Genomic DNA, 60,948 nt, shown 5'->3' with positions numbered 1-60,948 from the left:
AATTTGAAGCTCAGATCAGACCTTTAGATAATAAATAATGTAATAAATAATTCTGATAGCAGTCACAGTGCTGACCAGTTCTGCACCCTCAGAGGTTACTGGGGAGGGGATGTGAGTTTTGCCATTATTGAATAAACCCCACCAGGAACCCTGGACTGGATCACTCTGGAGCCAATTAAGGGATGGATGTTTTAAGCACACCTGGAGAATTTGCAGGTACCTACCCAGACACATCTTTTTTATAAAATAACTTACCTTGACATCATCCTTTGCAGGAGCTCAGCGTGTCCAAAGTCACACACACTGAGCAGAACAGTCCCACATTTCACTGGATGTGTTTCCACCCATGAAACCCCTGTGCCCCCACACAGATCCCTCTTACATGCACTTCCCCTGTAACAAATGCCATCAGCATTCCTGCTGGATGTGCTCATTTGCAGCCCTTCACTCTTTGGCAGGACAAAGGATGATGGTTTTTGATGGTGGGTGGAAGAAAAAGCAGATTTCAGACCCACCAATCCCATTTTCATTATCACAGCATCAACTCTTCCTGTGCTGGCAGGGTCTGTGCAAAGGAGACACTCCTCAGGTAGCCAGGTTAAGCTTTTAAGTGTCAAAACAGAAAAATAATCAAGTTAATGGAGATCAGAGCAGGGCTGCAAGATGATCCTCCCCAAAAGAGGCTTCCAAAAGCACAGCAGCATATTTGACACTGACAGTGCTATAAAATACCTTTCTCAAAGCAAAGACAGCCATTGGGAACAAATGCAAAGACAACAAATAAAGTCAGACACACTCTGTATAAGTAACAACTTTATTGTAACTTGATGTGCTGAAACGCAAAAATATTTTCAGCAACAAGGTACAAAAAGTATTTCACCATTAACATCAGCTGATAAAAAAAGGCTGGATGGTTTGATACGACTGTTTACATATCTGAATTCTCTTTATCATTTCCACCCCAAAACAGGTCCAAGTCATTTCACTGGTTTAACTTCTAAAATAGGACTCATTGATCTTAAGCCTTCAAAAACCAGGTTACAAATACAGTGAAGTTCCTTGCAAAACACTTGAAATAGTGAATTCCCTTTACAAACATAGTCCATTTACTGTAAGCAGAAGCCAAAATATGAGACTAAGTGTCTTGGCTAGCTAAGGAGCTAAGCTCTGCACTAAACACGCTATGGACACCAGACAAAGAGGACAGGTAACATTCCATTTGTCAATTACAAAAAAAAAAAAAAAATCAATTAAGCTGAGGAATTTTAATCAACTGTAAAATTCAACAAAATTCAACAACATTTCAGGTAGCAGTACCTCACATTTGCAATTCACTGCCTTCTGTGAAACACAGTTTCAAATACTGCACATGGCTTTTATTCTCCCACAGGAGAAGCCCTGCTGTGAGGATTTAAAAGGAACACAATCTCTGTGTAGGTCTTCTACTGATCTCCTGTGCAAAGGTGAATTTTATACTAAATACTCAATGTTTAGAAAAACATCAGAACTAGAGTAACCTTGTGTCCATGATTATTACATTTGACATACACTTATCTTGTAACAGCAAATATTATCACGATATCACAAAAATATACCATTACTCAACTTGTATCTGTAATACTTATTCCACTTGTTTGTGTAGTTTGTACCTCAGTGAAATTGAATTTAGGAAGCAAGAATCAACATGCAACAGAGGTCAAATGCAACTTGAACTCTTCCATCTCAATTGTGTACCAAAGAGTATTCTTCTTCACCTTTAAAAATACATTTTCCAAAGGCCTTGCACCCTGTTAAATCATCCCTTCATTGCAAGAGTTTCCTAAAAAGGCACAGTGTGTTCATACTTCTGCATGCAGTAAATGGACTAGGAAATAAGGATTATTTAGTGAAGCAACTTCCACCCAAAGCATCTCCTTAGGAGAGGTCTGAATGGAGAAAAAAAAAATATATATATAATACATAACAGCATTTTAACAGCAAATTGAGTCCTTATTTTTAGAAAGTCACCCTTGACAAAAAACACCACACAGTCACACACACACACACGCACGCACACACAGGACACATGCAGGCTTCTCCCCAGAAAAGCATGGAAGTGGTGGCTCACACCTGTCTGAGAGAGTAGTGTTGGCAAGCCAAAACGTGGCACCTTCATACGGCATATTCCTAACCCGGAGGGAACACCAGGAAAAACCCCCAAGGCTTCAGCCTGGAAAAACCTGACCATTGATCACTGGATCGCTCCTGATCTGCTGCACTTCCAACTGAGGCTTCAAGGGCAAGTTCTTGAGATGTGGGGAATGAAAGTGAGCTACTGAATCCAAGGGGGAAGGAAGGTTGTAATTACCAACGTCCCGTTCCAGTGAGAACACCGCACGTAGGTAATTAAAGAGGTGAATAATTAGTGCACTCACGTAAGAATACAGCAATGCTTTACCTTTTTCTCAAGATCTGACAGAACCTGAAAGCACAAATAGATGAAGTCCAATGTGAAGAGCTGGATCAGCAGAGGGCTCTTTCCTGTCAGTGTGACACACGGTTCACACTGCCTCGAGGAGGGGACACTGTGATGCACACGGTATCACAGCACAGTGTCTGGCATTTTTTTGGTACAAAGTGTGCTATTAGGCTTTAAAAAATAATAACTTTTGGAAATCCTTGAGCTTTCCATCTGATTACTGTAAGTTGTTACTTTAGAACAGGCTGGCCTGGGCAATCATTACAGCATTAAATATTCAAGTCACTTTGCACGTGAGCGCTGTGAGTTTTACAGTGACGAGGAGCTGGAGTCCCAACACATTTCAGAGTGCAGCAAAAACACCATGGTTTTGGAATAAACACCTTCACCTCCTGTTGTGGAGAATGCTTATGAGACCTGATCTTAGATTAATATTTAAAAATTGATAAATCTCTCTAAATATATAATTTGATGCCTTGTGTATTATTAAAATTTCCGATTTTATGCTATAGCCATCATAAAGATTTAGCTAGAGGGTAAGAAAAAGATCCTGTTTAGAGGTTTTAGTCTTCAAAACTGGACTGGGCATTTTTTTCCAATTTACCTTTGTAAGTGGTTTACTAGATGTCAAAGTAAAAAATTATATATTCTTTCCTCAAAAAATTTAATTCAGAGCAAGTCAGATGAATCTCTGTGAAATGAGGATGGAGAAACTATCTGAAATTCTTCCTCTCTCCTCCCTGCACGACTTTTTTTAATAGGCAAACTCAAACCCTTACACAAAGACATTTATAAATTAGGTGAGATCTCTTCCCATTCCCCACTGCAAAACCCAAGTCTTCCCCCCAAAAAAAGAAATACAGCATATTATCACTATTACAGTAAACTCAATGCAATAACTCAGGGAACATTTAGAGTGTGCACTACTGCAGACTTTTCCTCCCAATTGTAAACAAAGCTATCAAACACTGAGGATGTTGATATTAAAGCTAAGGTTCATATAATAAAGAACTGGCCCGTGACAAGCAGTTTACAAACGTTTCATCCTTTTCACATTATGCAGAATTTCAATACCATCCACAATGCTAGTACAATAACTGAAATGCAAGACTGAGCAAGTCTCTGCTTGCAGATACCATCTGACATTTCAGGGAAATACTCCTCGATGTGTGCACAGCCTCCCCAGGTGTTCGTGGGGGCCATGCATGTACGTCAAGATGGGAAAAATCCCCTCAAAGTTTTTACCGTTCACATGCCTTTTTCAAATAAGCGAAAATATTCTGTTCCTTAAATATGAAAGCTCGCAATAGCCACCTTCAATTGAGTCTTAAAAAGACATGCCTTTCTTTTCTAACAAAACTAAATCCCATGTGGCTGTGGGCATCTTAAAATGTATCTAAAAAGTTAAGCCACAATTACCTGTACCTCATTGATTCATCAAAAGCAAAATATATATGTACCACACAACATACAAAAGTTACACATTAAAAGTGCATATTCAAAATCCATTTGGCCCATTGTCCTCAATTTACATTTGGTCATTCTATGCATCCTTGACTTTTCTATGCAGCCATACACTGGGATATATTTATTCCATATACAACACTATTCCTTTTCACATTGAACTCTTTCAGCTCTCGTTCAGTTCTGCATTAAATGTAAACTAATGATGGACCGTAAAGAAACACCAGCAAAAGGTTTATTCTGTGTTTCTTCTCACCGCTTGGACAGCTTTGACACACACACAATAAGCATTACAAACTGTAATGAAAATACATTTTTGGGCCAAACCATTGCATATTTGCCCCCACAATGAAAAATAAATTATGTTCAAAGCAGTATATTGCCATAAATAGCCTGTAGGCATTCACTGAAGGTAAACAGGCTCTCCCTATATTTAGCACTTGCCTAGGGTACATGATGTGCCTCTGGTTCAAGTGCTTTTAATGAGAGGCCAGTCAAAACCTTCCAGTTAGCACAGGACCAAACTATAATCTTTTTTTTTTCTTCTGAAAATAATGGAAGATCCCTTTCAAAAATTAATCTTCAGTTATCAACTTTACTGCATTATGGAGCTAGTGCAATCCTGCAGAGCCTAGTCAAAAAGACAAGGCACATTAAAAAATAATAATAAAAAAATCAAGATACATTAGACTATATGGACTAGAGAGTCATTGAAGATAATTTAAGGCCTTTCAGTGAATTAGAGTAATCAGTCTAATTTAAAGCTGAGGATTAAACCATAAATTATCCATCTGAAAAGCAAACAATAGGCTTTTTCAGCTTCTGTTCTGTGGACAAGGATAACAAAAACTCTTGTTATGGTTTGTGAAAACACCTCTGGACAAGGAGGAGTGGAGTCAGTCCAATTTCTCTAGAGTTCATGGAAGATTTCAGGACTGTTTTAGCCGTTTGCGTGGAATGCCAAACTGTGGACACTGTGCAGACGCCAGAGCACGAAAGGCCTCGGCTACTAAGTGAGGGTGGGAGTGGATCATGGACTTCCAGCCTGCAGTTTCCATTATGTCTGTTGCTTGGCTGAAAACAGAAGCAGTAAAAACAGTCACACAATTTTACAAACCAAACGCACCGTGGAGAAGAGCAGGCAAGGCAGAGGTGCTGCAGATGGGCAGTGAAATACTGGGGAACAGACTGTGGATGCCAGTGAGGGTGCCAACAGAGAGAAGCAGCAATTTGTAATTTGGGTATAGAAATATAATCAGATGTGGGACAAAAGGTACTTGTTCTGCTCCACTCAGTACCAGCCAGACCTCAGCTAGACAACTGTCAGAATAACCACCTTGAAACTGCTCAGGAGAAACAATAAAGAGGAAAACTAGAAGTGAATGAGGTCTAGTGCAGAGACAAAAAGCAAGGGAAGACATGATAATCTCATTACACAAAAGGGCATGCTCAATTTTGGGGAGAGAGAAGGATGACAAGATGAATCAGCTGAAACTGCAGCAAAAATGATGTAGTTCATCTCCCAGCAAGAGCCATGAAGGCAGATTAGCTGGCTGGCTCCAGACCCTTCTCTGGGAGCCTGCAGTCTCAGTACCAGTGGAGCATACTGAGAATATTCACTCTTTTTTCAGTGCAGATGATGGGACACATTCAAAATAATTTTTAATGGCCACTGTTAATTTTTAACTAACACAAAAGCAACAACAGATTTCAGCAAGTATCATATTGACACCCAGCAGGTTAAAAACTACATATTTACTCAATGTATGTATTTATTTTTTGGTGAAATAATAGAGAAAAAAACCAAAAAATTGACTTTGCAGTGAAGAATATGATATTGGCTGGGTTGCATGTCACACTGACACAGGATAAATGTGGAACTAATATGCAGCAATCCCAAGTTCCCATTGCTCTGCATTTTCACAAGCCTTTCATGAGCACCCTCATGCTGTTTCAGGAACATTCTCAAGCATGAAGTTCTCAGCTGACCTCTGCACCACCTGATCTCTAAAACACCTTTGGCAGATTTCTAATGCAAGCCTTTAATCTGCTGCTGGGAGCCAGTGAAGGTAAGGGCCTTGAGAAACAATACCAAAGTTCAGACTCCCTGGTGCCCAGGCTCAGTGGATTAAGCCAGGCCCTCTCATATTATTTCCCTGAATTACTCCGGGTGTTTCAGCTGAAGCAAAGATGACCAGCATGTTAACTAGCAAACATTCAAGACACAAGTCAGCTAAGGAACTTCCAAATCACTACAGAAGAAATACATCAAGTAATTACATAGTTGTGATTCTAACTTCTCTGTTACTGGCATTTTACTATTTACCTTTCACCACCCACTTCTTTTCCACATCATGCTCAATCATTATGCCTGTGAAGCCTTTTTTTGTTTCAAGGAGAAAATTATCTAAAAACCAATTTAAGCTAAGTGGTACAACACAGCCTTTAAGTTCACTGGAGATTCTGATGGGAAGAACTAAGTGCTCCACTGCCCTGTACACAGTTTGAGCCTACCACCAGCATTCTGCAGCTGGCTGTCTTCCACTCTGTGATTCACCTGAGCTGCTGCAATCAGGGCCTGAGCCACAGAGTCTCAGCCTATTCCCAGTGTAGGCAGGAGCCCCTGGAGTCAGAGGGACCTGACTGACGGGTTGTGTGGCCTTCACTTGTGCTGGCATGTGGGAAGGTGCACAAACACATCCCCAAAAGCAAAGAGAGCAGCTGCCCTCCTTTCTGTGGAAATACTGCAGGCTCACACTGACCCAAGCAAGTCTCAAAACCACTCTGGGGTTATCACTCCTCCAGGAACAAGCCTGGGTACTCATGAGAATGGTTTTCTCTACACAAGCTGCTTCCATCATCTCACAGCACTATGCCCCTGGGAGAGGGAATGAAAAGCAGCTATTGTTAGGATCTCACACTGGAGAGCAGTTAACATTCCCTGTCATTGAAAGGGGGAGTCACAGTCATAACTGGGGTAGCATCTGCTCAATCCTACTTTACTTACAGTCAGTGACAGGCCTCAGCAGTGTGGAAATGAACCAACAGTTCTTAAGATCTGCAGTCTACTTAGCAGTGTTTGTACAGAACATCGTGGGGCAGGGAAACTTACTTGCTATTCCAGTTTTTCCCATCTTTACACCCAAGTTGTCTAAGAACACTGCACCTGCAAGAGACAAGTGTGCTAATATTGAAAAAGCCCACCAAGCATAAACACAAATATATTTATTGACTCAAAAGTGTTACTTGCCTGTTAATAAAGTCTATTGCTTGTGCTTTTAGCTGTTCAGCGCTGTGCAAATCTGCGAGGATAAGAATGTCAGCAACGTTTTCTACCGAGAGGTTACTACAGAGTGCTTCCTCACACATCACCTTCAGCCGTTCCAGTGCATACTGGAGAGAGAGAAAAACTGCACTAATCACTCCTCAAACTCATTCCTTCTGTCCCCATCTCCACAGCTCTGCACACACCTCCAGCCAGGCTTGGTGCCTCCCGAGTTTAACATCAAACTGCTTCCCCACAGGTACTGCGAGCACAGCGTGCTGCACTGAGCAGTTCTCAAAGGTAACACAGGCATCAGGCTTGGCACACACTAAGTAAAGACCTTGCTGACACCGTTTCTATCAAAACAACTAAAATAACTCATTCAGAAGTTTTCATTTCACTTCTGCCTGGTAAGGGAGAAGGAGCAAGGAACCAAATCAGCACTGAACTGGTTCACATCTCTAAGTGAGGGGCAAGAATTGATACAATGGGGTTTCATCAAACTACACTGTTTAAAACAAATGTAATTTTAGCCCAAACCCATCTCTGTTCTTCCTAATTTCCCTCATACCTTTGATACAGCCTACAAGAAATTTGATGGAAAATAACTGTACTCCCATATTATATTTTGCATGAATAAACTGTGCTTCTTTTTTGAAGGAAGTCACAGTCTGAACAGGTTTCATTTTTATTTTCTGGTATTGCAGACAATCATATAACTCTACCTTATAATAGTCTCTATATCAATTACGCCCTAAATCAAGGCCAGCATTCAAAAAAACCCCCTGAATTGCTGAGCTGTTGTAAATCCCTTCACCTCAAAAATGACAGTAGAAAAAGTATTTCAAAGAGCAACAATTTTAAGAGCAGGGAAGATCCCAAAAAAGAAGAGATGGAAGACCAGAACTATCACATTTGTAGGGAAGACAAGAAGATATAAGTTCTGAACTAGCAGTACTTTAAGAACTTGGATAAATCTTCCTGAAAAATACAAAGATCTAGTATACATTTTATTCAAAACCCAATTTTCCAAATCATATTCATGGTCTCCAATTTCTAAAAAAAATTGATACTAAATAAATACCTGAAACATTTCTCTTTAAAAAAAGATTTATCAGTCTTCTACTGCTAAAAAATTCTGTTCTTTCCTATCTTCCTTTATTTCTGGTGAGAACTGCTTCTCATGTTTTAAAAAAGCAAAATATATATCAAACAAATGGAAAATATTTTTTTTAATCAACATTCCCCAAGCAAATATCAGGTTTGGGAACTTTGGAGTCAATTACTTACTTTGTCTGCAGCTGCCAACAAATTGTCAGCCATTTTTTCAAGGTTTGGTGCTTTTCCTGTGTAAATGAATCTCATCATTTCTTTAAAAACTTCAGGGTCTACATCATTTATTTCTACACGGTTCTGGTAAAGAAGAAGAATCAATAAAAGTCTTTGGAATTTAGCTACAGTTTCAAAGTGAATATTAAATATCATCTGCGTGCATGCTACAAGTTTTCATTCACCAGACATCATACAAAATCCTTACAAATTTAAGGTAACATTCAACAATGTTAAGCTGAAAGCAATCAAAAAATCTCTTAAATGTTAGGCAGAAATCAGCTGGAAAAGTTTCAGTGATAAAAAATAATTGCATTTTTTTCCTAGAAATGCATCAGTCTATCACACAGACTGTACCTAAAAATCAAAACAGTTTCACGAATATTTCAAAAGCTTCCCAGTTTCCAACATAAAGACAATGTGTTTGGAATATCAGAAGTCAGAGCAGCAGACAAAACAAATTGAGCCATTCCTGGCTCAACTTAAACTGAGTCAACACAGCCCAGGTTTTGTTCTGAGAATCCAGAGAGCAAACACATTGAACTGACATCACACAGCTGAAGACTGCCCTGACACAACAGTGGCACTGCAAGCTTGACCAATTCTGTAACAGCATCCCCTACAAGCACTAATGAAGTAGGAAATTATGTCAAAGATGTAGAAGCAAACACCAGACTTTTGAGTGGAGTATAAAAATCTGATTTCTTATCAGTATTTAGGAGTAGGGCTGCACTGGAAATCCATGCCAACACGAAGGCAAAGGCCTGGCATGGCACATTACTCAAGCTGTGACCTGTTTGGATTTCTTTCAGTCCAGGAACCTCAGTAAAATGCTCCCAATACTCCAATTCCACCTGTGACAGTTTCCAAATTGGAGAGGTGCTGGGAAGGAAAGTGACCCTTGGCTGAACGTTCACCTGATGTAGCTGTGCACACAAGTGAGACCCTGCAGTTTGCAAGACCAAATGATGATCATCTATCATAACCCTTCTGTGAGGTGATCAGTTCCTCACCTTTTCATGGATTCTGCCCATAACCAGCCCATTTTTGATCATTCTTCATGAAAGACACAAGCAGCCCCTCGCTGTGGGAGACATCAAGTGCATAAAAGCAGAAGCAGTGCTCTGCTGATTAAGTAACCACCCATCCAAAACACTTACACAGGTCAAGTGCCTGCAGAAGCTGTGAATGAAAAGAAGTGTTCCACTGCCTGAGGGCTTAATTCCAGTCATAATTCACCTCTTGTTTCTTGGTTACCATAAAAAAAACACTTTAATACTCCACAGCAAAACCTTAGCCAAATCCATCAGGTGATAGGATACAAACTGAGGCAAAAAGGGAGCAGAGATTAGCAGGTCAATCACACCAGCAGCTGAAGTTTAAAAACATTATCTAGGGCAGATACAAGTACCTGAAAAAATCCAAATCCTCCAGCACCTGTCCACTCTTTCTACACAAATTCCCTCAGAACTCACCAGGAGAGGTTCAGGACCTGTCCCTCCTGCACCATAAGAACCTTCATTCTTCTCAACCTGCTCTACTACCTCAAGTTTTCTTCAATGTTTTCCTCTTCCACAAGGTACAAATATTTACATGTAACATTCACAGTGACACTTACCTTTTTGCTTTCCTCCATTTCATGTTCAAACATTGCATTAAATACTGGAGATCGTGCTGTATCAAGAAAAGTAAATATTAAATATAATCAAACTTTAAACTTATAGTGATTTAAATTACAAAATAATAGCAATACAAAAGTAGAAAGTACCTGCAAGGACAGATTTATGAGCTTTGAATTCTTGTCCTCCTACATAAAAACTGCAATCTGTAAATCTTGTTGTTTCCCAGAGATTCCCTAAATCTTCTGCTAGTCGACATTCAGGTACCTTCAAAGTGTTTGTATTAGACTGTCCTGATATATTTACTGAGTCTTGGACCACGCTTACCTAAGAGAAAATCACAGCAAGACAACTCCTTCATTACTGAATGCCAACAATAATTAAATCACAGTACCTATTGCTAGAATTCCAACAATTTCAAAGAAAAGAAAAAACAGTGAAGCTTCTGGCATTAGGCCAGAACCATCAACCAATGCTTTACAGTTTACTTATAAGTAACATAAAACAAATAGGACTTAGAGACTCTAATATTGTGTACTTATCTAACCAAAACAAAAAGAGAGAGCACAATACCACATGCCACCTGACACAAATGCCAAAGTAAATAAGGACAGATACAGTTCTTGGAAAACCAGTGGGAACAAAAACAAGTTAGTGCTATTTCAGAGTTAAATTAACAGTTCAATACTTAATACATCTGAGTAAAATATCCACAATATAAAATCCTATACAGATCATCAGGATCATGTGGTCACAGAAACATTTCATAAGAACAACTCCTAGAATTTTTCAGTAAGATATCCCTTATTGTACTGACAATTATACATAATCTGCAGTGGGATAATGTAAAGTAAGTGCAAGTAACAGCTCCTTCATTATTTCATTTTACTTAGTCCAGATGAGGCAGGAATCACAAGTAATTGTTTTCCAAACAAGATTAAAAGCCATTACTTTCAAAATACAAGGTGTAGTAGGTAAATTCAATAATGAAATGCATGCTCATAAGATGTAACTTCTGTACAGAACCAGTTAAAAACCCTGAAATATGTGCATTTGAAGGGAAGATTCTGCCATTATTTCCCCATGTTTAAGTCTTTCATACAGGAATTAAACAGGACAGCAGCACTCCTTGCTGCTTTTTCAGTTATCTTCCCATACTAAGTCCTTATAATCAGTGTGTCAGGAAAACAGAAGAGCTAAGCAGATTTTGCTTCTCTTGTGTGAGAGCACAGACCTGAGAACAAAACCTTTTTAACAAGCCATACTACAAGATCTTGATCACTCCATCTCCCAAATACTGAAAATTAGGATTAGATTCTAAGAGAAAATGCTGATACTGTTAGGATCAGGGCTTTGGTTGATTTCCAATGGCAGCTGGAATAAATCTGGCATGAAGCAAAACCAGCTCAGCTTTACAGAAAGTTGGAGCATTGCAAGCCAAACTCCAGACCAGAAGAGGAGGAGGATGATCCAATTATGACAGCAGCTTGGGGATTTGAATCACTGCCTAATTCCCTGTATCATCTCATATCCCCCTGTAAATACAAGAAATTCTTTATATTCTTCCACCTTAAAAAAACAGAAGAAACACAAAGCACAGCAAAATTTCCCTTTCAGTTAGACTGTACATTTATAACATATTAAAAAAAAATCTATAGAGCTATTTCGCAGTTTTCACGCACACAGTGATTTCAGGAGATATACATACACACAAAGGAAGTTTTAGCTTAGCCAAGCTCATCTTCTGTTGCCAGGGGAGAGTTCTGCTTTTCCAGAGCCTTGACTCAAAGTTCATGGTCCCAGTTGTCCACACAGCATCCTCCTGTTAGCTACAGACAGTGCCTAGGGAAAGTCATCTGCACACTCTTAATGTGCTCTTAAACTGATCTCTGACCTTCCAAACTTCTGGTTTAGAACGGCTTCTAATACATACTGGGAGCTGTGCAACACAACAATTTGCTACAGATCATCTTTTTAAGATATAACCCAAGCAAAGTTTTAGTCATATCTCCCCCACCTGAGTTGGGAGGTGGATTGTCCTTTAAAGATTCTAAATACAAAGGATTACAGGGGTCTGATACTTCATATCTCACTTGTCCAGATGGCACCCCATAAATCAAGTACATCCTCTTACTTTTTAAAATTTATTTCAATAAACTTGAAATCCAATCAAGTTAATCCCACATGACTATTGAAAACTTGTCAATTTAAACAAGTTCTGTGTGACGACACTTAACAAGGATAATGTCCATGATTTTCTTCATTTTCAATCTGTGGTAATCTAATGGTATTGGGGATATAATTGACCCCTTGGACTACCAAGGCAGGTAAGAGATGTGTAAAAGCAGAGAATATGCTATTCCATTAGCAAATGGAACATCTGCAAGGCTTCAGTACTTCCAGATTATATGGACAGGGAGAATTGAGTGAAACAGAGATCAGTGTGCCTAAAAAGCTGAGGCTGTATTTAATCCCTAGGTCACTCGGTGGTGGCAGCACCAGACTGCAAAAAATATGAAACTTCACAGCCCTTCAGGTCCAACCCAGCTGATCTTGAGACTCTTTGGCAACAAAGAATGACCATCTTTAATGCCAAAGACAACCAAATAATCCTCCTGCAAGCCAACAGGAAGAAGGGCTAACCAACAGTAATCAATGACCTTTACTAAATACCTGCTTTATCAAGCCCAGTGCAATATAGGCTTAAGAAGTGCTAAGTCAGTTTTTCACACAGGAATCCAGTAGGAAGGCAAACATGGAAATTAGAGCTTCACAGTAAAGTTTTAAAAGGACAAAAACTTCAGGCTTGTCTACAGAAACAGGTCCTTCAAACAACACCTGTCATTTCTAAGGACAGCTGAAGAGCTGGTATCACACATCCAAAGAAGGAAATTCTTAAAATATTTGGATTTCCAAGTTTTTCCTTCACCCCGAAACAAGCCAGAAGTTATTTTAACATGCTCACTGTGAACAACTAAATGTTTCATCTCCTTCCACATTTATAATCAGGGTAGGTCCAACACTTCACAAAAGCAACTCACATTAAAACATCAAGACATTTTGCAGGGAAACACAGCTAAATTCAGTGATTAGCACCAGGATTTAAATAACAGCATTTCTCTGTGGGAATTCAGTATTTCTTCTACATATATTTTTTAAACAAACTTAATCTCTAAATTTAGAGAGTGATCTATTCCAAAACCACATGCTACTTTTGAGAGCTGTTCATTTACATCAAAGTGTTCATTAGGAGGACAACTTAAGAAGAGAAAATACTCAAAAGTATCTTTACAGAACCATAAAACACTTGTTATATCTGCTTTTATCACCCAAATAATTGTATTCATAACAAATTTATCATGCAGCTAATTTAACTTGTCTAAGTGAAAATAAGATGCACTGTATTTGCAATATCTAGTCTCAAGGGCCACATTTCAATTATTCTTCCTACCAGCATAATGACATATAATTAAATTGTAATCTTGCCAAGACAATTTTACACATTTCCTGTAAATACACAGATCAAAGCAAATTTATTAGCAGTTGGAGCATCTATCATCCTCCTAAGTCACTAATCACTTTATGGCAGCCCAGATAACCAGCCAATGTATATTCAACATACACTCCACTTACCCTGCTACTTTCTCTACTTTCCATTTTTAACACTGAGTAAGCTTTTTACTGAAATTTAATATGAAAATTTAGGTTATGAACATAAATGATATTACAGAAGAAGGGATCCACAATACACCATGAAGTTAAATTTATACCACAGCTTTCAAAATTAATTTTCAGTATCAAGCACACCTTCTATTTGCACCCAACACAAAATGTAACAATTAGTCAAAAAATTAAGCGTTTAATTTACTGGAAAGACCTGATCATTACAGGAATATAGATTCTGACAATCAGTTGGGGTTTGTTTTATAATGTGAGGCAGTATGTGAACATTTCTTTCTGCTTATCCAGTGAAAACCAACCCTCTAATTCCAAACACAACTTCTTTAAATAAAAGTGACCTCAGTAAAACAGCATTTCTATAGACAGTACACCAGCCAGCTCTGGCATAATTAATTCTACAGTCAATTCTGATGTAACTGTGGCAAATTCATGGAGAAGTCCAGCAGTTTACAATGATCAATTCAATATTCTACACTTCAGTGTACAAGCACCAAAAAACAAAACAAAATGCAATGCAGACAAAGCAATGTATATTTTACCAAGCTTATAGTTCTCAGAAGATAATTTTTGATTATGTTACTGTTAAAATCAATATAGATCTCTACTTATTAGAGCAGGAAACATTTTATTTTAAATTTTATTATTTAAGAATAAATACTCACCTCACAAAATAATGTAAGCTTGTCATCTGGTAGAAGACCATTAGCTTCATCTAGTAAAAAATCTCTTCGGATAAATTTCTTAAACCCCCAGTCCTTGCCTTGAACAAACCGATACGCTCTTTGGCTTTCTGATAAAAAATTGTGTACAAACACAGCAAGTTAAGGGAAAACATCAACAAATAACACCTGATTCCACATCAAGACTAAGTGATAATAAAAAAAATCAATCAATTTCACACATTTGGATCATGTGTCACGTTTCTAGAAAACACAGAACTGATAAAAACCTTTTTAATGTTGTAATAGAGTTATTTTATAAAACACTTGATAGAACCTAGCGGAGCACAATTTGTAATTCAAACCATATCATCTCCTTAGATCTCTCAGGCACCATCCAGCACAAGGAGTTTTTCAGTGAGTATTTAAGAATGCCAATGTGTCAAAACAGGAATTGTTCAGAGGGAAGCACCATTACAATGAATTTGTCACCACAAACCCATCCTGACAACGCTCTGCAGTTGTCATAACAATGTGGTTTGACTTCTTCCTGAAATGGAAAATCTTGTTTCACAGGTTGAAATTAGTTTGAAATACAGTAAAAGCATTAAAACAGCAAAACAGAAATGAAAGCTTTAACTACTAAACTATATTTTGGTCATGAAAGATATTAATGATATTTACCTTTTGGCCCCAGTTATGAGAATTGTTTTTTTTTTTTAATCCATCAGATTTACTGTGACCACACAACTCTTTTTTTCTGATGTTCACAGCCAGAAAAGAACTCCCACAGTCTACTCAGTGCAAACACATGTAAATTCAGTAAGATCACACATTTTACATGGCTGGTTGACTGAAACATGGCCACTTGTTGCCTAAATTAATGGTGCTCAGGAAAGAACACCATATACATTAAGTAAAATACGGGAAAGAGGTTATTTGGGAATGGCTTTGAGAGTCTAAGTAGAATAAAGCACATTCTGAATTAAATTTAGAAAGACTGTTCAAAATGAAGACAGCAAGAACACTGAAATAAGAGCAGAGGGGGACGTGGGAAGGGATGTCATGAAGAGTTCTTTAAGAACTTTTCTTTCATTTCAAAAAAGCTGGGCAAGAAACACACCACCATTTCATTTGCTGTATGCAGAGATGCTCCATCCTTCCAGAGAGCACTTTAGGAGTTTAAGTCAGAAGTTTGTAATAAAAGCAAAGTGTTTTTCATGACAGAATCTGTTAAAATATCATTCCTTCTACAGCCATCAGCATAAGCCAGACTTCCCTCCACTATTGACCTTGGCAGCACCAGTGAGCATGTACCACAGAAAATGCATGTGTCACACACTGCCCTCACCTCCAAGACTGGAAAAATTATTATCAGAGCAGTTCTTCACCAGGATTGTATCAAGGAAAATATCCTGTAGAGATTTTCATTGTATTTTCAGAATAGAGGCACCCAGGAGCTGCCACTGCAGGAGGTGTGAGGTCTCTGTCCCTGTCACCTCATCCCACCCCTGCATCAACAAGCCCTTGGCCATGCAGAGCACAGCAGCAGAGGGAAATGCACTCACTCGAGTGCAGTGTGGCCTTTGAGGGCAGCAGAACTCACAACACTGCTCACAATTCAAAATCTGTATGCCAAGGAATAAAACCAAGTTTTTAAAAAATATTGCCTAGCTTTTTTTTGGCATCTGGATTATGTTTTCACACTTTCACCAACTTTTAACTTAATTACATTGAATAAAGAAAAAAAAATCAGAAAATCACGTTCCCAAAATCATTGAAAAACTTCTTCTCTAGATTCAGCTTCTTTATTCTGCAGACTTTGATTTTACTCTTAGCAGCAACAACCAATGTTAACCCCCAAAACTAAGAACCAAAACAGAGCAGCACAAAAGTGCAAATGTATTTTTCTTTTAATAAAATTAAAATGTTAGTTTGCTATCTGTTTCATACACAGCTTCATCCTTTGAAGCAGCAGCCTATGCATGAATTATCAATTTATAAGGGATATTGGAAGTGGGACATCATTTTCCTGTCTCAGTAAACACACAGCATCCACAGAAGCAGATGGTAAATGGCTGGAGAGTCCAAGCAACAGGACTTCTGTAGGTAATTTCCCAAAGTGAAAAGATATTTATAACTCCTGTGGTGCCAAACACAGCACAGCTACTACTGCAGAAGCTGAAGACACACCCACTCCTGAGAGTTTTAGCACTGCAGTGGATGATGAAGCAGCAGAGAGCTGACGGGTCAGGATTTGGGTGTTTGCTACAGACCCCCTGGTCAGGAACAAACACGTCACGGGAGATTGGGGTCCTGGGGGACAACAAATAGACAAGAACCTACAATGAACCCCTACGGCAAAAAAGGGCCAACAGGACCTGGCTAAAGGCTGAAACAGAGTGCCCAGATACGCTGAGGAGTTTCCATCCCTGGAGATCTCAAAGCACCACAAGCCCCAAGCAGACTGACCCTGCTTCCAGCAGGGGTTTGGGGCCAGCCAGCCTCCAGAGCTCCCGTGCAAATTCAACAACTCTGAGCTTCTAGGACTATCTCCAAACTGCTTTTGATGCAGTTTCACACTTTATTACAAATACCAATCCACTCCTGGACTGTGTCTAGTCCAAATGTCTACATTCTCCAAATGATTCTCCCAATGCAGACAAGAGAAGCTTTGCTCATATAAGCTCCAGAAGAAGGAATTTTGCAGGGACTGAAGAAACCATCACCATCAAACATCACATCACATGAAACATGCATGTGAAACATATGTATTTGCCTTCCTTCCAAAGAGTCCAATAATTTAATTTTTACATTTGAACTCAGTTCTGTGGATTGAATTTGAAGATTACAAGCGGGCCTAGTTACTCAAGGAGAAGTAGTGTGAACTTTGGGTATAAACACTGCAGAACTACAGACATTTTGTAAGAAATGCAGAACTTGCAACAAAAACAGGACCTGAAACATCTCTTAAGCCCTGGAGTAGAAGAAGGGAAGAAAAACAGATATACTTCATATATAGGACTTGCAGAACAAATTTAGTGCAGATCTGCATTAAATTATTAATTTCCACAAGAATCCCAGCCTTCCCAAAAAGCATTTCCAATGAAGGTTGTGCTCACAAGTTTGAAACTAAGAGCCTTCCATACATTTTTCATATCAACACAACAATTAAATCAAATCACCACTTATTTCAAAGTCTTCTAATTCCTTGGGTACATGGCACATGTTTTAAAACTGATTACAGTGTAAATCAGCTGAAACAGACCAAAATATTGTAAAGGATGTAAAAAAACCCCAGCCATGTCTGCTTATCCTATTTAACAATGGAAATCAAACACTTCCACTGTAGCTACAAACAAGCAAATACACATCAACTAACAAGAAACATGAATAATCTGCTGGAAAAACTAAGTGACAAGGACCTGGAGTGACAGCAGTTGGCAATGTGGTGTAATTTATACTGCTCAGGATAGAATTAATATAGCTCAGTGATCAGAAATGTGTGAAACATGAACAGGATTTTATAATTAAGTTCCTAAAAGGAAATTAAAAAAAGGTATTTTAAAAGTTTATCTCAACATTAAATTCTGCTCTCAACTGAAAAAAACAATGCATTGCTGATGTTTTTACAAAACCACACTAATATTCCCTTACCCATTGCTTTTGTTTCTTCTCTTTTAGCATTCAGCAGGGAAAATTTGAATTTTGCTCTGACTTCACTTTTTGGACAACTGACCAAAAGCAAATACAATGACAAGTAGTCTTTGCTTTCATCATCTAATCCCTTTGGATTCACTCTCAGGCACCTGAAAAAACATGGAGAATTTGTAATTTTTAAATGGTACCCAAAATAAATTCAGAAATACTTTTACAAGACACAATCACAAATGCTACTGAAATAAATGTTTCCTTTGTGATTGCTGACATTTTGAAATTAGAACCAATCCATGCCTACAGTAACCCTTTGAGAAGTATCCAAGTTTTAATATTTATTTATAATTTATCTTTACAATTTTTGTGAGCAAAACTACCCCAAAACAAAACCAAAGCACTTGCTCAAATAAAGACCTTACCACTTCATTTTGTCATTTGGCCCTGATGAAAATGTAGAACTCTTTAAAACTTCACCCATTTCTTCACGGCAAAAACTGAAGTTATTAATGGTCCACATGTATGAAAATTTTACTACTTTAACCTGAACAAAAGATCAGAGAATGTTGAGAAAATTTAACTTACATATCAAGCATTAACTATGAGAACTACTTAGATTGTCAGCTATATTTTTTCAATACGTCAATAACGTTAGTTTAGGGTTTTTTTAACGATTATTATGACAATAATAGAAAATAAAGCCATTAGAATTTCTGTAGATTACCTGTGTGTAACACCAGCTTTCAGCCACAGGTCCACTGGACATCTCCCCAGGAGGAGGTGGAGTGGGAATCCTTGACATTGCCACTTATTGCAGGTTTATAGTATCAACAGAGCAATCCAAGCTTCAGTAATTCTCCTAAAAAAAGTAATTCATACATTTTGTTCACCCTTTTTAGGTATGGGAAATACAAAAACTCATTTTACTGTGTTTACTAAATGATGCACCTGAAAATTAAACCTGAAGAGGACAATGGCTCTGCTGGGTGTCACACATTAACAACACTGGTGCTCAAAAGCTGCAGGCTGAGCCCTCACACAATAATTTACCAAAATAAGCACCTCTGCATCACACACCACCACTAATGGCAATATTTCAACACCCCCTTTTTGCAAATTACCACTCTGGCCACTCCCGAAGTGTTATAACTTTCTTCAGGCTCTCCTCCTTTGACTTGCAGACTACCTAGAGCACTCAGGATTAGTGCAATACCTCAGTTTTTCACCCAGACACAATCACAGGAACACTCAGCCACCTGGGAGTAGAAAGGTTCACACAACCCTGAGATTTCTGAATGGAGGTTAAGAAATCAAAGCTGCATTTCAAGCAGTATTTTCTTTCACAGATGCTTTCTATCTTTAACACAAACAGACATAGCTGAAGAACTGTAATCACCACCACCACGTGCTGGATCTCTCTGAAGGACAAAGCCAGAAAACAGTTTCAGTCAACTCCCAACAACAAATAAAGTGATTTTGTTATGAGCTACCACCACCTATCAGAGCACTACGGTTCCTCCTGCCCATCAGGAACTGAGTCACTCGCCCAGATCCCTCACACGTGGCTACACAGCATTAATTGGGGCTGGCTAATGAAGGAAGGTGGGCAGTGGAAGGGCAGCTCCGGGTTCCTGGCTGGCTCTGCTTTAAGGGAGGGTCTGCTGTGAGCTGTGGACAGATTCCTGTCACAAGCACAGCCCCTCACTTCAGCCGCTTCATTAAATTGCTCAGAAGTGAAATGAACCCTAATCAAACCAGAAAACAATCAATTATTTCTGCCACAAAGCATTTTCTCTTAGTACAGAAAGTTTCTTTAAACAGATTCCTGCTATCAGTTAGAAGCACCCATCATGCTGCAACATTTGACTGCTCCACTGTACAGCTCTTTTTAGCTGTGATAGAACAGCATTAATTGTCTTCCTCAAAAGATGTGATTACACATAACTAATCATGATGGAGCTCACCAGGATGGAGCAACACTTAGAAACTAAGTTTTATGCAAACATTGGTAAAAAGACACTGCAAGAGCACGTACAATTTAGTCATGATGTGAACAAGTTCATTATTCCTACAGGAAGAATTCTGTCAAATGCTACGATCCCCACTGGATGCTTTCCCCTTTCTGGCACTGCTTCTCACTCAGGTATGAAGCAGCCCTTCCACATCAGTCTGCTGACAGGTGATTGCTCTGAATCACAGAAGTATAAAACCTTGAAAAGAAAGCTAATTCTCAGTTTTTACCAGATGAGGAAGCAAGATGCTTTATAATCATATCCCTTAATGAATTTCTACCAACAGATCTGCTATGACAGGGTGAAAACAAAATACTGAATACATCTCTGGTAAGATATGGATCCCTGTGACTTTGAAAACTAATCATAAATACAATTCAGCTGTCTTTAACAAATGAGTTTTCCCCAAATAAAACTTGTATTTGTGGCAACGTTCAGTACTTCATTAGTACTTTCCATAAATGAAAAACAAACATCATCCCCTAAATTTAAGATAACCGAACTTGTTTGCTTCATATTTTTTTAAGCAGGAACCACATATATTGTGCATGTTGTGTTTACACAGTTTTTGCCTACATGTTTACAACTGTTTTGATTCTCTGTACAGAACGACCCAGAGTAAAATTCCTGCGAAGGATACATATGAACTTTTGCTTTCATAACCAAATATTAGCACTTATACGACCATCATTTCTGGAAGCACATCCTACTCAGCGGTGAGAACTGAAGCTGCTCCCCAAATGCACTGGATTTTGCCACAGAACCATATCCTGAAAGGTTAGAATAGCTTACCTCAGCCTTACTGAACCTGCTTGCTGCTCCTTGAGTCTCCAGAGCTAAAAGCAAGAAGAAATACAGCCCACTCCTTCTCCTGCATTTGCATGAGATGCACAGGACTGTCTCTTCTCTCATCTGCACCTCAACTCTTCAGCCCATTAGACCAGTCAGCTCCCAGTAACCATGAAGGAGCAGCAGATCTGAGCCAAATTTGCTCTGAAGGGGTTTCTAAATTGGAAAAGCCTGAAAATAACTGCTGTACACAATCTCTTTTAAGAAGTGTTCAGTGACCTTGGGCCAGCTACCAGTAGTTATCTGCCCACTCCTGTCTCACAGCTAAACCGGCTTGATTCACAGAGAATTTAACTCCAAGCAAAGGTAGTTATTTGCAATTACTTTCAGGTCCATCTGTTGCCTTGTATCTCTATCTGTTCCACCCAGGGTATCTTTGCTTCAGAGGCTGCTTCCACCTGCTGCATGGCCTTTATTTAAGGAAGGCCTGATTTTACCTAAGTGCACTTCTCAGGTCCCTCTGAATAGCCTCAACTTTTTGTAAAGTTTCCCTTTTACAGCACTAGCACCAGACAACTCATTTTCATGATGCCCAGATACATCTCTGAGGAACAGATTTATACCTCACTTTTTTTGCATGGATTTACTAAGCCAATCACATTTTTAGATGGAGAAAACTGGTAGAAAGGAGTAACTTTAAACCCCTCATACTGGGAGTCTGTGTTGAGGAGTTGTCTCTATTTTTTAGTATGCCTGAGCACACAACTTAAAAAAAAACCCCAAAGGATCTACCAAGACAAACTGAATAATGGGAGAATGAATAAAGAGCTTCTGATGCTCTGTTAACATGTACCAAAAGACAAGGTGAAGGATGGAAATGGTTTAGCAGCACAGCAGATCTGCCCGTCACTTTACTTAATCAATTAATTGGGATTTGGGTGGGTCATGGGGATATTTACCAGAGCTACAAGGTGAGAGACAACACAAGCTTTCAAGATGCTGTCCTGAAGTGTAGAGGTGTTTGTAGAAGGACTTTTGCAGTCCTCAGACTGACAGCCAGACCACACTGAGTGACCACCAATGGTCAAAGTGGACACTGGCCAGACAAGCCTGAAGGTGAGAGCAGAGGTGCAGCTACACCCTCACCCTTTGTTCTGCCATGCTCTGCATAGGGAGGAGACTAAATACTACTCTGAAGAAATTGTTTATGAATCATTGATTAGCCACCGTCATCAGCTCTGACAAAATGGTTTTCCAAGTACCAACCCCTCATCACAGCCTATTAGACCTGCTGGGAACAGAGAGGAGGAGTTCACAAAACCAGTCGGAGAACGACTGGGTGGAATTAAACCAGTGAAGTGCAGGAAGACAGGTCTGCTATCTGCAGGATGAAACAAGAGGGACAATTTTCATGCTCGAACCTGCATTTATTACTCTGCAGGCTATCACGAACAAAGCAGCAGAAATGATGGAACATTATCAGACAATAGCTCCAAGAGCTTTCAGGCAATGCTGTGCCTGTCTGGACACGGCCCAACAAACCAGTCTGAGTGGCCATTCTGCCAGGCAGAAACGTCTGACCATCAGAGCAAACATGCACTGGCAACAGCAAAACAACCTTTAATGCATGGGGTAGAAGAAGTTTCTGGTTTTCAAAAGGTAAATGAGATTTATTTAAGAGAGTGTCAAGTTCCTTTGTTTGGTTATTTTTCTAATGAAGAGATATACTCATACTGAATGTTGTACAGCAGCCGGTGCTGATTTAATTCAGAGTTTGTGTTCATTGTCTTACTTTAAAAAAGAAATAAAAAAATTTCTTTACTTGTACTTCCAGACCCCAAATATGATGGGCTTATCACTTCTTCTACCGATCTATTAAGGAAGATACTGGCTTCACCTGAAAATCACTCAGCAAATAGACTAGATTCAGTTAAATTAGGATCTTCGAGGAGCTTATCCTCCTACAGTGAGCAAGCAGGCAGAAATACCATGGAAGAGAGATTTCTCAAAGCACGTTTTATTTACAAATTAAATGAACTGCTGTCCTAGTCAAACAAATACTTATACTAAACTTAAAGCCATCTGAAATTGATTGTTAATTAATCACCTGCACACACAGTGTAAAAAAAGCACAGGCTACCTTCCAAAAAATGTATTTTCCTAGATCTTAAGATCCAAAGTGACTTCCTACATCAATAACATGACTCTCAAAAATATTATTTTGTTTCCCCTCTCTGAAATTGAGTATTTATCAACATTTTTTAAAAAATCACTTTTCAACCTCTTGGAACTAGACACGAGCACATTCTCAGTCTCTTACATCCTGCGCTGGAATTATCTCAACTTTTTCACTGGAAGAGTGACTAGCTCCACATACACAGGAACACCCAAAGAAGAATTTTCTACCTCCCCAATAACACCCCCACAAAACGTTTCAGAAACCTGTCTGAAGAGCTGCTGCCCTGTTAGGAGGATGCTGGGCCAGCTCTCTGCTAGGAGCAGCTCAGAGCACCAAGCACACCCCAGGAGCTCTCCCAGGGCAGGCACAGTGGAGTGGGTGCACACGAGGTGCTGCACATCCACCACTGCCCACAGCAAAGGTTTATCCTGGTATTTCTGTGAGGGATTATCCCGGTATTTCTGTGAGGGACTGCAGCCAGCACCTTGCTGGTGGGAATGGCTGAACCACCTCTCCTCTGCAGGGAACCCCACACACCCCAAAGTCAAACCCAGCCTGCCAGAATCCAGCCCAAGGATAGTTCTCAGAGCAAAGCAGTGACCCTGTCCTGCTCCCTCGAGAATGAGAAGAATTGTGAACTCTGTGATCAGTTCCTGCTGAGCCTCTTCCTTCCAGCATCCCTTCTTCCCAGTGCTCAGGACCCAGGATCAAAGTGGTTCCCTCCAGGGTCACACCAACAAATTCCAAGTGCATGTACCTCATATTCCACTCGGATGGTGACAGGTTTTCCTGAGAAGGGCTCAACATTGCACAAAATGAAAAGCTGTTATGAATCAACTTTTTGTTCCCTCTCTGGAAATACTGGTATTTCATCACTGGCTGAAATAAAGATCACCTTCTGAAGTTTAACTGCTAAATAGCATTCTGTTCCTCCAGCTTTTTATTCCTAGTAAATACATAATTTAGAAACCAAATATAGTTTGTGAAATTTTGAGGGTTTGGCTTTAAAAAAAAAAATCCAAAGTAAATCCTTCATTCAGTAATATAAACTCCCAAAAACCCATTCAAAATAAACATGGTGTCATTACAGAGATACTTATTTAATTTCCTATCATTAAATGATCACCTGTGAATAAAGTACTACATCGTATTACAGAATTAATATGCAAGTGTTATATATAAACTATCAATATTTGTTAAAGGAATCCATTCCATTTTTCAAATTACAGAGAAGGCAAATTCTTGGGAAAAACACCATCTTCTCACTTCTTGGCTGAGAAAGAATACATTTATGAATATAAAAATGAAGGAAACAAACAAACCCAACCAAAATATTTATGTCTGAAGTGAAAGATGCTCTAAGGCCAAAGCTGAAGTTATTTCTGCACTGCCCCACCTGTATCCAGATGGATCACACAGTTCTAGGCAGCATCAGCTTATGAAAGCCAAACTATATAAGTGAAAAAGGCCACGTCCCTTTCTCATTGACCACAGAAGGATTTGTGTAACAGCCACCCACCCTCTGGGTCACACTTATTTTGTGGCATGAAACACCTATGACTTGAATTTTTTTTTCTGTTTGTCTTATGAGCCAATTAAGCTTACATGAATTCCTACAACTTTTACTAATAAGTAGAAAAAAAATGAACTTTGCAATAAGTAGGATTGTTTTCTTAATTAGGAGGATTTCCATCCCTTCACAATTGATCTTTTTGAAAGAATTGCTGTTGTATTTCCTAAACAGCTAACTATTAAACTAAGTTTCCTGCTGGATGATCCACAACACAGTAACAGATGTCCGAAAGGTCTATTAAGCTCAGGCAGTTTTCCAATTTGTTCAGTTATTATCTCCTCTGAAAACACACTCAAGATATACCTATGGCAGTTTAAATACAGTGTTTAGCATTTTTGATTTTAATCCCCATCCATCACTGCATCGTTTGAATGAACAGAATTACTCATACTACACAATCACATATATATCCATCTTTTAAGTTAGAAAACTTATAGGCTAAGGAGGAACTCCACTTTACATTATCTGCAGTACTTCTAACACAAAAAAAATTCTCTTTTTGGGGGCAAAGAAGGCAACAACAGTTGGGCTACACACAGGAAACTCTTATAACACTGAAGAGGCAGCCTATAACAGTCAAAAAGGTTTGAGGCTTTTTTAAAACATGATATTAAAAAATGCTTATTTAAGTATATGTTTGCTCTGGAACCACGCAATAGCAACCAAGTTTACACAAAGCCAAGCTTTGGGGCTTAAATCAGAAGCTCTGGCTGCTTCTGTGTGCTTCATGCTTAACATCTCACCCTTGCCATCCCACAGCTCTGCTGGAAGCCTGTGCCCTGCCAGCAGACACAATCAGCAGCCACACCAAGAGCCAATTCATGACTCTCTCCAAACTCCTTCAGTGAGGAAAAAAAATACTACCCTGGGCTGGGCCATGACAGCTGAAAAACTCCATATACTCTGTCACCCCTGCCCAGGGACAGTAAACTCCAGCAGAGGGAGAGCAGGCAGCTGGGGTCACACACGTTTCAAAATAGCTGCAACCAAGACTCCAGAATTTAAAAGCACATCCTCATGGTGGTTCCAGCAAAAAAAGCCCCAACAAGGCAAAACCCAGCACGTGGGAAATGCCCAACTTCTCAGAAGGATGATAGTCAAGGACCTATGACTGAGGACACCGAAGTCAGCAACTCAAAATTAGCAAGATAATACTATTAGTTGTAAAAACTGTAAAGTTGTACATGCTGTTTTCAGGCTTTTCTCTCCTATTTTCTCCCATTTCTCTCCTAAATTTTCTTTCCTATACTAAGACTTTGAAAAATAAAGTTGAATTTTACCTCAGCTGTGAGAATGCCCAAGTGCTCAGCAAAGCTGGAGCTAAAACTGTCTAGTTTAAATCAGCCAAGCTCACTGATAAAAATCCCTCAGCATTAGCCTTGCATTATTGTTCTGCAATATAGGAAACCCACTGTGCTCTGTATTAGATGTCCCAGACCATTCCCTACAGCACTCATCTATGCATTTCCCTGGAGAAGAAATGCAAGATTATTTCTTACAGCATTTTTCATTTTCATTGCCCAGTCTAGTTTTACAGGACCCAAAAGAGGGGTATTTCCACCACGAGTCCTCTTGGGAAACTATTCTATTCAAATAATCTATTGCTGTCGGGGTTTGTTTCCTGGTGTACAGCCAAAGTGATCTTTTCCCCCCCTTAGTTTCACCCCATTACTCTTGCTCCAACAAATCACTGGCATATGAAAGTACATTACATGAAGACTTTTTTTTCCTAAATGCTTCAGTTACACACAGTCAAGAGTTCACCAAATCAAAAATGCTTGTCTTAACTTTCTTCCTGCACTTGGAACACGAGTTTGTATAAGCCAACAGAAAGTTGATTTCACTCGTGATAAAAATACCTCTCTTTAGCAGATTCACAGCAAGTTTAGGGTGGTTTGAGTTGTTTTGGTTTTCTTTTCTTTAAAAATCCACATGATTTGTGAAATCTCCTACACTCTGGAGACGCGTGCTTTCATTTGCTGCAAAGGAGCTGTACCGTGCAGCAGAACCTTCTCCTCATTAACTTCTGCAGTAAAGCTCACATCGAATTGGTACAACAGCTTTGAGCAGGCAAAAGCTCACACTCCCAGATGTTGTCAGGAGGGGGCTGATCAGTCCTTTGCTGCCCCGTTACCTCTCATGGCAAAGCAGTGCTCACATTTGGGCACACAGCAGCATCTTGGAGATTCTGAGAGTCACAGCTCATTTCAGGCCTCCTCTACACCTGAGTGTCAGACCTTGTGCAAAAAACAGCTGGTACTTTAAGGCTAGGAAATTGAGGAAAAAGGCCTAAAACTCAATTCTGCCAGAGAACCAAACTGCCTTTGATGCTAATTTGCCCCAACAGTCCTGAAATGGAACTAATCCACAACAGCTGATTAGACACATCCTAGCAAAGGCAAGCAGGTCAAGAGGCAGAGCTGCACACAACACTTCCTTTGGTGAATATGAAGCAGTAATCTCTCAAAGCCATCAATACAAGCAAAACTTGACATCTCAGGATTGGACTGCAGCTAAACTGCTTTAGACCCACAGAGATAAAGAAAATCCTAAAAGTTCACAGAATCATAGAATATCTTGAGTTGGAAGGATGATTGAGTCCAGCTCAAAAATTAGGCCAACAGAAATTGGCTTCTGAATTTCGAAGACATGTAGACAACCTCTACCATTTTATTGTTCAAAAAACATCTAGAGACTGCTTTGCTTATACTTCAGGATTTAAGAACCATTCCGATATAATCTGTTTCAGATCCCTTTTTCCAATACAAAACCAATCCAAAGCTCAGCAGTCTCCTGTAAGTTTCCCTACTCGCACAGTCTTAGTTGATCAAGACAGAAGAGCATTTCCCAAGCAAGCAGCAAGGCAGAGAGGCTGGCACAGGCCTGTCGGGGTGGCCTGGCTGTGGAGCACATTTGGTTTCATCTTGGGTGCTGTCAAACAAGGCAGACCAGAAGCAGATCTGAGTCTGCTGCGTTTTGCCTCCATCCACAGGAGACACAACCCTGCTGTGAATCACCCCGGCGAGGTGGCCTCGCACACACTGAGCAGAGAAACAAACAGCAGGAAAAATGCGATTTACTATCAGGAAATCAAGAAGTCAGCCAACACCAAGTGCCGAGCCCCTCTTTACAAGTGACTGTGGAAACCTCTGAAGGCTCAGACACTGTAATTTATTAGTAACCCAGACTAACCCTTGATGATGTTACTGCCATATATCTTTCCCCTCAGCACTCAGTGAGCAGAGTCTCACACTTGCTGGAGGGATGGCACATTTCCAAACACAACTGCTATTTAACCATTAAAAATGATGCCTGGCCTGTAAAATAATATTCAAAACTACTGAGTACAGAATAAAGGAGGATTTTACTTGATGAGCTTATTAATATAACTAATCATAGATACTCACTCTGGGTATAAAGTTTGCCACACACGAATTCTGAGCAGATTACTGCTTATGGAAGCTTTTCTTTCACTTCTAGTTGTGGCACGCTTTCCTTCTCTCTTCCCTTCCTCCCATTTTTTCTTAAAAGGGAAAACCCCACTTCAGCAGAATGTTACTAAAAGGGTGCTTTTTTGCCATACCTAACACAGGAACTCCCCTAATCACAGCCTCTCATGAGATGCAACAGTATTAATTCAAATCTTTCAGATTTATTTACTGTATTTTTTTTCTCTGGATCAACCACCTGCCCGGTGGATTTTGCAAAACTGGCATAAAATATTTATGCAAACTTCTTCAGTGTAAGAAGTTTCAGTTTTTTAGAAGCTATATCACCCATTGCAACACAAATATCATTCTGCTGCCATTTTTAATTTAAATTTGCTCACTATATGCACATAAATAAAAAAAAATACACCTTGACATATTCTACAGATATCAGAAAAATTCACTGAAAATAGATTCATACATTTTATTCCTCTGAAACCACCATATGCCAAGCACAGAGCCAGACCCAAGAGTGAGATCACACTCACCTGGCCAGTCAGTACAGCAAAGCATTACATTAACCTGCAATCACACAAATCAGCCAGAGATTTCAGACAACTTCATCTTCAGAATAACATTTTCAGAACACACAACACAGGCACATTCGTTAAAATGATTGTTTTGTCCTATTACAAGAACAGTTACTCAACTTGATATGTAAATATCAGTGTGCCCACTGGTACATCTGATACTTACAAAAAGAAGTCAAAATTTAAAATTTTCATTATATACTGCTCCATCCCTGAAGCTGAAGCAAATTATGTTAACCACTCATTATATAAACTTGTTACAACACAGTTCTGGTTTTTATCTTCATGAGTTTTGATTACAAACAAGTAACTCTGAAATTAATCTCAGTTAACAAGGACTCTATCTGTTTCAAAATTTAAGAAAAATTGCCACTAAAGAGTGATAGTTTTGTTGCTTAGGTAATGTCTACAGATGAAGTCATTCAGAGCCCTATTGTGTTCTGTGAAGACAGTGAACATGTTTCTCCTCTAAAGAATTTAGAGAAATTATTAGCTAATCCGAATTACTAGATTAATTTATTAAGCACTTGAAACAACAAATAACTTGTGTTCAGATTTTACTCTGACTTAACCCAGTGATTTTTAACTTAAGCTCTGGGTACTGAAATTATCTGTCCTTCATAGGCTGCAGGCCATGCTAATGGAGAAACCAGATTCATCAATTAGAAACCCAATATGAATAAAGAAAGCCAGAAAAATGAAAGCTTTTGTGAACTTTTCCAGAGGAAAAAGTCAGCATGGAACAGAGAGCTAGAAAGTAGGACACCAGAGGAGAAAGTTACACCAGCTCTTCCTCAGGCCAGAGTTCTGCACCTACACTTCATTTCAGTTGTTCAGGAAGCAACCACTGATGCAACCAAACCCTTTTAGAGACACCCAAGTCTTAATTTGCTGAACACTCAGTACACAAGAAAACAAGGCATTTGAAAGAAATCAAGTGCAAGTCATCACCCTCCCACTTCCTTCATCTCCACTCTTAGCCCTACTCATGAATCGATTTTCCAAAAGACTTGACCAACTGGTAAGTGAGCTCCTGGGAGGGGACGGACATTAAAGGAACAAGCAGGAAGGAGGCCAAGGGAAAGCCTGGCTCCCCAGTTTCGCCCAGTGATCTTTTCCACTGCACAACAATAAGAGGTTCCCACCCCATGAACTTTGGAAGCTTCCCAACTGCTGGAGACATTTACTCCACCAGCAGCAGCACTGCCTACGCCAAGAGCTACCCTGTTGCATTCTCCCCGGCACACAATTGCTTTTCCTTTCTATAAAGAACACAGGTAAATTACACATCAAATGTTCACCTTTGCACTACTTAAGAATTCAAGTCACAGTATAATGCAAGGAGGAAATGTCACACGAACCCCAAACGGCGGTGGACGAGCTGATGCAGACTGTTACAATTAAAAGCAGCATGTGTAAAATTTTTCACCAAAAAATGAGGTGATAAATGGCTTCTGGGAGATGCAAGGCAGTATCAAGGATAAGTAATCTAATTCAGGGAATTTGGACATGTGAGCTCTCTGGATTATTCCATGCCAATGACTTTCTGAATCAGCTGAAAGAGTATCTGACTTTCCACTACATTTCCCAAATGCTATATGCAAACACTCATCACAACAACGTTGACAGATACATGCGCGGTTGCAAAGTGATTCCTTGTACAAAACATAAAAAAACCCTTGTAGCTGATACAGAATAATTTTAAACCAGGCTACCAAAAAACACATTGGGAAGCTATTAAATTTGGATAAAATGGAACCAACAGCGTTGAGGTTTATAGCTGAGAGGTTTTAGGTTAAGCTCTTTCCAATACTGAACATACACTCCTGCCAAAATTCCACCACACAAGTTGAATAGCTAAAACATTACCAGAACCCCACATTTATGCAAAACACACACTCTGTAACACAGTTACACACAGTTCTTAGCACAACCGCTAAACTAAGGCAAGTGACTATATTCTCTCAGTTAAAAACTACAAAATCCTAATTACCACCACTAAAATACCTCCACTTCTCACAGAGCTGCAACAAACCTCCACTGAGTACCGAGCACAAAGTGAATGCGAGATTTCCTACTTCCATTTGAAGGGACAATTCCATAGGAAGCCTTTTGATATGAGTGGAACAAGAAGAAATAGAATGTCACAGGAACATGAACTGGAAATTTTCACAAGAAATCAAAGGAAGGAGTGTCTCTTGGGAATATGCAGGGGAAAGGGAATCGTGAAATGGTTTGGGTTTGAAGGAAACTTGAAGATCATTTCATTCCAACCCCCCTGCCGTGGGCAGGGACACCTTCCACTATCCCAGGCTGCTCCAAGCCCCATCAAACCTGGCCTTGGACACTTCCAGGCATGGGGCAGCCACAGCTCCTCTGGGCAACCTGTGCCAGTGCCAAGAGCCAAGGTACAAGAGGCTCTTTTTCTATTTCATCCTAAAAATGCAGGGCCCAGGACATACATGACAAAATGCACGGTCTTCATGCTTTGATTGGGAGCACAGTATTTTGAATATCCTAGGATTTTTTAACTACAATTATCAGGTTGCTGCTTCTGGGAAGTGTAACAATCTCACTTAAGACTTCCTTAGTCTCCACCAGGTTTTGCTAAATACACAGGAAGCAGACTGCTTTTGACAAGGAGACAGAAATGGCCATAAGGAGCATATGAACCTGTCACAAAAACTGTGAGAAAAAACCTACCAAAAATATCCACTTGTCATCAACAGGAAAATATAACAAAAAAGCAAAAAGCAGGCTGAAGTAGTTTTGTAAGGCAAGACACACAGAAGCCTACGACTGAGCCACAGTGCCTGAAAACATTCAACAGGACAAATTTCTCACTACCACCACTCCTACTGGGGCATGAGATGCAAAGAGAATAAAAGTGAACAGATGTGAAGAGACTGTATATGAAAGGCTGGAAAAACAACCAGTGCAGACAGAAAACCTGGGAAGAATGAATGAAGAGAGAAGTTAATGAGATTTAAGTGCAAGTCAACTGTTTCCTATTGCTGTCCTCAGTTATTTCTTCTCCACTCTAACTTATGTTTACAATGACAACTGCTTCCATTCTCTCTCCTGTATATTTATGTTTAAAAGCTTCCAAAGGCAAAAAAATCAACAGAGAAACACAGCCTATAGAAAAAAAAAGAAAAAAAACTTTTATGTGATTTCAACTGAGCATGCAAAACTGTAAAAAGCATGCACTGTCAGTTGAAACCAGTGACTAGGGCCAGAAAGAAAACTTGGTGGCTTTTCAATTTCATTTTATATTTGTCTATAGCATATACAAGTTTTTAATAGCAACAAGTAGCTTGTACCGCCTATGCAAGTACAGAATGTAATTCTTTATTTTCACTGACAGTTTAAAAGCAGGCTGCAAAGTACCAAAGTTAAAAGTTTGGCAGAAAGCTGTTTCAAGGGAATATAACACCAAGGATATTTCTGGATATTCAAAATCTCAGATTTCCAGAAGAGAGTTTCTGCTGCTGTACCAAAGCCTGAAATATTGTACCAAGTTTGCAGCTTTATATACAAAGGCATATTATTTAAAAATTACTTTCCCTTTCCTGAGTAAATATCCCCTTACAGAGTGAGGGGGAAATACCATGCAACAGACACACACTGGAAATCCTTCACAAACATTCATGGTTGTCCTGGCCACACATCCTAGAAGGCCCAGAGAGAGAAGCCAGGTAAAATACTTTCAGAAGTGACAGTAACTGCTAAGTACCCTCTAAAAAGAAATATTTATTTCCAGAAATAATAAAACATTTAGTAAAAAAACAGAAAAGGAGACTTTTTTTCTTAATAACTTTTTTTTTTTATGGTTAAAACAAAATGCCTTGGCAGTCATTAAATCGTTTAGCTCAGAACCACTGTGGTAAAAATTCCTGTAACCATCTGGGATATCTATCAAAATGCTTTCTGCAGAACTGATAAGAATAAGGAAGGACCCTGCCTGAGTCTGTCACAGATTGTTCTTCCTGGCAGGAGGTTCGAGACAACCCTTTTTGTTCAAATACTATTTTTACGACTCTTAACACCTCTTTCGAAAAGAAAAGAAGACCACAGTCACAAAGCAAAGCTACGTTTTTCGACAGATTGCTGATTTCAATATCCCACAGTTAAAAAAATACCGACAGCTCGTCGATATCGCTCCTGCTGTTTCCTTTGTTTTGCCGTTTTCCACTCTTCAGGGCCTTTCTCACCTAGTTCTGCCCTCGAACAGCCTCAGTGTGATGCAAATTTCCCCGGGCCCCCGGGAATTTCGGCAGACGACATCACCAGGTGAAGCCCAGCCCGAGCCAGCCCCACTTCCTGACCGCGGCTAAGATGGTGCGCGCGGCCGGCGAACCGAGGGGAGCTCTCCTCACACACCCTTCACTACCCGCCACAAACTTTGCCACAGCCCAAAGACGACAACCAACCCCCCAGCCAACCCACTCCTCCCAGCTGTTTTCTTTGCTTTCTTACACGGCGTGAACTTCCCAAAACAAACTGCACTGGGGGGGGCGGGGGGGGGCGGTAATGAGGGCACGGGCGGAAAACACCGCGCTGTTCCGCGGGGCTTTCCGCGGCCGGGCAGGGCTCACCCCGGGCCTGCAGGAGCCCGAGGCGGGGATCGCTGGATCCCTGGATCGATGGATCCCCGCACCGCGCAGAGCCGACACCGCCCGCCCCGGCGCACGGCGGCCGCGGCCCGGCCCGGCCCTCCCGCAGCACCCCCCGGCGCTGCCCCGGGCCCCAGGGCACAACAAAGGCTTTTCCCCCCGCACCCCCGGCCCGGCACGTACCGGATCGCGGCGCTGGCGGGGCGGCGCGGCGGGGCTCATTCCGCCGGGGCGGGGACGCTGTGACGGTCACCGGCGCCCGGCGGGAGGCGAAGGCGGCGAGCCCGGGCGGCGGCGGAGCCGCATCGCTGCCCGCGCCGAGTCCCGCTGCTCCCGGCCGTGCCCGCCCCGCGCTCGGCACCTCCCGGCTCCCGCACGGCCCCGCTCCCGCTCCCGCCGCACTTCCGGGAGGCAGCGGTCACGCGGCCGCGGGACGCGCCGCTTCCATCCGGGAACGCGCGCGGGGCGGGGCGGGAGCGCGGCGGGGCTGGGGGGGAGCGCGCCCGGGGCCACGGCGGCTCCGCGGGGCACAGAGAGCCAGCCCGGGGCACGCAGAGCCAGCCCGAGGCACGCAGAGCCAGCCCGGGGCACGCAGAGCCAGCCCGGGGCACACACAGCCAGCCCGGGGCACGGGCGGGATTGTGTATGGGTGGTTCTGGAATGTCTCCGCTGAGGGAGACTCCTCACCCTGTCCGAAGTCTGTTTCAGAAAGGAGTCCTTCCCCATGCTCAGGTGTGATTTCCTGTGCCGTCCTGTGGCCTCGTGTTCTCTTGCCGGTCCAGAAGGATGGAGCTCCTCTCCTGAGGGGCTGAGACAAATGGGTTGTTCAGCCTGGAAGGGAAAAGCTCTGGGGTGACCTCACTGCGGCCTTGCAGTACTCGAGGGGAACTTACTGGAAGGATGAGGCAAGGCTGTTTACAGGAGCACGTAGTGACAGGACAAGGGGGAATGGGTTCAGATGGAAAGCGTGGGTTTAGATCAGATTTCAGGGGGGAAAAGGTGATGAGGCCCTGGCAGAGGCTGCCCAGAGAAGCTGTGTTTGCCCCATCCCTGCAGGTGCTCAAGGCCAGGTTGGACAGGGCCTGGAGCAACCTGGGATGGGGAAAGGTGTCCCTGCCTGTGGCAGGGAGTGGAACAAGAGGTCACCAAGGTCACCTTCTAACACAAACCATTCTATGGTTCTGTTGCTTGGCACCACCAAGAAGACCCTGGTGTCATCCTCTTGCCGCCCTCCTTTAGGTATTAATACACATTCATGAGGTCCCCTCTCAGCTCTTTCCTCTCAAGGCTTAACAGGCCCAGCTCCCTCAGCCTTTCCTCGTAAAAGAAATGTTCCAGTCCCCCAGTTATCCTCATTGCCCCCCTCTGGACAGTTGCCCTCCTTTGCTCAAAGGGGCCAGCAGGGCTCCTCTGAGGACTCTTTATTTACTTTATTTTTTATTTTGTTTTGTTTTTCAGATGATGTTGACCTGAAACTGACACAAGCTCCAGCTCCTCCCCAGTAATGGGGCTGGAGAAGAAACACTCTCAGTGACTGCTCCCCCACGCACAGGGTTGGTGTTGGGCTCTCAGCTTCTCACCCTGCCCGCAGATCTGCTCCTGGCTGGCACAGACATGGACTTCAATATCTTCAGTCCACAGCCCCTGAGCAGGACTTTTCAACTCCCTCCACACGTGTTCACCACCCAGCAGTTTGGAGAGCTGTTGGTCAGATCTGTTTCCTTTAGAACCAGGAGAATTTCTCTACATCACTGAAGTAGTTGCTTCTAAAAATAAATGGTGTGATAATTTGTAAATTACATGCACAGTACTGCGAAATTCCCTGTGGAGGTCTGAAAATAAAACTTAAGCAATATGTTTTGCTTTGTTTTTCAAACAAACAAGGCTTTAAAGAAAACATCCTCTATGGAGACAATTAAGACCCAGTGACACCTTAATTGCTTCTCTTGAGAATGAGCACTAAGAATACACACACAGAGCATTGTGCTGTGTAAGGAGACCCAGGCTAGCAAGGTCTCAAAATCGATACAACTGCATTAGTGAGGCTCAGAGCCCTGGATAATTCATCCTGCAGAGAAAAACTGCACTGACAGGGCCATACTGCCTTTGGTAGTACTAGTTCTCTCAGAACAGTTTCATGAACCTGTTCAGCACTGCACTGTATTTTCAGATGTCTCAGCATTTTTTGTTTATTTGGAGTCTTTTTCATACCAGCCCTTGTAGGAAATAGCTTTACATCCACAGCCAGTGCTTACTACATTTAGTGAGCAGGATTCTTGCAGGGGGAGCAGGCTGCTTTTTTATGTGGCCCACTACATAGAAGAAAACACAGTAAACATTTGTGGTTTGTGAGAAACACAGAGTATCAGGATGTTTGGTCTTGTGAGCTGAACAGTTGAGTGATTGGAGACACTGCTGCAACTGGGAAGTGAAAGATCACCATTTTTGTACAGAATTCAGTCACTCTTATTGAAAATCAGGGGTGCACTCCTAGTTGTAACTGAAGAGTCTGCAATGGGAATCTTAGGATTTAAATAGAGAAACTTGGCACATAAGAAAATCAGTGAGTCAAGTGAATCTTTGTATCTCATAACCATCATCTCCCTTAAATCCCACTCTAGAGAAAGTCTGCAAAGATGAATCATTAGCAGAAGTTGTGGAAAACATGCATATTTGCCAGCAGTCAAAAGGTGAGATTACAGCTCATGCATCCCTTGGGCTGAAAAGTTCTTTGCTCCCCCTCAGATACACGATATTGTGGGGGGTGTGGGCACATGCCACGGCAGGGTGTGTGAATGGTGGCCAAGAAGAGCAACTACCACCTTCCAGATCTGGGGTCTCCACTCGGTTTTAGCAGAAGTTTAACTTATTTTCCTGTACTTTTCATCCACTCTTTAGTCCTGTTTCCTGCTATTCCCCCTCAGATTCCCGTTTTTGCACCCTCTCAGTGCTAAATTAAAGTGCCTCACGTAGTGTTGGCCTGGTTGTTAGGGTGAAATGCTGTCACTTCAGGAGGCATTGGTGTGATTTTGGCAGCACTTAATGGATCAGTTGAGATAAGTGAACCTTCATGCCAAATGTTTTACCAAACACAGAGTTTGTAATCTAATTATGATAGAAATGGTAGAGAAAAACAAGACAGGGTGAAGTGATTAAGCACACTTCCAGAACAAAGATGTTGGCAGAGACCCGAGGGAGGACAAAACTTTCCTGACTTCAGAGTGAATGCCCTGGGTCATACTTCCTCAGACCAGGCAGGAGGACTCACAGGAATACACTCTTACAATATACACCATTTTCTGGCAGGACCTTGGTGGTATTTGTACTTCCCAAAAATTTTCACAGAAAATGGCTATGCTAGTTTATTTTCCGAATTAAAACCCAATACTAAATATATTCAATTTCCAAATCACAGCCTGGGAAACTGTATTTCTAAAGACAACTAAAGAAAGGACAATGGCTACAGTAATTGTTTTTAATTGTACACACAGCCAGCAGTACTGAGTCCTCTATTTAGACTGCCCATCACTTCTCATTATGGAAAAGCTCTCCTTGCACACATTTCTGTGTGGGGAAGGGTTGTTTAATGTGAAAGACCTCTAAAATAATTTTACTTTAGAATGCTCCTAGAAAGATTAGGAAAGCATACTAACAGAGCTATAAAAGGATTAGTATGTGGAGACTTTAAGTGCTCTAGTCTGGGCAGGCAATACAGTGTGATCAAGTTTCAGGCTGTTGGGACTTTCACCTTAGATAAACACTTCAAAATACAAATTCTGTCTGCTGTAACATTAAACATTGTATTTCCTGTGCTTCTATGCGAAATAGAGAATTTATTCTAGGTTGTTGATGAGATTTCTTCACCCTTGTTTTGTGATATGAGCTGAGCTGAATTCAGCTGCTGCACATGCTGATGTTAACTCTCAGAGCCTGTAAATAGATTGGTTTTAGTATTACTCCCACAGATTTAAGGGAAGTACTTGCATATGTAAACATGGAGTGATTTGCAAAATGCAGTTGTGAGTGGAAGCCATTCTCTACCCAATAAGTAGCCACATTTCAATGGTGAAATTATAGATCCTAATTAAGATTCATTATAAATCTCTGAGATATTTCTGCTGAAAGGAGCCATTTGTATACATGCATGTAAGCACATTGCTGCAATAAGTTTTCAAGATCCACAGGATTATGTCACTAAAATAACATTTTTGAAAGAAATTAATGACAAGAATAGTAGTTTAATCTGTTTTCTTAATCATGTAATTATTTTATTTACATATTCTAGAAAAATCCATTGCAAGCAACCCAAGAGAGGGCACGTATTACATGCTTTCTGTTTTCTTTTCCTCTCTGTTGTCCAAATGTGAGCACTTTCAGGAGGAATCATGATAAATCTGTAGCATCTTATTTCATTCAACCCTATTTACTTTTAACAGAGCCAGCAGACAACACTGCAAATGTGCTGCCAAGATGTATGGGTGACTTTGCATTAAGTAAATGCAAAGGCAGATCTAGCTGATATAAATCACAATTTTATGGGCAGTTTTAAAAGAGTGAAAAATTTCAGCAGGAAATGTTTTTGTCTTTTTATAATATAGAGGCTTCAGAATTTGAACTGTTTTTTGGAATTTAAAGTTCCAGGGCATTATGACACTACTCAATTTAGAGTGACTTTTCCACCTTAAATTATTTTGATATTTTCCTGGACTTCTTTTCTAAAAAAGAAAGGAATAAAACTGTTAAGCCACGACAAACAACTAATTTCCTACAAGGTGGTGATACAGCCCTGAAATTATTCAGTAATGTTTCAACAGAATGGGTCTTCACTTGAAAAGGTGAGTGTTTTGAAGCCAGCCCTCTTGACTGTGAAATATCTGCTCGTTTTAGAAGGCAGGTTTCAGCAAAGATGCAGTTTCTCCTGAGAGAGGAGGGTGACACTGGAGGAGTGAAGTGTTCCTGCCAGTGGCTGCAGCACAGAGCCTGACGGTGGGGGTGAGTCACAGCCAAGTCTGTTTTTCCTGATTCAGTGTGAGTTTTGATCTATCTTTCACAGCAGATAAAAACCACCAAGCTACTGTAACCACCAAGTCTTCTCCGTTTATACTTTGTTTAAACAAACACCAGTTTTAGCAGAGGCTTGAATTTGAGACTTCCAAACTTTGCCTGAGCTCAGCAGCTGCTGGGTGTGAGCTTCCCTTTCTTCTTCCATTAAAACAAATAAATAAACACCCAAAAGGTTTTCATGCAAAATATGAAAACATTTCAGTTTTCTAACTTTCACAAGATAGGCAGATGTTTCCTAAATAGTTTCAGTCAGTTTTTCAACACATTTTATTTCAAGAGGTGCTTATATGTTATTAGCGTTAAAAAAGAATTATTAAATAGAATTTGCTTTGTATTATCGTGTTCCTTTCCATCACTTTCTGTGTTTGCTCTATTCACTGTTATGCCTTAAAATAGAGAGTAAGGACTTCAAAGCAGGTGTCCTGTCTTCCTGAGGGTATTTCTTTAGTTCATAATGGCACAAAACTTCCTGGAATCTGGTTGAAGCACTGCATGACAATAATTTTTCTGCAGAAGGATGAGTTGCAAATCATTGATCATCTTTGTTTGAGTCCTCCTCAGTATTTTCTAATGTGGTATGATATTTTAAAATTTCTTTTTAAAAATATTAGACTCTTTTCATGTCTTGCTAAAGGATAAGAAAACCTCTTTAAATTCTTTGCAAATAAGCAATCCTCTCCTTTCCAAATGAAAAAGAAAAAAAAGTAAAATCAAACCCTGTGGTTTTAAATGTTATGCCAGATTTGTCCTTCTGTACTTCCTTCTGCTCTCCAAACAGCACTGAAACACAAAGGGGCTTCCCTTCTACAGACTTCAGAGTGTGTGGAAACTTCTTTTTGTACCAGAAAGCAACAATAAAAGCAAATGTTGCTTTGTGGCTTATACTCATAAATTTGATAATGAAGCCAAATGCAGTCTTTTCCTCATTTCAATACCAAGTAGCTTTTAAAATGTCTTTAAAAGTAACTTTTATAGAGAGAAGAACAAACATGAAGTTCTGAATTTTATGGAAGCCCCAAACATCATCATTTATAAATGGAGATATGCCCAGCATCTGAACATGATTCAGTTGGCTCAGAGAGCCTATGAACAGACTCTCAGAAGAATCCACAGATTCTTCACTGAATGAAGATCAAGCTGCTAAAGCACATTTAAAGGAAAAAACCACACCTCAGTTCAGTTCAGTCAGAAAGATAAATTTTTCTGAACTTTATATTACCCTTTTTGGTTGTGAGATTCTGTGGTGTTGCCTCTTGAACAGACTCCTGGTTCTCAGCTGATAAACAAAATCCTTAATTATGCTGCTCACAAGAGTACATTTCAATATTAATATTCCCCAAATTCTCTTGAATTTCATGACAGGGCTTGGTGTAATTGTCTCTGTGCATGGTAAAATCCCCCATATTCCTTCTAACGTAGCATTTTACAGGACTGAGCTCTTCTGCCATACTTTGCAAACCAAACTTTTTTAGCATGGAGCACTAAATACATAACTTTTAATAATGACTAAAATAAAGCAGCACAGTCATTTCAGTAAATGCCTATTTTTAGACCTGCCAAATATGCATAACAGGCAATTGGATATTTACTGATTGTTGCAGAAAAATTTACCCCTAGATTTATGAGTTACACATGAAATTGCCAATTTTGTTCAGTTCTGCATATTCCACCAAAACATCCTGTATTTTCTTATTCTTTTTTTACCTATTGCACAATTTTTGGGTAGGAAATCATACACTGGGGAAAAGATGGATTGGGGAGGAAATATTAGTTTAAAGCTCATGCTTTTATGTTTTACACATGGCTTGGCCTCTGTTAATTCAGGAAGTTAATTAATCCCTAATGAAACATGCTTTTACTGTGTATCAAACAGCATTTTTGTTTGACCATAAATTGTTTTTCATAATTTTTTCTGGGCAATGAAAGCATTCTACAGGCTGCTTTTCCTGATTTTTCAATTTCACCATCCCCACTAAAGGCATAATTTACACAGCTTTATTCGCCACTACTATCTATAATTAATCTGGTCATATGGTTTTTAAAATTTAATTAATTTAAGTGTAAGACTGTGACTATTCTCCAAGTTAATTTTAAAGTGTGTTGGACCATGTACACTAGATAATAAGCAACATTAGATGTATATGTATGTAACAATATCTTCAGTTGTCAAAATAACATAACCTGTGCAATAAGTTTGAGTTTTTGTAGGAAAATCTCCTAAACAGAGTTATTCCTGAATTTTACTGAAAAGATATGGGGTCACTGAATTTCATCTCTAAGAAATACTGGAGATTTGCATAAGATATTCTCCATTCCTTGTGAGTAGATGTAAGGACAAATGGCATATTCTGCATACCAGAAAAAAATCACCAAACAACTTTCAGGATTATTGGAAGGATCCCAATGCAAATGCTAAATACCAAGCTGGGAACACAGAACAGCCCCATGGTAATTTCCAACAGAATTATGCCAGATATTTGAAATTTTGTTGAAGCCAACCTTTTCATTTTAAGACAACACAGGCGTTTCTTAGTTATTTTTTATTTCTTTTGGCATCTACTTAGATTTAACACCTTTTTACCTATCAATGTGTGCTGTAAGTGCTGTAATTCTCCTTAGATTTTACACTATTGATGTTTCCATCCAGTTCATTTCTCCTTGCTGGCAAGCATTTAGTGTCTCTAGACGTATTATGATTCATAAGATGAATAGCTTCCCCTTGCTCTGGGATTTGAGAGACCAGCATGGAAGTATCCTATTCCTAGAGCAAAATCTCAGATGAATAATGTACTATGACACGTGTATTACTCACTGATGGAGATCTGCTGGGGTCTCTTCAGCAACCTAAAACTGCTGGTCAGGAAGAGGCAATTTGAGGCAAATGGAGGTCTTCTGAGTCAGATTAGGTAGTGGTAAAACAGAGTTAGAATCATTTTGCAATACTGTAATTGGATGCAAACTTCATTTGAGATTTCAGCTTTCAACTGCTTTACCAAATTTACAGAACACAAATGCTAATTAGTGATGAATATTATGCAGCAAACTCCTGTGCACATTATGCTTAGGTCGAAATTCTACTTGCATCAAAAGATGAAAGTATCTTCCTTTTTCTAAAAATAAAAGTTTATTGACACCATTGATTTGGAAAGATGTGATATTTTCATATTTGTGTGTGGGTTTGTTCTGTATCTCTTCATTAAAAAAGAATTTGCCATTTTTTTCCCAAGCACAGATTAAAAACACAACTTTCTTGTAGCCCAAAATTCAGGTGCCTAATTGCTCTCAACTCTTTCTTGTTTTTTTATACTTTGAACATTTAAAATTAAACACTTGATATTTAGAATCAGATATTTTAATGTGGCTGTTTTATGCCTGAGTACCTCTCTTAAAATTAACAGAATTATTCACAGTGGTACAGAAGGTGACTCAGTAATGGTCATATCCAAAAAGCAGGAATTTACTGTGGAACAACTGCAAGATATTGTGCTTAAATTCAGAAAACATAAATAATAGCTCCCTAGTGAGTCTTGGTGAAAAGAACCAGATAGGTACAAATCCAAACAGATATCTTGTGTTTCAGTTGTTCAACAACCAAAAACTGGAATGTTTTTGAATTTTAGTATTTCAAGGTGTATATGCTTTCACAAGCATATAGGTGATTAAAAAGGAAGAAGTTAAATACAATCATCCTGGAGAACTACCTTGAAGTCTCTTGGAGTGCCAACAAAACTCGAGGTGTGTTATCTCAAAGTCATTGACAGTCATGGCTGCAACTCTAAAAAATTTCTTCTAAGAGCACAAGGATCAGATTTGTCATCAAAACCACCTGTTTGATCCTGCAAGTTTTAAGATCAGAGAAGATGACAGCAACATCTCCTCAAAATGAAGAGATTCACGGGAAGCCGGGATCTCATGGAATACCTTGAGGCTTTCTCTGAGTCATCACTCCCTGATGGCAATTTTAAGGTCACTCCTGAATATGGACAATTTATTCTGGAGACAAGAAACAATACTTGGCAAGAAAGAAACAGAGATCAATTGGTACAATACATGACTGTAGTCCAGTTAATCAAAGTGCCTTTGAAATACTTTTGATTTGCAGCTTTGGTATTCTGTTGTTCTAGAAATAGGTTCTAATTTATCATCCAGTACTTTAGGAAGGAGTCTGAATTCCATAACACCTGGATGGAGAGCGATTTAGTTTTAGTGCTTTGATCAGTCTTCATTGACAAAGCTTCATCAACCATTACTGAGACTGATTATTTAGTTTTTATTTCAAAAATTTTATGCAAGGAAGACCTTTCACAAATACTAGTTCCTTGGAGTTACAGGCTAACTCAGAACCCAAAACAGAGAGGGAAATTTCCAACTGTTGACCTCAGTTAATATCACCTCCACTTGCTTCTAGTTCCTTGGCTGCTCATGTGCAAGGAGGTGGATAGCTCTTATCTCTTAGCTGTGTGCACCTTGTCTCAAATGCTTTTACCAAAGCTTGGGAATTTGGCTCTTTTCTACCTGAATGAACAATCACAAGAGGAGCTTAAAAAACTGGTTCATGAGTTCCTCATCAGTGGCAAACATATTTACTTATGAGAAATATGGATGGTGGTATTGTGTTTCTGTTTTATTGAAAAAGATAAATCTATCAATATTTTCCTTTGCAATAAGTGGAAAGCTGTTTTCCATTCAGCTGGCCTCTTTATCAGAGAATTAGTTATTGAATGGTCAATATTACTTGTTCTTCTCTCTACACACTGGATAATAAAGTGCAAATACACAGCAGGGCTTTCAGAACAATGCCAGAAGAGAGGGAATTTGTGCAAACTCATTTGTGCAGATAAGGGAAGCCTCTGAGGATTTGTGCCCAGGGCTTCATAGTACAGAACTGCCAGAGTGGGTCCTGGGAGCAGTTAGGGACAATGCTGAAAATGAAAAGACTTGTGCCCCTGACATTACAACATTTTATTCGTAGCAAAGTTGCAGTTATAGAGTATGGCATGCTGGTTAAAAAAGCCCTAATTATCTCTTCTGAGTCTCAAACAACTTTAGAAGTGCAGGCCCTGTTTGTAGCTATTGCTGACTTGTGGTGCCTCACCTGAAAGAAAAAAATTACCATGGTGTTAGTGCTACCCAGGCTGAAGTCAACTTCAGCAATTATGGCTGGAAACCTGCAGCATTTGAAGCCTTCTCAATTCCTGTACTGTAAGGAGTCTTTCATGCAAGTAATAAATTGGATGGCACTTAGATGAGGAATACAAGTTGAAAGACAGAAGAGTGTGGACCAGACAGTACAAATCTAAATGCACGGCGCACGCGTTTGCCACAGTTCTGGGATTTCTGTAAGCAGCAGATAAAGAACAATTTGATTGTAAAGCTCGAGCTGTTACTGTTCAGCATTCCCAAGATGAAATTTGATGTCACTGAGCAGATTTATGGTATCCACAACATGGCAGGAAATGCAGTTAACAAGGCACAACTGCAACACCTACAGAAAATGGTGATGAAGAAAAAATGAGGATAAAATAGTTTTGCTTTTTCATTTTTCTTATTCTTTTATTTCTGTACTTTCCCATTGTGAAGCAAGGACATAAAATGATTGACACTGTTACTAGGAATAATGCCTAAAATACTGGAATAAGTATTTAGTGTCTGGTGAGAACGGTGACCCGAGGCAGAAAGAGACTTTAGAGTGAAAAGGATCAAAACCTTAATGGCCATTAATGCACAACAATTACAAAAGTTCAAGGTAAGGGAACGAGGAAGCAGAGCAGGCAGGCACTGTCTGAGAGAGCAGACATTGCCTCTTAAGGCAGAGAAAATGAACCAAAAGCAGGAACTAAAACACTTAGCCCAAAATACTACTGAATGTTTTGTGGGTGGAGGAAATATCCCAGTGTTTGTTCCGTAAAGGAAATAGAAACTGAAGCATGTGCAGAGGCTACCAAGAAACACAAGTTGTGTGACAAGATTCTCAAACAGACACTTCTTATGCAGAAGATGACATCCTGGGTGTCATTTTGTCACTTTGCTGTAAGACCAGTAGCAAGCTGGGTTCTGGCTGAGCAGCAGAGCTGCAATCTCACTCCAGCAATGCTGATAAGCAACTGATATGTGACCATGGGAAGAGAACTTCAGCATTGCAGGACTGGTGGACTGGCTATCAGGTTCATCACGAGATGATACATTGTTCCCTGATTTTTTAAACAACTGGCATAGAAATACCCTATCCTCCAAGAAAACTGCCTTCCAAAACAGCCGAGTAAATCTCAGATGAGCCATTAACTTGATCTACCACAGAAATGTTTCACTTTTTTTTCTAAAATGAAATTGAGTTCCATTTTTTCTACTTTTTTCTTTTACATTAAAGTGACTTCTAAAATATTTCCTAATTAAAAACCAAAATGAAATAATTATATGACCTAGACACAGAATATTTCTTCTAAAATGTGTTGACTTCTCTCATTACCTGCCATTTTTGACACTTACCCAGACAAAATGTAACTCAAAATCACAAATAACTTGGGTTCTCTTCAGTATTTTGGCACATTAAAAAGTATTTGGCCAAGGGAATCAAAGAACTTGCGCCAAAATAATGAAAAAGTATGCACTGATACTGAGTAGCAGGCAGAATTCACTGCTCTGGAATAAGGAACTGGTTCCACTTTCCACATGAGAGACAGGACAAAGCCTGAGTTGACAAATCTGTCCAGAAGAATCAGAAAGTTAGCACGTCATCTATTTAAAAATTTTGTGAATACAAAGCTCTCTGTGAATTCCTGCGTTACATTCACACCTCACATTTTTACAAACTCCAGTCTTTGTTCTAACAGAATCTCACAAGTGACACAATTATAGATGTAGACTAACAAATATTAAAACTGACAGAACATAAAATGTTCTCAGTTCAGTGGCTTGGATATAAGCTAAAAGTGGAGAACACAGCACATGTTTCTGCACTTGAAAAGCTTCCCCCAGAATCTTCTTTTAGGGACAGCTTGAAAAGACAAATTGTACTGGAGTTTTCCAATCTGTCACAGTAGGGGAAAGCTTCTGAGCTGTAGAGAGATGCCTGCAAATTAAAAATATATCATTTCATCTGAGAATGTATAAACCTTTCTGCTTCAGTTGGGTTTTTTCTCTCCCTTTGAATATCAGAAATACGCCTTCCAACTCATATCCAGACGCAAACTACCAAAACAACTGTAATAATCCAAACCAAGTGTTGCAGTGTTGATTTTTTTTGTGTGTATTTTAAGTGCTAGTTATTTCTTCAAAATTTAAATGTCAATCTAGAGCAAATGAGGAAGTGTTTTGTTGGGAGCTCCAGGCTGAAGATGATCATCCATACCTTAGGAAGCTGGAATCACACTCAGTGGTCTCACGGAAAAACAAAACAGTACAAGTGAGAAGTTATTGTCTCCCATGCAAGAAAAGAGATTTTTTTAAGGCCCTACAAAACAGGTTTAATTTTAAGGCTAATGAAAAACTCAGCCAATCTCTGACTTAAAATATGCAGATTTAGCCTGGGAGATTTTCCTTTTTATGAGAAATCTGCATCAGTGCACAAGAATTGGTAAAATTTCATCTCACTTTGACACGATGCACATAAAATTGAAAAAGACCACTGTGTTTTCTGATTAAGTGATTCCTATAAACACAACTTCCTTGTCTGTTCAGTGCTCATCAATGATCATCTGTAGAGTTGCATTTTTATATAAACTTTTTTAGCATGATGTCATGGGTCATAACCTTTACAGTTTGGTAAAGTTCTTAAAAATGATAATTTACAGTTCATTTTCTTCTTGAGATTCTTCTTGTTGAGAACCACGTCAACTGCAGGTTTTCTTTTCCTCAAGGAAGGTTCATCTATATTTCTCAGTTAAGCATTTTGATTAAGTGAATCATGAAGGTTTTCTGTGAAGTCAGTCACGACATTCATGTTTTACAAGTGGGGAAGAAGAGGAACTGAGAAGGAAAGGACTTTTATGGTGATAGTGTAAGTGGCAAGGCTGGGAGTAAAAACTGGAGATCTTTGCTGCCAAATCCATTCTATTGGATGGAGACCATTCCCTGTGACTTCTTATTTTTCCGTAATTTGCTTTTGAAAAGTAATTATCCTTGCAAGTTTGCAGATAGCGTGATAAGTGATGTATTAAGTCACCTTTATCCATGTCATGCACTTTTATTGCAAAATAGTAAAAGGTGATATTCTGGCAGTGTTTTAGAGAATTTTTTTTTTAAAGAGTAGGTCTTAATTATGTTTCTTTAGAATTTTCATAAATTAGAAGTGAGTTCAAGGAATGGACTTGTAAATTTCAGGAAATTATCAAAAGCATTTAAGGAAATTGTTGTAAAATTGAGAGTGTAGAAAGACTGTAATGTCTCAAGAAAAGGTGTAGTGGATTTGAGGGTATAGTAAATTAGGATTTTGAACTCCAGCTGCCCAATCAGAAAAGTCTTGTGTTCCATCTGCAAACCGTCATCTCACATAAATTTAATTTGCCAGTTTAGATGTTCTGTTTTCACGTCAGGGTAGAAAACCTTTCCATGCATCATCATTGTTCCAGATAATTCAACAGGAGTGCAGTTTGCATCTGTGGCTGGCATGGAACAGATTTGTATGGGAAAGTGTTTTGATCCTGCACAGATCTGGTTTTAATGTTTGCAGTCACAACCTGAGCCAGAAGGAACAGTAATGACCAATCTGGAAAGAATCCCAATGTCATCGCTTCTTTTGCTGTGGTAAAAGTCTCACCAGACATGATTCTGTTTCCATTCTCTCTCTGGCTCATTTCTTTGACCTGTCCCTGAATAGGGTCGTTCTCTGGTTGGTAAAGATTTAGATCTGGTTAAAGATTTAGATAGAAGAAGCACTTCCTGAGCTCTTACCCCATCTGCTCTTGGACAGACCCAGCTGTTTCTTTTAAAAATACACTCTTGTAAATTTTACACCTCAGCTTGCTGACCCCTTACCAGCAGGTTATATTGAGGAACCCCACATCTGTTTCTCTTAGGGGGTGGGAGGTGAGCTGGCTTGTGCGGAAAAGCTGCATGAAACAAGTTCAGACACTAAATAACAACAAGTTTCAGCCTAGAGTAAGATTTTTATGCCTGAATTATGAGCCTTCTGTAATAGAAACTGTAAGGGAAATTCAAACAGGCTATTAATTGTAGCAGTGCCAATATATTAAGACGAGTAAGATTTTCTAAAGGTATATACTAAGCAATTTCAGTCTTTTTACTTGCTTCATTAGGAGGAAATTCTTTGCAGATGCATTTCCAATAAACGTGTGTGTTGATTTAAGAGCTCCTTCGCTGGAGTCAGTCACCCCTGCCAAGGCTCAGAAAACACCACGTTCCAAAAGCCATCAGGGCTGTACTTGCTCCTCTCTGCCTTTGGCTTTCTCTAATCTTCATCTGACCTGTGGTAAATTCATGCTGACTGTTCTCACCCTCAAGGAAATGAAGTAAGATTAAGGTTTCGAGGAGTATAAAGTTCTGAAAATGAATATCATGGTCTTGAAGCCTCTTGGCTGTTTTAGAAAATGGTACAAGTCCACTGGTCATGATATTTTGTTCAGTTGACAGAACTATTTTGTGGAAAGGCTGAAACTTCTCCTTTGAGAAGGGCAGTTTCAGTGATTCTTGGCCAACGAAGGATTCCCTGAAATTCTGCCTGAAACTTCAAACACAGAGGGAGAGAACGAATCCAGAATTATCCATGGCATAGTGGCTCTGTCACACAGCAAGAGAAGAAAGCTGGCTCAAGTCCCTTCTCTGCCTGACTCAGGTCAAGGATTTGAGTCTCAGTTAAGATCTCTTGTCATAGCACTCACTTCATCCCGTCCAATTTTTAAAAAATATTTATATGTACTAGAATGGTTCTTTGGAAAGACTGTGAAAAAAGAAAACAAGGATTGCTTTCTAATTAAAAAAAAATTCTCTGAGGCAGAACTCTTTTATCCAGGTCTCATTCTTCAGGAGTGGGTTGTGTGAAGTTCACAATATATGTGGGTAAATATGTTAGCCACAAATCAGTGTGAAAACCAGAGAAGATTTAATGTAAAAGTGAGAACTCTTAAGCACATTTACAAAGGCCACACAGCAGAGTTCTACACTGAAGCAAGAGCTGCATCTATGAAAGTAATTCTTGTCATTGAAAGAGAACAATTTTGTTTCCATAAAGCATCATCTGCACTGGGCTCCATCTAGCTGTGCAGGAGATAGTAAGGATATTTTATTCCATTACTGGTTCTCCTCTGTTCTTCCTGTGCCAAGCCTCTGTGGATGCTGCTGTGAACACAAATTTGTGTTATACCACTGTAGAAGTGCTTGCATTGTGTATCTGGATGCTGAGGTGTGTTTGGGGAACAGGCACCTCTGCCAGAAACAACTGAGTCAAAAAATATGTATCAGCACAAATAGTCCCATATTTTTTCCTGAATATTCATATTCTCATGGGATGTATTTCCACACACTTCCTTTAAAGGAATGAAGTGTTTGGAAAGCCTAAAGGGACAAAAAAATCATTTCCTCTGACTAAGCATCCCTAAAATGTTAAACATAATTTTCAGAATACACGAAAATATCTGTTACTTCATTTGACTTGCTCCAAAAAAAATTGGTTCTCTTCCAGCCTCTTCTTTCCTTAGCTTCTCTCGAAAAGATATTTCAATTCTGAGACCAGTTGCAAAAGAAATTAAGGAATCTCATCAACTTTATAACAGATGAAACTGAGCTATCACAAAAGAAAGAAAATTATTTCTTTTTCACGTTCTTCAGCATTTAATGTATATTGTTATAGAGGTAAATCCAGAAAAATTCTTATTTCTCTCTGTCCAGGAGCACATTCACGACAGTAACTTCTCACTGTTTGCAGCTGCAAGGTACCTGCAATAGCACTTTGAGCTCCAGGTGCCTTTTCCCCAGAACTCTAGGGATTGGGAAATAAAACCTGTGCTCTGTAGATAGCAGGCTGCCAGGATCAGTGAAGATGTTCCAAAATCCAAGCTGAGGCTGTGGCCTGTGAGAGGCAGTGGTGTCCATCTCTACCAGAGCACTGTTTTATACCGGCACCAGCAGAAAGCACCTCTGCTTTCTTTTCTCTGCTCTGAAACTCTTTTTCTTAACTGCTTTTCATTACAGTCCTCTCTGGAAAAATACCAGTAATTTAAAGGTTAATAGAATGCTGATGTCACTGTAATTAGAGCAGAGGAAAAACATTTCTGTAATTACTGCTAATGCTTTCCTGCTGTTCAGCCAATAAGATATGGCCCCCAGTCTGAGATGGAAGGTGGGAGTAGAGATCTGTGTGAACAAGAACTTGTGACAGGGTGATCAGACTAGTGCAGAAATGATGCCTGAGTCACTGGGAGCATGTTGGAAATTGGTCATTAAGCAACCCACCTGGAAAAAATAGAAGTCAAAATGTCAAGGATGAGGATGTCATAAAAATGCAGTTTATGGCACTGGCTAGCTAGAGAAATTCAGGGCATGCACTTAATCAAAATTCAAGTTTTGATTTCACTACACAGCATTACAAATAATCCCATTAGTGTAGGAGTTCTACATCTTCAAAAATAGCTGTGATGCTGCAGAGCTGACCAGGCACAGGAGCTGTGGGAGTGACCGTGGGACAGGGCCGGCAGTCGGTCACACCCGGATCGTTATCCCTAAATCTGGTTTGCTCTGAGCCTGCTCACTGCCCATGGAGTGAGTGGGTGCCCAGAGGTGCACGGTGAGGTCTCTGCTCTGCCTCCCGGGCTGGGGAATGGCATTGCAGAGCTCGCTGGAATAGCTGTGAGCAAACAGAGCAGCTCAGCCTGGGAGGTTTTCTCTTCTGCTGATGGGAGACCTCCCAAAATTAAATTTAGTTATTCGAATTTCTGTGTTGTCAAAAAAACATTAAAAGAGAATAATTGCTGCTGTAGTTGTTTCGAGAAATGTCAAGGAATTCCTTTCCTTGTTTCCCAACAGTTCAAAATTGGTGGGTTTTTACTAGAAGAAGCATTTGTTTGTGTGCACCTAAGACCTTAAGAAAAAAACTCCCTACAAATAAGGCATCACGTGAGTTTTGCTAACTTTAATGGAACACGTTTGCTCAGTTGCTGATGAAATTCTACACTCTGATGGATGCTGTGATGAAGACACGCTATCTTCCTTCTCTAACTTTCCTGCCATGGCACTGGGCTCAGGCTGATTAGCTCTGTCCCTCAGAGCTGCTCCATCCAGTAGCATCCTGTGTCCTGTAGTATTTTACAGTGCAGAAATGCCCTAACAAATTCATCAATGAAGAATAAATTTTGCTGTCACTCCTTCCACTATCACATATTTCCCAGCTTGCCTTTGGCAGACCTGTCATTAGTCACCTCATTGTTTCCACGTGTCACAGTGGATGTGGATTGTAAGAAAAAAAAAGAGTTTATAAAAAGTAGCTACATGTTTCAGAGCGGAGCTGGCATCCCCCAGAGCAGCTTGGGATGAGAGAAGCAGGTGAAGGTCAGAAGCACCGGAGGGGAGTTGGAGAATGTGATAATAGACAGGAGCAGATAACAGGAGGAGTTTCACTGCACGGGGAACAAGCAGGGCAGATTAGGAGGAAGATAAATAGGCCTTTGAAACTTCAAATCTTTTCCATTCTAATTTAACATATGAAAGTGAATTAGATCTGAATGCTTATGGGGATCTAAAACTGAGAAATAGCCAAGGTTCTTTTCTGACTTCTTTTCAATGTTCCAGCAGCTCAGTTTTCACTTTGAAACACAAGTGGCAAGCCAAATGCTCTGAGTGGGAGCTGTAGGGTTCCAAAAGGCATGGCCTGCAGAGATAATCATTACAACAGCAAGTGCTCCTTTCCTCTACCATCTCTGCAGTGATCAGGACTCTTGTGCAGGCTCTGAATGTTGTACCAAACTGCCCCTAAGTGATTTTGGTGATTTGCAATTGCAAATAAGTTATAGTTCAGCTGTAGTACCTCAAATGTAATACTGAAACTGCATCCTTGAGTATATATTTCTGTGCTACTTTTAAGTGGACTAAACTGTCTGATTTTACCTGGTACTGTGTATGTAGTCTGCATTCAATTGTGATCATCGTTGAAAAGCTGAAAGACCTGAGATCTTCGTGATTTCAGGCTCAGGACAGGCTTTCATACAGGCCAAATTGATTAATAAGAATTAACACCTGAAGGCTTAGCATAAATTTGTTATCTCTAATTCTTTTCAAGCTGTTTTTACTGAGTATGACATGGAGTCTAGACCAAATAGGGTAGATGTTTTGAACAAAAAAACACCCAGAAATTGGAGGAATGATATCTCTTTTATAGAGCCAAGAGTTCTTGAAAAATCAGGTAATAAATACATAGGACAATGAAGGATATCATTTATATCTTGGATCTTCAGAAAACAGGAATCCTCCCCTTCAGTTAACTGTAATTGCTGGGATGCAATGCAAATATTAAATTAATTGCTTTAATACAGTGGGAAGATCACTGTTCAAGCAGTGGTTCATCCCCTCACTTTTAGGTTCGGTTTCCAGCTTTTTCTAGCTGTCACTTCTATTTAGACCACATCAAGCTAAATTGAAACTAATCACAGACATGCCGTGTGGCAAATCTGCTTGACCAGAAATTTCTCTTCACTCTTCTGGCAGGATTAGATCCTAGCCCTGTGTTGATTCAGCCAGGCTTTCCCTCTGATCAACAGAGTGACTAATGGTCCTGACTGTGGTGTTTGACTCAAGGGCAAAGCAGACCAGGCAGTCTGGAACTGGAGCTGTCATGTTGGGCAGTCAGCAGCGTTTGCATTGCTGGGACACTTAGGGAAGCTGGAGGGGAGCATTTCCAGAGGATCCGTGGTTTCCTCTGGCTCATGGAAAGGAATTGGCTTCTTCAGGCTCCAAAGGAGCATCCCTTGGATGTAGAGAATGCTTATTTAGACTGGAAGGGACAGTCTGCCAGTGAGATGGAAGTCAAAGAGCTCTCAGGCCTTTTCAAATCCTTTCTAAACATGTGTTCCTTTTCCTCTTCTCACTTCTGCTGTCCTCTGCTCCTTGTTCCCCTTGCTCCCATGACCTGAGCTTGGTGAAGACATGCTAATAATACACAGCAAACAATTCTTTCTCAGAAAAACATGCACATGTCTTGTCCTCTTCACCAGATATTTAATTTCAGTTTGTTACAGTATGGAAAACAGTGGTATACAGAAACCATATTGACTGACATAAGCTTCTCAAAAGAAAATCTGATATGGATTTCATGCACATATTGATGGAAAAGAGCATTTCATTTTCCCAGACAGCTAATGGCATGGAACTCTCAAGGACATTTAAAATAATGAGATAGTTTTTATTTAAAAAAAAAAAAAAAAAAAAAAAAAAAAAAAAAAAAAGTGTGAGTTAATTCACCAAATACCTTTTAAACCAATAAGTGCTCATTATTGCTTGTCCTGGTTTTGGCTGGAATAGAGTTCATTTTTTTCATTGCTCATCCTCTGAATCTGTTAAAAACGTTTTTGCTTCATTTTTAAATGCCCACACTGTACTGCAGGATTATTTCAGCAACTTCATGTGCAGTTTTTTTTATCGAGGGGCAATTTGCCCACAGCAGCTTTGGCACTTTCAAAGTGAGTAAGAATAATAATAAGGCAATAGTTCTGCTATTGCAATTAAAGGTGAAAATTATTTCTTTTAAATTTGCAAATACTTTCAGTAGATACTGGACATAAACTTACAGCTATATAATCACACCAAGAATCTACACTAACTTCCAAAGGTCAAAGCACTAGAATAAAGAAGGAAAATGAGATGTAATGTACCAGTTTCTGTAATTGCTACTTTCATAAGAGTGCTATCAACAGCTATTGTAATAGTATAGTAATGAGGAGAATTGTCAACATAGGCAAATAGATTCTGTACCGTCTATTGTAATATGAAATTAATCTTCATAAGTATCTTTGCATGCACACTTGCTAAATGCAATAGTGAATCCAGAAATGGTTTTCTCCTTTACCTTTTCCCTTATGTCTAAGCACCTAAGGAAAAATGTGTTTTCATTTGTTTCTGTCTTAGCACAACTGTTACCCAGTATTTTTCATTGCAGAAAGCTCTTAGTAATCTATAAAAAAGAACCCTAAAACCACAACAAACCAGGAATACACCACAAAGAAGAGAAAAAATTAGCAAAAAATGTGGGATAAAAACCTGTTAATAACACTTTTGCTATTAAGTGACACCTTCTGTGCCTTTAAACTTGCACTGTTTCCCTTGCCAAATGGCTGCTCTTTTTGCATGTACTGGCTTTTGCCTCTCCAGATAAAAAAATACTGCTCTGGTAGTATTAATAGTGCAGACAAATGGTTTAATCACAGCAAGGGACAAGAAGTTTTCTTGTAATTGGATAAGAGTACCTTCCCCTGGTTGTGAGTTTAGCTTGTGGCCATTTATAACCTTTCTATTTCCAGCTGAAACCTGAATCCTTGTTCTTTACATGGACAATGCAGCTTTCTGATAATATTGCCCTATAACTGAGAGGAGGGGTTGAGTGTTGGGAGTGTAATTATGGGTCAACATCAGGCCTCTAAATTTCTCAGGGAAACATTGACTTCTGTCAAATTCTTTGCTGCAAATACTGAATATGCAGCTCTATAGATCCCCTGACATGACTTAGCTGGCTAACAGTGATCCATAGACCACACTTCAGGAACAATTACCCAACACCAAAGAACACTATGAAAAGCAAACTGTAGTGGGGATTTCTATCACTGCTGTGTTACGTTGTTCAGTACTGTAGTATCTTGCTGTTTCTTGTCCCCAGTTTGAGACAATTTTCTTATCTATAAAATAGTAGTAGAAATGTCAAGTACAACCACTGTACTTGGAAGAACTGTTTTACTCCACGCCGTGAGTGTTACACTGAGAAAAAAAAAGGTGACAAGCCATTTCATATTTTTCTAGGCATATTTTTCTAGAAGTGTTTGCACACTTCCCACTGCAGAAAAATGTTCCTTTCCTAGTATACATGGGCTTGTATCTGACTATTACAAAATAGTTTTTAAATTTATGTTCCTGGTGTGTTTATTTATTATATCACAAAGGTTCAGTCTGTGCCATGACATTGCAGCTTCTTTGTCTCCTCAGTTTAGTGCAGCTAAGGGGCAATCAGGCTGAGGAAATAAACATGTGTTTCTCATGAAACTGCAGCAGCTTGAAGTGCCCTCTGTTCACAATCTCTTAACTAATAAGTTTTAATTTAGGGAGGTTGTATTAGGTGACCAGCGTGATCTTATATCATCCTGAAGTGTCCTTATTTGCACAGGTAGGCAGCTGTTGTGTAAAAATGCTCCAATTTTAAGATGGTATCAAAAGCATCAACCTGTGATCAGATCCTGTTAAATGATTTCACGTTATTTAAATGTAGCTAGTTACAGATTTTGGTATTTGCAGTGCATTGTTTGTGTTTTGCCTGTGGCACAGCATGAAGTAAGAGAGCTTATTGCAGGACCTAAGTATGGTTGGTACACATGAAACTTGTCTGGGCCTTAATTTCAAGTAACAATTGTGTCATTACTTTTCCTATGCAAAGTTGTACTCTTCCACCCAAATGAGTTTTGACTTGAATTGAAACTGTTTCTCAGGAACAGATTTGCTTTAACCATCTCTTTCATTCTCTACCTGTGTGTGTTGGGCTATGGTTTTTTCAATGGCACCTCTCTCACTAGGCACTTAACCTTTTTATTTTTTTGAAAATAGATGTGTGAGAAGGTCTTCTGTGAGCTACCAGAGCTTGCATTCAAAACTCAATGAGTTCCCAGTCGTACTCTGCAAGATTAATTCAAGTCAATAGAGGATTTAGAAGTGAAAGGGGAGAAAAATCAGGTCAGCAAGAAATATGAATAGACTGATTAAATCACTGGGAAATGCTGTGGTAAAAGACAGAGGATTCCAATTCCATTTATTATAAACTGGGAAGCTGAGACGCTTAATAGCAAGGAAGGGCAGAATTGTTTGAGAATTGGGTTGAATGGGCAGAGTACATCCAAACATTCTCCTTCCAGCAGAATGACTGATTGTGTAATCTGACTTGGTGTAAGTGCTTGGTCTCTCTGCTTGTTAATAGGAGGACTGTGAGTGTAACTCCTGAGGAAAAGATCAGTGGTGTTTCCTTCCACCAAGGGAATGAAGTAACTAAGAATGCATTTGATACTGTGTGGTTTTATGGTTTCTGGTTTAAAACAGTGGTGTCAAAATCTGGGTGGACCCAGATCATCGTGTCCTATTCAGAAAGGTCCTGATCCAATGATCCCTTCCAGAGTTCTTATCGCTGGTTACACACAACTATCACTACATTCCAGAGTATGGTTTGCTGTTGTTAAAGTCCTAGCTTTTACTGTAGTAAAAACATTCCCCACTGCACTGAAAATGGATGCAGGCAAGAGGGAGTGTGTCTTGGATACTCTAGGAAAAGTTAAATTTGAAACAAAAATCCTTGCTTCCCTTAAAACCTATTTATAAGAGAAGTATCCAGTGTTGCTAAAATGTGCTGTCATGTGGGTTTTGGATCATGAGAGGGAAATGTTCCCTGGGATTTTGTCATCTCCAAATGAGATAAATATTTTAGGCCTGTGATTGACTTGTTATGGACATGCAAAAAATCACAAACACAACAGAACCTCAAACTTCATTGGGGAATCCAGTCACTTGTTCTGTATAAATATTCAGTGGTAGGAGATGAGACAGAATTTCTCACTATGGCATTATGCATGCACCCAGCATGATGGCATTTTAATTCTCTTCTTAGCTGGTACAGTGCTGTCACCCCATAGAAAGTAGAAATGAAAAAGTCTGTGTCAGCCTGCATATTCCCCATGCTACATGGAAGAGAAGCTATCTGAAATAACTGAGGGCTCAGAGGTGGCAGAGAATGTCTGGATTAAAGTTTGATGACAAAAGTACACATACCCTGAAGATATGACTCTTATCATTGCCATCTGACACTTCAGAGTGCTGTTCAGCAGAGTGTGAATTGATGACACGCTGTTTATTTCTCCTTATGCAAAAATCCCTGTGTGGGCATGGCTTGTGTGTGTGTATGTATATCTTTTTATATATTCACATATATATATATATATCTATATGTAAAAGTGGACTCAGCCATCATCATTACCTGAAAGTGAATGTAGAGCCATCAGAGATTCAGAAATTCATAGCCCAGGTTTGTGTAAAACTTCTTTATATGCAGAGATCCTCCCTAAGCAAGTTAAAGTCACTGATTATAAGTGCCCATGGAGAGATTTCCTGAAGTTAAATAAACTGCAGTAAACTGTGTCAAGTTCCCCATTTTTCCCTCAGTAGGTGAGCTCTAAATATCTTCACCGTGTTTTCTACCAGCCTTCCCAAATCCTTCATGAGTCCAATTTCCTGATGTCAGAACAGGACTGGGATCTGCAACCACATCAAAGTTAACTCGTGGGATTTTGCTTTGCTTTTCATAGTTATGGATGCTAAGCTTCAGTAATGTGCTTAGTGCTGTAAGAGGCAGCAAAAATGACACTTGGTGGCCCAAGGAGTGTGCAGTGTAATGACAGACAGACAGTGCAGAGTGTGCTGGGAGACCTGGGGAACATACTTCTGAGAGAAATGGTACTTTTTGAAATAATGGTTGGGTGCCTGACAACATTTACATTAACGCTGGTGAGCATTCATGGCTTCAAGGATGATGAGAGTTTAGGGAAGGGATTTGGCTCCAGCAGATTTTATTCTGCCACATGCAGAGGGATCAGATCAGTCGACCATTGATGCTATAGTCATATACATTCCTTCCTTTTTTTTTTTTTTGCCATGTGGTGTTTGAGCCTGCTTTTTGATCTGTGCCCCTTGCGTTCTGCACTCTGACTAACAGGCTGCTCACAAATGCAGAGGAGTTTACGTCCTGCCAAATGTGTAATTACTGCAGTACTCCAGGCACCTCACTGCATACTGAGGAAGTTTTGCTGGCCTTACAATGATGTCAGATATTGCTGTACCAAAAAAAATCTCCAAGAAAATAAGCTTCTTTAGTCTATGATTTTTAGTAAGTCCTTCAAAGTAAAATTGATATATTTGGGCTCATACTTCCTTTTCCTTAGTTATGTGGATATGTGTAGGATTAAAACTTTCTGTATTTGTGATCTTCTCTCTTCTGGTTAAATAAGTGTATTTATTGAAGGGACAATTCTAATAGCAGCAAAAAGTGTCTGAAGACAAAAAGTGAGGAACTTTCAAGCATACTAACGATGCAAATTGCTAAGCTGTTTTGGGGCTGATTTTAGAACAGAATACACATGAGGAAATAATTTGTCATGTGCTTAACTTGTATTTGGAATAGATTAATGAGCATGGTGTCTAAAATCTGGGTCATGCAGTAAAAGTGAAAAAAAACTGACACAGCCCAAGTGAAGTCAATGAAATTCTCAAGTTAGGAACTGGAATAGGCCTTAAGAGAAAACAAGAGGATCTTTAGGGTAAAGCTGATGAATATGACACACTTCCCTTTGCTCTAATTCTTTTGCCCTGCTTGAGCTTTTGTTCCACGTACAGATCCCAGGCTTGCCTCTATTTTAGCCTTCGATTCTAGAAGCAGCTCATTGTTTCCCATTGCAGATGTGTGAGTAATCAGCTCTCAGCACACTGTAAGTGTTAATTGTGATTACTCTAAGGCAAGTGGATCTCCCCATTAGAGTAAGCCTGACAGGACTCATCCAGTCCAGGCTCTAACAAAGGAATGTATTGTTGTGTAAGTGACAAATTAGTGGATCTATAACTTGACTCAGACGGCAGCAATTGCTGTAGTCATGATTTGTCACGATTAGTTTGTTAATATTAATTATCAGCTTCTCAATCTCCTTCCTCTAAAATAGGCACTAACCACTGATGATGACCAATTTCTGATGGACTGGTTTGGGTTACCACTTTTTCTTATGTTGCTGTCATTGCCTCGGGCCTCGCCTGCACTGGGTGGCTTCAACAGAAGCATTCTTGTTCTTTCACAAGAGCCTCTGTAACTCACCTGTTCCTGGTTCAGAGGCCTCACAGAGACTGGTTTTACCTGCAGGTGGTGTGCAGTGTTGTAAATGAGCGTTTTGTCTGCTCTACAGCGGGTGAGTGGGAGTTCATTTACAGTGTGCTGGTGGAATGCCTCCTTGGGCTTGTGACATCCTTACCGTCAGTGCACTTGGTCCTTCCCATCAAACTTTGTTTCACAAACCCAGTGATTGCTTTAAACTTGTGTATTGGCTTCTCTTTAAAAGAAAAAAAGCAATATCTGTACAGTTATCTCTTTGTTTCATACTCTAAGCTACTCTTCCTTGTGATTTTTGACTTGCTTTTTAGCAGAATTGGCAATTCCTGGGAGGCTGTGGTTTCTACGTAGCTCTAGAAGTGAATCGAATTTCATCAGGGATGAGTGTGATCTGGTGATGTGACAGGCAGGCTTTGCCCAGCACCAGCGACAGCACAGCTTCCTCAGCTCCAAAACGGGGTGGGCAGCAGGTCAGGGCACCCTTTTCCGCCGACATCCACACGCCTCAGCTTGCTGCATTTCACCTCGTTGTGCCTGTGAGCGTCCCAGCAGAGTTTGCAGCTGGGGATTTGTTGAAGCTCTCCCTGTGCTCAGGCAGCACTGGCTGCTCTGCAGATATTCTGGACATCCAGCACCAGCAGCCCCTTTGGCAGCAGAGGCCAGGGAGAAAATACGATGTGGAGCAGAGCTGGTGGCTCAGCTGTGCAGAGATCAATGGCCAAGGTGAGTTCTGGCAGGGCTGTGAGGGCAGATAAGGCGGCTCCTGAGCTGGAGCAGACGTGCCTGTTTCACTACATCTCAGCTGCTCTCCGGAGCGGGACACGCCACGCTTCCCGGGGCTGGATTGCTGATTCACTGCCAGAGTTCCGTGGGTTATGTGGAAAGGGGAAGTCCGAGGCTGTCAGAAGGAAAGGAGGAATCTTCATATTTGGAAAGTGGCAGGGAGGACAGATTTTGGGATGTGGTAATAGAAAATAGAAGGAAAAAACACTGTTTGGTGTGACAAAATATGGATCTTCACCGTTCTCCGTTTGTGAGCCTTCATTTGAGAAGAAATTGAGAGATGGGATTTGCAAAGTGGTTTATATATAGGTTGTGGTTTTACTAAATATATGCTATTGTTGATCAAGCTTTCTTATTTCATCTGAAAAAATAAATGAATTTCAATCTGTAACAAACCAAATTCAACATGAGATCAGATCACTGCAGCTGCTACAACTTTGCCACATATATTCAGTCAAGAGCTAGTGCTTAAAAAAATGCATATTTTGTGGTTTTCTTTCATCTTGGAAATCAACAGGATAATAAAGATAGCAAGCATTTTTCTAAAGTAATTGTTATAAATGGCACAGAGGTAGGCACTCCATAATTAGCTAGAGAAACACGTATATCTTTATGCATTGATACCTTGAAGTGTTTTATTACAGTTTGACAGTCATATTGGGATGCTGAGTAAAGGTGTTTATACCCTCAGCCTTCGTGGCCACACCAAAGCAGGAACCAGCAGGAGGTTCAAGAGTTTAGGGTGTTGCAAGTGAAGGCAGGTAGTTCACAGCTGAGTTGTTTGTTGCTGTGAACATTTTATTTTCCTTAATCCAGAGACCATAAAATGGTACAGCAGATAAAAGATTTGATGTGTATAAAAGATTAAGTTGGAGACTGCAGTGTGGGTCAGTCTGAAACATATGCACAGAAAAAGACATGGCTGGATGTGACAGTGATAATTTTTTATTCTCTGATTCAGATGATCCTTACAAACTTGCCTGGATATTTTGTGGGAAGAAAAGAGCTCAGTTGCTGTGAAGCCTCTAGAATCATGTCTCAGAGCTTCCCAGATCACCTAGAGCTGGAGTGGATAATAGTTTTTCTTGTCCTCCCTTGTCATTGACTTGCAGCCTCTGTCTGTCCCTATGGAAAACACAACCTCAGAGTCTCAGTTTGCTTTTTACCCCATCCCAGAGTGGAGCAAAATGGGCAATGCAGGTTGTTATCTGGGTGTGTTTTGTTTTAACCATTTCGTATTAGAGGAGATTCAAACAACCCAGTAAAGCTTCCAGCTGACTCCAGCTCACAGTTTCAGGAATCCCATTGAAATGGTTCATAAGCTACCACCATTCTGTGTGGTTTCCAGCAACAAGTAGCTAGAACTGTTAGTGTGGCTGCTATTCTGTTACATATCCTGCTGGGCAGCTGGTCTCTGAAATTTTTGGAGGCCGTGCAGATGGAACCAGAGAAGCTGGAACAGCTTTTGTACCCAGAGCAGCAGCCAAACTTTTGATGTCCAAAACCTCTCTGTCCCCACCATTAAATTTCTACAGTAGTTTCCAGAATCCCAAATTGAACACTCAGGCTCTCTGCTGCATAACTGTCTCCACTGAAAATCCAATTGATGCTGGAAAGTGCAGGTGTGCATGTGCAATGTACTGTATACCTGAAAGAAATGTGTCTATAAGAGGGATAGATGTAAGATTTGCCTTTTGAAAAGCCATTATCAGGAGAAATGAAGGGTGCTGAT

At 40.1% G+C, this 60,948-nt stretch overlaps 1 protein-coding gene across 1 annotated transcript; it reads right to left on the bottom strand.

Annotated features, from left to right (window-relative positions):
* Positions 1-800: 800 nt before the first annotated feature.
* On the bottom strand, positions 801-33,727 carry SPOPL (speckle type BTB/POZ protein like). Its single transcript, XM_063400995.1, has 11 exons — positions 33,500-33,727; positions 18,854-18,988; positions 18,552-18,673; positions 18,133-18,284; positions 14,479-14,606; positions 10,285-10,462; positions 10,135-10,190; positions 8,478-8,600; positions 7,173-7,315; positions 7,035-7,088; positions 801-4,996 (listed from the first exon to the last, which is right to left on the bottom strand). The coding sequence occupies exons 2-11, from the start codon at positions 18,929-18,931 to the stop codon at positions 4,852-4,854; spliced, it is 1,179 nt and encodes a 392-aa protein (XP_063257065.1). The 5' UTR covers positions 18,932-18,988; positions 33,500-33,727; the 3' UTR covers positions 801-4,851.
* Between the last annotated feature and the right edge of the window lie 27,221 nt (positions 33,728-60,948).

This window comes from Prinia subflava, chromosome 6, assembly GCF_021018805.1.
Source record: "Prinia subflava isolate CZ2003 ecotype Zambia chromosome 6, Cam_Psub_1.2, whole genome shotgun sequence".
Classification (NCBI taxonomy): domain Eukaryota; kingdom Metazoa; phylum Chordata; class Aves; order Passeriformes; family Cisticolidae; genus Prinia; species Prinia subflava.
This window is presented reverse-complemented; position numbering and strand designations above follow the sequence as displayed.

Coding starts and splice junctions, on each gene's coding strand:
- SPOPL (XM_063400995.1), bottom strand. CDS start 18,931: ATGTCAAGGATTCCCACTCCACCTCCTCCTGGGGAGATGTCCAGTGGA. Junction 8,601..10,134: donor AAATGGAGGAAAGCAAAAAG/GTAAGTGTCACT, acceptor CTTCTTTACCAG/AACCGTGTAGAAATAAATGA. Junction 4,997..7,034: donor GGGAAAAACTGGAATAGCAA/GTAAGTTTCCCT, acceptor TTCTGTTTTCAG/CCAAGCAACAGACATAATGG.